General features: G+C 43.1%; 9 non-coding genes and 3 pseudogenes across 9 annotated transcripts; 5 read left to right on the top strand and 7 right to left on the bottom strand.

Moving 5' to 3' along the window:
* The first annotated feature begins 199 nt into the window (after nucleotides 1–199).
* On the top strand, nucleotides 200–318 carry LOC148668995 (5S ribosomal RNA; annotated as a pseudogene).
* A 537-nt stretch (nucleotides 319–855) lies between these two features.
* Nucleotides 856–975, top strand: LOC148668994 (5S ribosomal RNA; annotated as a pseudogene).
* Nucleotides 976–1,512: 537 nt separating this feature from the next.
* LOC148668993 (5S ribosomal RNA) lies at nucleotides 1,513–1,631 on the top strand (annotated as a pseudogene).
* A 9,923-nt stretch (nucleotides 1,632–11,554) lies between these two features.
* On the bottom strand, nucleotides 11,555–11,627 carry trnaa-cgc (transfer RNA alanine (anticodon CGC)). Its single transcript has one exon. It is a non-coding gene; the product is annotated as a tRNA-Ala (tRNA).
* Nucleotides 11,628–15,077: 3,450 nt separating this feature from the next.
* trnal-uag (transfer RNA leucine (anticodon UAG)) lies at nucleotides 15,078–15,159 on the bottom strand. The gene has a single exon. It is a non-coding gene; the product is annotated as a tRNA-Leu (tRNA).
* Nucleotides 15,160–18,650: 3,491 nt separating this feature from the next.
* Nucleotides 18,651–18,738, bottom strand: trnay-gua (transfer RNA tyrosine (anticodon GUA)). The gene is given in 2 exon segments: nucleotides 18,651–18,686; nucleotides 18,702–18,738. It is a non-coding gene; the product is annotated as a tRNA-Tyr (tRNA).
* Nucleotides 18,739–20,115: 1,377 nt separating this feature from the next.
* On the top strand, nucleotides 20,116–20,187 carry trnam-cau (transfer RNA methionine (anticodon CAU)). Its single transcript has one exon. It is a non-coding gene; the product is annotated as a tRNA-Met (tRNA).
* Nucleotides 20,188–24,305: 4,118 nt separating this feature from the next.
* Nucleotides 24,306–24,398, bottom strand: trnar-ucu (transfer RNA arginine (anticodon UCU)). The gene is made up of 2 exons: nucleotides 24,362–24,398; nucleotides 24,306–24,341 (listed from the first exon to the last, which is right to left on the bottom strand). It is a non-coding gene; the product is annotated as a tRNA-Arg (tRNA).
* Nucleotides 24,399–33,530: 9,132 nt separating this feature from the next.
* On the bottom strand, nucleotides 33,531–33,624 carry trnai-uau (transfer RNA isoleucine (anticodon UAU)). Its single transcript has 2 exons — nucleotides 33,587–33,624; nucleotides 33,531–33,566 (listed from the first exon to the last, which is right to left on the bottom strand). It is a non-coding gene; the product is annotated as a tRNA-Ile (tRNA).
* Nucleotides 33,625–41,735: 8,111 nt separating this feature from the next.
* trnak-uuu (transfer RNA lysine (anticodon UUU)) lies at nucleotides 41,736–41,808 on the bottom strand. Its single transcript has one exon. It is a non-coding gene; the product is annotated as a tRNA-Lys (tRNA).
* Nucleotides 41,809–43,054: 1,246 nt separating this feature from the next.
* Nucleotides 43,055–43,126, bottom strand: trnaa-ugc (transfer RNA alanine (anticodon UGC)). Its single transcript has one exon. It is a non-coding gene; the product is annotated as a tRNA-Ala (tRNA).
* A 1,694-nt stretch (nucleotides 43,127–44,820) lies between these two features.
* Nucleotides 44,821–44,892, top strand: trnat-cgu (transfer RNA threonine (anticodon CGU)). The gene has a single exon. It is a non-coding gene; the product is annotated as a tRNA-Thr (tRNA).
* Nucleotides 44,893–61,179: the final 16,287 nt, after the last annotated feature.

Raw genomic sequence — 61,179 nt, 5'->3', positions numbered from 1 at the left:
AGCGCCCTTTCTCCCGCAGCTCCGTCCTCATTGGAAGGAAGCAAGAGTGAAAGGCTGAAGTGAAATAGAGCGGGGACGAAGGCAGTGAAGAGAGAGAACGTGGGAAGAAGAGAAAAACGCAAGGGAAAAAAAGCAGCGTCGTAAAAGAGGTGACGGAGCTGTCCTCTCAATAAGAAGGGTGCCAGCGAGCCTTGCTCTCGCTTACGGCCACACCCCCTTGAGCACGCCTGATCTCGTCTGATGTCGGAAGCTAAACAGGGATGGGCCTGGTTAGTACTTGGATGGGAGACCGCCTGGGAATACCAGGTGCTGTAAGCTTTTAAGCGCAGGAGGCGCCCTATCCCCGCTCGCTCGCTCATTCCCCTGTTCACACGTGCAGTGCGGCTTGTCCGTCTGTTTATTTGTCAGCTTTGGCGAGACACGGGTGCTTGTGTATTAGCGTGAGCGTTTTTTATTCTGATCATGAACAGTTTAACAAGTCCGCAAAGGATCGAGGAAAGGTTTATCGCCAGCTGAAAAGAGACACAGCGCTTCGGCTGTGGAGACTTGTTCGGCTGGCGTTCGGAGAGTCGCGTTTTTCAGAATTGTATTGAGATCGTTTTCCACAGAGCTCAGATGTCAAAGCACAGCAGCAGCTCTCCACAGCGATCCTCTATAGCGCCCTTTCTCCCGCAGCTCCGTCCTCATTGGAAGGAAGCAAGAGTGAAAGGCTGAAGTGAAATAGAGCGGGGACGAAGGCAGTGAAGAGAGAGAACGTGGGAAGAAGAGAAAAACGCAAGAGAAAAAAAGCAGCGTCGTAAAAGAGGTGACGGAGCTGTCCTCTCAATAAGAAGGGTGCCAGCGAGCCTTGCTCCCGCTTATGGCCACACCCCCCTTGAGCACGCCTGATCTCGTCTGATCTCGGAAGCTAAACAGGGATGGGCCTGGTTAGTACTTGGATGGGAGACCGCCTGGGAATACCAGGTGCTGTAAGCTTTTAAGCGCAGGAGGCGCCCTATCCCCGCTCGCTCGCTCATTCCCCTGTTCACACGTGCAGTGCGGCTTGTCCGTCTGTTTATTTGTCAGCTTTGGCGAGACACGTGTGCTTGTGTATTAGCGTGAGCGTTTTTTATTCTGATCAGGAACAGTTTAACAAGTCCGCAAAGAATCGAGGAAAGGTTTATCGCCAGCTGAAAAGAGACACAGCGCTTCGGCTGTGGAGACTTGTTCGGCTGGCGTTCGGAGAGTCGCGTTTTTCAGAATTGTATTGAGATCGTTTTCCACAGAGCTCAGATGTCAAAGCACAGCATCAGCTCTCCACAGCGATCCTCTATAGCGCCCTTTCTCCCGCAGCTCCGTCCTCATTGGAAGGAAGCAAGAGTGAAAGGCTGAAGTGAAATAGAGCGGGGACGAAGACAGTGAAGAGAGAGAACGTGGGAAGAAGAGAAAAACGCAAGGGAAAAAAAGCAGCGTCGTAAAAGAGGTGACGGAGCTGTCCTCTCAATAAGAAGGGTGCCAGCGAGCCTTGCTCTCGCTTACGGCCACACCCCCTTGAGCACGCCTGATCTCGTCTGATGTCGGAAGTTAAACAGGGATGGACCTGGTTAGTACTTGGATGGGAGACCGCCTGGGAATACCAGGTGCTGTAAGCTTTTAAGCGCAGGAGGCGCCCTATCCCCGCGCGCTCGCTCATTCCCCTGTTCACACGTGCAGTGCGGCTTGTCCGTCTGTTTATTTGTCAGCTTTGGCGAGACACGGGTGCTTGTGTATTAGCGTGAGCGTTTTTTATTCTGATCATGAACAGTTTAACAAGTCCGCAAAGGATCGAGGAAAGGTTTATCGCCAGCTGAAAAGAGACACAGCGCTTCGGCTGTGGAGACTTTATTAATAAGGCCCCTCAGTAGTTGAGATCTCTGTTATTCCCATCTAGAAACATGCAATCAGCATGTTATTGCTGAAGCAATAGTCACAACATTATTCCACACCTGGGTGAGATGCGGGTTATGATGACAGTCATGCTTTCTACACCTTATACTGAGCTCAGAAATGGACCAAGCGGACATCTCACGAGCAGATCCCTCCGCGTATAAGAAAGGCAACTTGTCTCAGCAAAAATACAAAAAGGCAAAAACCCCACACTTGGAATGCAAACCTACCCTAAAAAGGAAACACGGTTTTAAAACGAACTTGATTTTCCCCTGGAGAAACCTTTTTATGGACACACATCGCATCTATTACACATGTAGAACTAAATATAAAGATAAAACTTAATATAAGAAGTCATGACATATCACACATGACGAAGTCTGGTCCAGAATAAACAGTTTACACTGACCCACCTTTATTTACCCTGGTCACTCACTTCTATTAACTGTTTAACTGGGTAACAAATTAATATTTGTTTCAATTTGGGATCTACACCTGGGAGCCCTGAAATGTTGGCCAGAGGGGAGAAGCTGATATTCAGACGTGAGAATATATTAAAATAAAGGATCTGATGTTGTTTTTCACCTGTCTAATCAAAGCTTGTTCAAAAATTATCTGATTATAGGACACACGAGTTTATAATCATACTCATTCCACTTTTTAACCCCGTATATATGCACAATATGAAACGTATATACACTAAATCTCACGTGTGACTCCCATAATATACATTTCTTTACGAAAATTAGGAACACTTACTACAATTATCAACCCCCCATGACGAGGCAATATTTCATACCTTTGTTTCTTTGTGGGTTCAAAGTTCTGTCCTGTCGTTTCACACGTAAAATCCATTCACCGCCTTTAAAAAAAAAGTTTCGTTTTTTATTGTGGTTCACTGACATTTCTGTCACAATTCTGAGGGACCCCAAATAAAATTCACTTGCCGGTATAAAGACGCCGGCGAGGATAAGACAGGTATCGAACCACCTGCGTATCTAGCGGACGTTTAAAATAAAAAAAATGGCGTGTGATGTTGCGAAGGGCTACTGTTTTTTTTATAGTTTGTCGATTGTAAGGGACGTGGGCCGCGACAGAAATACTGGACGGGGTGGGAAAAGGTTTATTGATGGTTTATTGTACCGCAACGGTCACAATTGACTCACCAGCAAAGATGGCGCCGAGGCCACATCGGCTCCCTCCCGCCCTGCCTCGCACCGAAGCTCGAGCTGCGGAGCGCGACGCCAAACCGCCAGTCCACGGGCGCGGGCGCCGGACATAGACGTCATAAACCCTTCCGAGGCGCAGGAATTATAGATCACGGTAGTTTCTTCTGGACCCGGGTTAGGGACAGTGTGCCCTCCGTGAGAGTCTTCTGAGGAAGCCAGTGTCTCATGGGTGTCCAGGCTTGGTACCATCTGTCCATCACAGGACACACAGACACACACACTCACACACCCTGGACAGGACACCAGTCCATCACAGGACACACACACACTCACTCACACACCCTGGACAGGACACCAGTCCATCACAGGACATACACACACCCTAGATAGGACACCAGTCACTCACAGGATACACACACACACTCACACACCCTGAACAGGACACCAGTCCCTCACAGGACACACACACAACCTGGATAGGACACCAGTCCCTCACAGGACACTCAGACACACACACTCACACACCCTGGACAGGAACCAGTCCATCACATGACAAACACACATTCACTCACACACCCTGGACAGGACAGCACTCCATCATAGGACACACACACACCAGGGCCAGTTTTCCCAGAAGCCAATTAGCCCAAAAGCCTGTCTTTGGACCCGAAGAACACAGGGAGAAAATGCAGACTCCACACAGACAGCCCCCGGGTCCAGACCCGAGCCCGGAGCCCCCCCGCGCTGAACCCCTCCGTACAGACGGCCGCACACAGCTCCGTTGTTCCCGATTCCCGAGGTGATCTGTTAAAAGAAGCCGGTGTGTTGCCTCCAGGTGACATTTCCTACTGGAGTCAGGACAGGAGGCTCTTCTGTACACAGAAGGGGATGGGGGTGGGGAACAAGCCGCCCAGCCCTGTGGTTGAAGCCGATACCCCGGCTTCTCTCCAGACACAGCTGGGTGAGCTCCTCCAGTCAGTACAGGGGGCTCTACTGTACACAGAGGGTGGCGGGGGTGTGGAACAACTCCTTTGTTCGGGGCCTTGGGGCATTCTTGTTGTGAAAGGCGCTATATAAAAAAAACTGAATTGAAATTGAATCTTACAGGTTTGGGTTTTTCAGAGATCTTGTCAGAGATCTTGTCTGACGTGCCCGTTTCAAAAACGTAACGACACTCCTCACGTCCGAGCGCCGCCGGTCTGTGACGTAACGTATCCTTACACAACCACGACGGTTTCATCATGGACAGCACGAAAGCCCGAAAAGTGGTTGATGTTTTAATTTGGCAACGCCACGATGGATCCCAGTTTTTTTTTTTATTTTGGAGGCCAAAAAGGACAAAAAAGGAAACGTCCGGAGTGGATCGATGGTCATCTCTGCGGTTGTTCTGATGTTCTGAAAAAACAAAACAAAAAAAAAAAACGGCTCGCTTGCCCGGTCGTGTAGTGTTTCCACACCCCACGCAAATCAACTTCTCTTCGCCCCCGGGGGCTCGTCGCCCGCCGCACCCCTCTCACGTGATAGGGGCTTCCCCCGGCTGTGACGTACTTACCCTACCCCCTTCCGCCAACGTCATACCGAAGGTCGCGCTTCGGGCCGCGGCGATGTTGACGGACTGTCTTGTAGCGTGAGAAGGGTTTAAATTTCGACTTAAGGAGTTGGCCATCGTTATATTTCGCGAGGTATCATACGGGGGGAAAAAGAACATTTATATTTATCAACCTACTAGTAATACTGGGTGGATGTCACGTTCCCCAAAGTTCAGTGCCTCTCTCTAATAAAGTAGAAACGTGACATTGAACTCCGTTCGAAACAGGAGAAATCACCAGGACACGATACAACTGACGTCCGGAAAAGAAAAAAAGAACTCCTATTCCCATTTGTAATGACCCCGTAGTGTTTTTCCCGGTGTGCGCTCATCTTTCGGAGACCCGTTTCTCTCTGGTGTTTTGCTGTTGGAATAAATGCCGAGGTGACCCTTCTGTGTGGAGTCTGCGTGTTCTCTCCAGCGGGTCGTTTCCTACACCGCAGGGGCTGATCGAACCGGGGTCTCCCAATCGTCACAGAAGTGTGTGTCATTTTGGGTGGTGGTGGGGGGGTGCATCGGGGATACTGCGCCCTGAGGGGATAACCTCTCACCTTACTCCGGACGAAGGGAGAAGACCTGTACCTTCACGAGTCCGGGTTGTGAAAACTTCTTCTGGCAGTTCAAAACGTTTCGAAGAGACTACAGCGCTACCCTGTTTTCCATTTCTATCGTGTATTATTATACAGTCATAAGTATCTGTACTGATCACAGATCCCCCTCTCACTACCAGGACTGAAGCCCAGTGCAGCACGAATAATAATAATAATAATTAATCCGTCTGGACTCTCCACTCAGAGCTCTTCCCAGGTCAGGGGGATCCCCTCCAGCCCCCCCAGTGTGCAGCCCCCACGTGGATGATGCTCCAGTCCGCTCAGCACACAGCAGCTCTCAGTGGGGAGGAGAGCAGAGGGATGGAGCCAGTTCAGAGAGGGGGGGTGATAAGGAGGCCATGATGGGTCAAGACCAGGGGGGGAATCAGGCCAGGACACTGGGGTAACACCCCTACTCCTCTCCAGAAACACCCCGGGATTGTTAATGAGCACAGAGAGTCAGGACCTCGGTTTGACGTCTTATCCGAAGGACGGCGCCTGTTTACAGTCCAGTGTCCCCCGTCACTATACTGGGGCATCAGGACCCACACAGACCGCAGGGTGAAAGCGCCCCCTGCTGGCCCCACTCACACCTCTCCCAGCAGCAACCTCAGTTTTTCCCAGGAGTCTCCCCTCCAGGTACTGACCAGGCTTCTACCTGCTGGGCTCCAGTGGGGAGGGGGCTGCTAGCTGGGAGCTGCAGGGTGAGATGGCTGCTGGGCAAACGATGGCTAAAGAGCTTCCTAGGACACCCTGGAGTTCGTGGTCAACTTCCTTCTCTTCAGACGGATGTGGCTTGAAATCTGTCTCGTTTCAAGGAGTATTGGACACGATGCCCCCCCTGCTTTAGCCCCGCTACCTGGTGGCACGCCGACAACGAGGGCTCTCGGCCTCAATCCATCAACCACAAACTCTCCGGGATGAAAGAGAAAGACAGACTCTGTTCGTTCGTTTCGGGGGGGGAGGGAAAAAACCAAAAGCTTTTTTTAAAAAACATTTTAATGATGCTTAACAAAAGAACAAAAATTACAATACAGATTAATGTCAAGGGACACACCCCCCCCCCCCCCATCTTACGATCATCACAGGACCTTAAAATAATACTTAATAATACAAGGTCATGCAGACGATCTGAGGACTCAGGTGGAGATAATGTGAAAGTTTTCCACAGTCCAGTCTGGGGTCCCTCAGCTTCAGTCCAGACTGGGGTCTGGGGTCCCTCAGCTTCAGTCCAGACTGGGGTCCCTCAGCTTCAGTCCAGACTGGGATCTGGGGTCCCTCAGCTCCGGTCCAGTCCAGTCTGGGGCCCCTCAGCTCTGGTCCAGTCCAGTATGGGGCCCCTCAGCTCCAGTGCAGTCCAGTCCAGTCTGGTGTCCCTCAGCTCCAGTGCAGCCCAGTCTGGGGTCCCTCAGCTTCGGTCCACCACAGTCTGGGGTCCCTCAGCTTCGGTCCAGCACAGACTGGGGTCCCTCAGCTTCGGTCCAGCACAGTCTGGGGTCCCTCAGCTTCAGTCCAGACTGGTGTCCCTCAGCTTCGGCCCAGCACAGACTGGGGTCCCTCAGCTTCGGTCCAGACTGGGGTCCCTCAGCTCCAGTGCAGTCCAGACTGGGGTCCCTCAGCTTCGGTCCAGCACAGACTGGGGTCTCTCAGCTTCGGTCCAGACTGGGGTCCCTCAGCTTCAGTCCAGCACAGTCTGGGGTCCCTTAGCTTTGGTCCAGTCCAGTCTGGGGTCCCTCAGCTTCGGTCCAGCACAGCCTGGGGCCCCTCAGCTCCAGTCCAGTCCAGTCTGGGGCCCCTCAGCTTTGGTCCAGCACAGTCTGGAGTCCCTCAGCTTCGGTCCAGCACAGACTGGGGTCCCTCAGCTTTGGCCCAGCACAGACTGGGGTCCCTCAGCTTCGGTCCAGCACAGACTGGGGTCCCTCAGCTTCGGTCCAGCACAGTCTGGGGTCCCTCAGCTCCAGTCCAGTCCAGTCCAGTCCAGTCCTTGGTGGGGAAGGCGACTCCGATCTTAGCTGGCACAGAACCAGGAAAGGAACCTGGAAAGAATATTGTTATTGCAGGTGTGAGGGACACAGACACGGACATCACCATGACATCAAACAGCAAGAGGAGACTCCTTCTTGAATCACAGACACGACCGGGCGGCGTCCCCCTGTCTGCTCACCTGCACCTCCTCTTCTTCTTCTTGTCCTTCCCGGCAGCCTGCTCCTCCTCTCCCTCGCTCTTCCTCTCCTGACACACGGTCTCCGCCGCCTCCATCGGCTCGTCCTTATCATCTGTCTCCACCGACATGCAGCTCAGGGACTTTAAAAAGACGCACCAGCACTTCTGAAGCAGAGACAGGAGAGTCACGTTAAGAGTCGGACTGGACACTCCAGGACATGAACACTGCACTGAGAGAGAGAGGGGTTCATACACACACACTGACTGGACACTCCAGTACATGAACACTGCACTGAGAGAGAGAGGGGTTCATACACACACACTGACTGGACACTGGACAGGAGTAAAGAGAGAATCAGAGCATTACCCACTTTCTTTTTCTTCTGTCTCACAGGAGGTGGTGATTGGACCTCCTCCAGCTGGAGTCCGAGTAGGGAGAGAGGGGGCAGGAGAGGGACAGCACATGGAGAGAAAGAGAGAGACAGGTGAGTCAAGTGTCCCAAGAGTACAGAGACTCTGCTGAGATCACACTCGCAGTGAGTGAGCCTGGGTGTAGCCCACTAATACTGACCCACTGTACACCATAGGACAGAGAAGAGGAGGAGAGAGACACACTGACTGGACACCACAGCACAGAGAGGAGGAGGAGAGAGACAGTGACAGACAGAGCTGACAAGACAGACAAGATGGCGAAACTCCACCACAGACAGGACAGGAGGCAGGGTGGGACCAGCACTGACCTTCTTCCTCTCTCCTGCCGGAGGAGCTGTCTCCACCTCCTCTTCCTCCTGCAAGTCAAGAGACAGGCTGAGAGAGAGACGGGCTGGTGGGACATCGGCGAACAGAGCTGAAGGCAGAGAGCCGGGGAGACAGGCCCAGCTGGGACAACGCAGGACAGACAGAGAGACAGACAGAAAGGAAGGAGAGAGAGACACAAAGATGAAGGCACAGAAAGACAGCAGGCAAAGAGAAAGATTGAGATTGAGGGACAAACAAACCGAGAGAGAGAGCGGAAGGAGAGAGAGAGAGGAAGGAGAGAGAAGGACAGACAGACTGACAGACGGGGCTGAAAGAGAGAGAGACAGAGAGGCAGGGACAGACAGACAGCAGGACGAGAGAGAGACAGAGATCGAGGGACAATAATTTGGTTTCGAAATTTATTCTGAAAATATACAATCATTCACTCCTGAAAAATATCGAGTTCAAATTATACATTATGTACAATATTGTAATCAACATATGGCTAATCATCAAAAATAAAAAAAAACTGTACTGGGGGACACAGCTGGCTGTGCTGTTCTGGACAGAACACACTGAGGTCCAGTTTCCACCTCCTGCAGGATCAAACAGCACCTCCACTGGCTCTCCAGTGAACAGAGGGACAGACAGAGAGGCTTCAGGCTGCAGGGTGACATTGTCTCTGTGAGCTGAAAGACAATCAGGACAGAGGATGATATAAGAACACACTCTGTCAAGAATATAGAGCCCTCTAGTGATCCTACTGTAGACCTGCTCACCACCCACAGTGACGATCACAGTGCTGATACTGCTTCCATTAAGGTCCCTCACTGTGTAGTTGCCCTGATCAGCTGGAGTGAGGGAGCGGAGTGTCAGAGAGCTGTTCTGCACTGACACTCACTGTTCGTACCTGGGGCCAGGGAGCCCTGTGCTGCTCAGTAAGACTATACGATTCCGGACAGATCGTGCAGGATCAAACAGCACCTCCACTGGACCAGCAGTGTGGAGGGGGGAGACAGAGAGGCACCAGGCTGCAGGCTGTGGACTTCTGAGTGAGCTGAAAAGGGACAGGTAGAAACATGTTGAATATTTAGTTTTACAACAATACCTTGAGTTTGGACTGCGATCAGCTTCATTTTGTATTTCAGCTGTGAAAATGCAATTTCAAAAATGCACGCCACAGTCATGTTAGGTTCAAGTTACAGTTGCATCACAACTCAATACATTTGCAATTCACTTCTGAGATAATTGTTCCTGGTGTTTGTGTTGTGTATGCCTTGCAATGGAGGGGTGAGAAATAATGGACTTATTACATTATAATGAATAATAATTGCTTACACTTATATAGTGCTTTTCTGGACACTCCACTCAAAGCGCTTTGCAGGACATGGGGACTCCCCTCCACCACCACAAATGTGCAGCATCCACCTGGATGATGGGACGGCAGCCATAGTGCACCAGAACGCTCCCCACACACCAGCTATGAGTGGGGAGGAGAGCAGAGTAATGAAGCCAATTCATAAATGGGGGTTATTAGGAGGCCATGATTGGTAAGGGTCAATGGGAAATTTGGCCAGGACACTGGGGTAAAACCCCTACTCTTTTCGAGAAACACCCCGGGATTTTTAATGACCACAGAGAGTCAGGACCTCGGTTTTACGTCTCATCTGAAGGACGGCACCTGTTTACAGTTTTTCCAGTGTCCCCGTCACTATACTGGGGCATTAGGACCCACATGGGCCACAGGGTGAGAGTTCCCCCTGCTGGCCCCACTAACACCTCTTCCAGCAGCAACCTTAGTTATTATTGTGAAGAATGAAAGAATATTAGGAACATGAAAAGGTTGAATGTTTTAAATGCGTTTTTTTACTGAAACATCCGCTACAGAGATGCGCACACACGTCATTACAAACGCACACCTGCACAGAGACGTCCTCAAGTGCCTTGTTCACAATTATGGGCTCCAATAGGAACAAAAAACGCCAGCCTGACAACTCGAGCATTCAAACCAAGAACCCAACACGTACTTATGTTGGCAGCCTGTGCAGAAAAGCAGAAAGAACCACAAGCCTTCTCTATTGGGAGGAAAAACACACACTCCCTCTCTCACACTCCTGATTTCCTTAAATAGCTCATTCTTCATCTCTGGCTCCTACATACAGTATAGCAGCGCTCAGTCTGCTTTGAATAAGCCATAAATCTAAGATTTGTTTTATCTGTTCCTCTTGTCTAGGCCTAGAGCTGCTTTTCATAAAAGAGCTGTTTGCATAAATAGCTAGGGTTACAGCTGAAGACACCAGCTTCATCCCCCAGTGTGTTATACGTCGGGAGCAAGAGAAGAGGGCCAGGCCGTGCCTTTTCATAGATTTTTCTTCTGAAAAGTCAGTTTCTCAGAGGCAGATTTAGCCCCTCATGCATTGTAGAGAGATAGACACGCCCGCGCGCACAGTTAGAGCTGCACCCTCACACAGAGTCAGACCCGCACAGACACGTCCTCTTGTTTAAACAAATACACAAACCTGACGGCGCTCACAATGATCCAGACACACACACACACACACACACACACACACACACACACACACACACACACACGACATCAGTAGTCACTCTCGCACACTGGACCCCAGCTCAGTCCTCACCTCCAGCTCCTGCAAACCGCTTCGAACAAACTGCATTAAGAAAATTAGGTTGCGTTCCGATAGCAGGCCATCCTGGGCACCAGTGTGAGTTACACACTCATTTGTAAAAGCCCTTCCGCATCGTCGGGCATGCTTCACAGTGCTGGACCTGGGGTGTGGGTGCTGTCTGTGTGGAGTTTGCATGTTCTCTCCCTGGTCTGTGGGGGTTTCCTCCAGGTGCTCCAGTTTCCCACAGTCCAGGGACAGGCTGCCACTTTCACTGGGCAGTGCACCGTCACCGTGGCAGCATGGTGGGTCGGATCTGATTTCAGTCTTTATTTCCTTTTTTAGAGATCCTGTAACCAGGACCTGTTCACTGCCATGACGGACATAAGGAACAATAAAGCCGAAGTCTTGTTTCCCACAAGAAACAACAAAACCGAAGTATTGTTCGATGTGCCGGTACAAACTTTTAGGTTATATAGTCCTTCCTTGCTGCTTCAGACGTCATTCGGTGTTATGGTAAGGGGGGGGTCGTGGTATTTGGCCAGTTAAGAGACCCTGGCCAAATGGTCAGTTTAAGATTATGCCCCCTCGCATCTGGAATCCTTATCAGTTAACCCCCTTTCCTGCCATAAACCCCTGTTGCTTAGAAGTCTAATTTTCAGGCAGAACTGACTTAAGTTAACCCTATTTACATCTTGTCTCTTACTTCAGCCCTCTTCCATTTGCTAGTTAAAAGTTGTACAACCCATTTGTATGCGACAAAAGAAGCCAGTCTGTTTCCGCCCGGTTTCGAACCGAGGGCCTTTCGCATGCGAGGCGAACATGATAACCACTACACTACGGAAACAGTGGTAAGATGTGCCCAGCGGCCCAGTGCTGAGCTTCGCCAATGCGTTTCAGCTGCTTCCAGTGCCTTTATTGGAGTGCGCTGATGGACCGTGCTCTCTCTCCAGAGACCAGCACGCCTGTCATGGACGGAGCAGGAAAGGCGGTGCCACATTCTACAGCCCTCTCCACGCAATCGGGCTACTGAAGTGGAGAAAATCGCCTCTCCAGAAAGTGCAAATATCATAGAGGTAGAGGTAGGGAGAGAGGAGGAGTACAAATTCAAGCAGAGGCCTGAGTGGAGCACTGTCGTATGGCCCTGACATCAATCCCTCAACTCTCTGCATAAAGCAGTGTCTTATGGCCATAACATCCCACCCCCACCACTCTCAATGGAAAGCACTGTCGTATAACCATGACATCCCACCCCCACCACTCTCTGCATAAAGAAGTGTTGTATGGCCCTGACGCCCACCCCTCCACTCTCTGCGTTAAGCTGTGTTGTCAGGCCCTGACATCCCACCTCCGCCACTCTCTGCGTAAAGCAGTATCTTCAGGCCCTGACATCCCACCCCCGCCACTCTCTGTATAAAGCAGTGTCATATGGCCCTGACATCCCACCCCCACCACTCTCTGTGTAAAGAAGTGTCGTATGGCCCTGACACCACCCCTCCACTCTCTGCGTTAAGCTGTGTTTTCAGGCCCTGACATCCCACCTCCTCCATTCTCTGTGTAAAGCAGTGTCATATGGCCCTGACATCCCACCCCCACCACTCTCTGCGGAAAGCACTGTCATATAGCCCTGACACCCACCCCTCCACTCTTTGAATAAAGCAGTGTCGTCAAGCCCTGACATCCCACCCCCGCCATTCTCTACGTAAAGAAGTGTCATATGGCCCTGACACCCACCCATCCACTCTCTGCGTTAAGCTGTGTTGTCAGGCCCTGACATCCCACCTCCGCCACTCTCTGTGTAAAGCACTGTCGTATGGCCCTGACATCACACCCCCACCACTCTCTGCGTGAAGCACAGTCATATAGCCCTGACGACCACCCCTCCATTCTTTGCATAAAGCAGTGACGTCAAGCCCTGACATCCCACCTCCGCCACTCTCTACGTTAACCCCTGTTAACTCGCTTGCTGAATGATCTCTCAAGAAATCCCTGGTGAGATTCAACAGGTGTTTTCTTCAACAGCCACTAAAAGTCTGATGACCTTCTCTGGATTTCCTGAATATGATGTAAAATTAGTTCAAATCATTTGGTAGTTAACAGAACAAAATGCTTTGGAGGTACATTTAAAACAGCAGAGCAACACTGTAGCACTTCGTGTGTGACTGAGTTTAATTGTGTAAACCTGTCTCTCTATGAACACGAGCAAAGAGTTCTCACTCAACAGAAGATTGCGATGTGAGCACAATAATGTAAGACATCTGGTGATGCCAGGGATTGAACTCGGAACTTCATACATGAAAACCATTGAACTACATCCCCTATGGCACAGATGGTGGAACTGACTTAAAGATGTGCATATGTTCACTGACCACAATCCACCCTTCATGAATAATTGAAATGAATAATTTATTTTTATATCCAGTCACATGGGCGACGGTGGTTGATTCTTCAATGGGGGAGAGCGTTTTTCTACCTCCTTACTCGACTGTCTTTCAATTATGTTTTCCTTGAAATCTTTTTGCATCTTTTAAGTGCTTGCGATTAAATTACGCATAGAAAAACAGCAGTACAGTTGATGTTCATGGACCGATGCACACAACTCCAGTGATAAAGCCCTGTCTGTAAATATTGTAGAAGAACGTTAAAGGGCGAAACAACGCTCCAACCACGGGAATGGTAACAAGAAGGATCGTGTTCTTATTTAATATGTGCTTTTGAATTGCCTTGTCAATACACACAGGCTTTAGAGATGGACAAATAATTTACAGTGGTGTTTGTAAACAAAGATGGAACATGTTTTTTTCTATACCAGGAAGAAAGGAGCAGACTCTTAAACTTTAAGAGACAGAAACAATACCTCATCACAGCTAACACTAATTAAAACAACATCACAACAGAAGAGTGAAGCCTTGGGTGAATCAAATTAGTTTTCATTGGTCGTCTGTGTCTTCATAACTTTGTAGGTGAGAGAGAGGATTGCGAAAATGTGCGGGTGCTTCTTAGAAGTGTGTTGGTAGTACAGGTGACTTCCAAATAATTGAGCCGGGTTTTAATCCCGGCCAGTGCATCCCCAAACCTTTTCAAGATAATCATTTATCCGGTAGCACATCTCCTGAAACTAACATTCGAGGTAGGAAGCGTGCTCTTAAACACCAAAACACTCAAAAAGGAAGAAGCAGATCTCTGTACACAAGACAGTAGTGCGATATTAGAATTTCTGAGTTCTTGATGGATTCAGGCTCCTTCTCAGAGGTCCTTGCTCGCCAAATAACTTTACATCTGAGGAAGAGCACCACGGAAAAAAAACCCAACTCAACAAGCGAGCGTGTTGGTTGCTCTTGCTCTTAATGCAAGGAGCTGTTTTTTTTCCTTGCAATAATCATTATTAACCAAAAACAGCAGCACAGGTAAGTCGCATTTGTGATTATGTCACTTCTCTGCTTCAGCAAGGTCAATAAAAGACTCTGAAAGTAGTAAAGCAAAACTGAACTCAAAATCATATTAGGAATTCTGAGCGATATCTCCATACAGGTAATCCAATAAGAACGTTTAAATATTTGAATATCATCTCTCTATATATTTCGCTGCTTTTTACCCGGAGTAAAACTATTGGATTGAAGGAATGCTAACCGCTGGGTTAAAATGTATAGTTGTTATTTGGAGAAATCTGTAAACTCGTGATCTTATATGTTTTAAAAGACAGCACAGGGAAAAACGACAGTGCTGATTATTTTCCAGAGACAGAGCACTGATGACCTCTCCGAGCTGATTGATAAAGCCCACCCAGTGGATACTCTAGCAGAACGTCAAAGAACATTCACCTTTGTATCCAAAGAAAAGACAGGAACAACATCAGGAAGCACAATCAATTCCCCTTTTAAATCTTTCCTGTAAGGTATGCTATGTGAATCCATGAAGTTAATCCTCTGATCTCTTTTGATCACGAACAAAGTATTTCTGATGGAGCGCTATGTTCAAAGATTTAATAAGCTTTACCCCTGCCAACGATTCGGCGTGAAGAATTAAAAGTTTCACAGACAAAAGCAGCTCACCACCACAGCCAATATTAAATGTACTTGCCGGTACACTATCATGTGCACTGCCTCAAAAGTGATCTCGGCAGACGTTGTTCCCTACATAAAGCTGAACGTGCCAAAGAGAATTTCTATTGAGAAAAAATATTTTTTCTGCCTTGATGTTAAGCCTGTCTTTTAGAAAGTCTATCTCTAAACACCCCCCGCAGCCTAACAAAAAGCGCTTTTACTGATTGTATTGCAGGTCTTAAAACATTAATATTTGGCAGCAGTGGGATTCAAACCCACGCCCCCAGAGAGACTGGAGCCTAAATCCAGTACCTTAGACCACTCAGCCACGCTACCTTCCTCCATACCCATCTTCACATTGCTGGCTTGGACTAGGGGGGGCTTCAGCTCTTGTCGTCAGATCTAATGATATCATGACATGTGGAAGTGACTGCACCTTCATCTTCCGAGATGCTTTCAATAACACAAACGCTACTTTCACTGGCACAAACACAGCAATAATGAAGGTGGTGGGATTCATCCTTTGTGCTGTTTGTAGGGGTGTAACTCTACGGTGATCTGCTGACTTGAAGAGCAAAAATCAAAATCCTCTGCTATTACTGTTGCTTTTTTCATAGTTTCTTCAAATCCTTCATTTGAACGTAGATTTTGAAGGATATTGATGATAATACCACATAAATTGTGGTTTTCTTGTGATCGCCAATTTTATTCAAATAACAGCCTTTTTTACAGTTCCTTGCGTGTTTCACAAGGTATAATAGCCCCCTTCGCATCCTCAGCTAACATATTTTAAAATTACAATAGCTTATACAGCATGCATGTTTACATTTATATTAAAATTAAAGTAAATATACAAGAATACATACAGTGCTAACCCAATAATTCTTGTCAGGTTCTGCAACAAATCTGCGTTGTTATTTTAACATGTTTCAGCTGAGGGTGCAACAGGAGTATAAATGAATTTTCCCGCCAGCCATTCAAAGACCAAATTCCATGAGTGAACATTATTTTCTCAGATGTTGCCGGCATTGGACTTTGCCGGTGGTATTGAATTATGTCCACAACTGTTGTAGTAGTTCCTTCTTGAAATTCGACACGTGCAAAGCACTCGTAATATCATAGGTGTTAAAGTTCGCTGAGTCTATTCGAGTCATGGTGTGTATCCCTGCCTATCATTGGGAGACGGGTAACTTTTTTACACTCAGATTCCAATCTTCAATGCTTTGTGTGAGAGCTTACATAACTTTCATTTTCTCACAATTTCTGACGATTGTTCCAAAGGGGCACCCTGTCAATTCCGAATACTTTTCAAAAATCTGCCTGCATGTTTGATTATTGTCATTTCACTTAGAAAAAGTTCAATATTGATCATAACTAAAGAAAATAATGATCACGAACAAAAAAGGGATAAAGATGCAAGTCGATCTTGAATCAGAGCTGGGTGAAATGGGCTTCTGTTCTGATATGGTTGTATGAGAAACAGGAGGAATCGCCAATCTCCTATAGAACATGAGTTGAATCAGGAGTGAGACATTTAGTATACTCGTGCATATGTCAACGCCTGACCTACATCGTAAAACTAACATTAAGTTGTCAGAGACATTCATTTATATACAAACAAGAGACAGACCAAGTAATAATTCTACATTAGTTCAGGTGGGTAAACCTGAACTAACTAACTAATAAACCTTTTAATAATTCTACATTAACGTGTCCTACATTGATCAGACTAATTGACATAGTCTGATTCAGAGCCTGTGCAGTTCGTGCTAATTACAACAAGGACAGTTCTGGTCCCTCATCACCGAACTGAACACAAGTTCAGCTGTTCTCCAGTTTTGTTACGCATGGTTTTTCATTGCAATTGAGTTCAGAGCTGGAGCTGATCTCCAGACAGTACAGTGTTTTGGGTAAGTTGTCGAAATTCGCATGAGGCTGCAGACAACTTACCCAAAGTGTTTTCTATAGCTTTCAGGTGGAGTTCATTTATATAAAACAACGTAAGTGGTATAAACGCAACAAGCCAGACGGCAGTCCAACTTATAATTTTCTGACGCGAGGCCTGACGCGTTATTCATTATGCCACTGACCCTGCTATTGTAGTGCTAAAAAACACGTTTTCTACATTTATGTCTGTTCACTCTAAAAACTCTAAAAAGGACAAAGGGTTTGTGTGTCCCGCTAAAATTCCGCTTCATTTCGAATGCAAATAAAAACCGTTTTGTTCCAAGAAATCATAGATTTGTCACATCCTTCATACTATACTTCTCTCTTGTATTAGTAAAGCATTTTGATTTAAACTGAACAATATATGAAAGGTTTCATCTATACACTTACACATAATAAGTATACGAATAAATACTCGGAAGAAGCCGCAGCTCAGGTATTAGAGAGATTTAAAATCGGATCGGAGGATTTAGAGTCCAGACTGCAAACCAACAGCTTACACAGGTCTTTTATAGAACCCTTTTGATTTCCTCTACTTTGTCCCTGTGATGTCATTGTCCTGCTCGCAGCCGAGCCCGACACACGTCTGGTTTCTGTCGCTTGACGCACACCCTGCGGTCCATGCGGGTCCTAATACCCCAATACAATGAAGGGGACACTAAACTGTAAACAGGTGCCGTCCTTCGGCTGAGACGTAAAACCGAGGTCCTGACTCTCTGTGATCATTCAGGAGAATGGTGGTGGTGGAGGGGAGTCCCCATTACCTGTAAAGCGCATTGAGTGGAGTATCCAGAACAGCGCTATATAAGTGTGCGTAATAATAATAATGATTATTATTATTATAATTGTAATGTAAAATGCAATAAAAAAAAATATCAAACTTTGATTCAAAATAGATTAATGTTAAAACTGATAAAGCTAATGCTTTTTTCAGGGCTATAGCTGTAGCTGCGAGAAGGTTAAAAGCGCACAAGTGATCTGTCTTTCGTCAAAGTAATTGCCAGAGCAGTAAGACGCAGAGCACCATCCAGCAGCTGTAGACGATGTTCGGGGAAGAGCTAATTCTGTTTTTAGCACAGGGAGTGAGAATGAGCTCAGTCCGGCTCCGAGCAGAATCCATCCTGGTTTGGTTACAGTGCGCCTGAGGATCTTTGGATCGCAACGTAAAAAAAACAATTGCTCACATCGTGTGACTTCCACGACAGGAAGGAAAGATATCACTTAAAAAAATCAGAACTGAAGATTTGGATCCTGGGCCTCAATTTGATCAAATTATTAAAATAATAATTATTAAAATATCAAATTGTGTTTCTGCAACATTTCGTGCACAGTACGCCATTTTTATCTAAAAATAAAACAACAGTCACAACGAGAGCTTATACGCAGTCTGGGGTATATTCCCCTTTTATATTTTTGCCACTTTATATCGAACCTGTTATACTCCCAGAAGTGCACAGTAGCTTGTACAAATGTACAATTCACCACTGGTATAAACAGATGTGTGCCCTGTTTGCCTTTGTAAGCATTTGTTTAAAAAATAAGTTCACAATACGATAAAAACACAGAAAGCACAAACTTCATAATACAACGATACAAAATCAATACCAAATCATTATGCCAATTAAGTACCTATCCTTTGAAAACAGAGAACACCTTTATATCTACAAAAAACTTGACATTTGTATGTATTTTTGAATTACAAAGCAGACAGAGTAGTCCCTTAATTCAAAGATCGGATCTTGGCCAAAACAAGACAATCAGACGTGGGCTGAATTCGGAACAGGAACCTCTACTTCGTCGTTTATTGAACTTTTGATAAATGTCTGAATGAAACAGATTCGCTTTTTTAACTCTTTGATTAAAGTACACAAAAAGCACCTTCCTTCGAGCCGGAATCGAACCAGCGACCTTAGGATTCCCTAATGACTCCACTACAGTCCTCCGCTCTACCAACTGAGCTATCGAAGGGATGTCGAGCAATGCTCCCTAGCACATACTGCCCAATGTAGTGAAATGTTCCGGGTGATTTAAATCCCACTTCGACATCAAGTTTCCAACTCGTTTCCTTAGTCTTGTTTACCTTGAATTTAAGCCACGAACCAGGATTCTACTGTATAAACTTCCAGGGATATTACAAAATGTTTGATGGGGCATCAATCATTCCAGGCGGAAATTGACTCCTTTTTTTTCTCGAGGGATCATATTAAACATGTCATTAGTATCGAGAGGAGGATCACCATGAGACACAAAACAAATAGTTTCTTTCTGTCTTTATTAGAAAGTAGCGTTTGTGCTACATTAATAATATTTTCGTGGAAATAAAGAAGTTTCGAAATGTGGTTTTGAGTTAAATATTAGCGTGTTCATGTAATTAGTTTGTGTTTGTCATTACTATATATATATATTGCCATGTTACTAGAATTTGTAACTGAAGTTTACTAGTTGTGTTTTTTATGATGGTTAGACATTTGTTGATTACAATATTGTATATAATGTATAATTTGAACTACATATTTTTCAGGTGTGAATAGTTGTATATTTTAAGAATAAATTTCTAAAATAAATCATTGGCTTTATTTACTAGTTTCTACACCTATAAAAATCTTTCTTTGATGTATAATAGACCTTTAACTATATATGTATAGTAGTCTTCTAAATTTATCCGTATAATAGAACTACAACCATTTATGTATAATAAACATATAATCAATTTCATTCTAGACCAGTTACGGAGCACAGTTACACGTCTGGTATGCGTTCAATAGTCGTATATTCTACATCATTTTGCCCACTGGGATGTGCCGATTTTAACTTGGCAAACCAAGATACACATTTTCTAATGAAACCTTAATTAAAAGACAGTTTGTTTCTCGAAAGCGTGTTATGTAAAAAAAGAGAAAAACGAAAATATATGGATGGTAATCTTTCAAAGCTGAAGATTTTACTTTTGAAAAATTGACATTTTATGTACTGTATGCAGATGCATTCGCTGGTTTTAGAACTTTGCTGTACTTCCTGAATCATTTTCAGTATTATAAAGTGGGTGTAGATTTTTCTTTCAGGTTAGGACGCGAGTGTGTACATGTGTTTGATTTTCGTTTCACTGATTCTCATTGAAGATTTGGGAATTAACGACGAAAGAATCAGTTGCCTCGGAAAGCAGAAGGTTTGGTTCTCAACGATATTGAAGACACGCCCATGTAGAGCAGCGGGTGATGATTTGTGCTATAAAAGACCAAGTGCTCAAAGTGACGTCTGCGTTTACCGTTTAGACTTTTCATCTCGGGCGCACTTTTAGAAAGCAAAGATAGAGCAGTTGTGTTGAATCACATTATAACAGCTGTCAGCAGAGTGGCGCAGCGGAAGCGTGCTGGGCCCATAACCCAGAGGTCGATGGATCGAAACCATCCTCTGCTATGTACACTTTATGCACGATTGATAAGCATACCATCAGTTTAATGAAGTGCATTAAAACTGTTTTTTTCTCTCGTGTGTATGAAAGCTTCACACTTAAGGTACTCTTTCATCTTTACCAATAGCAGATGCCCAAATGTATCTTTGGTTGTTCTGCGATCCTTCATAGTTTCCTCAATTCCTTCAAATGAACATCCATATCAAAGCAATTATGTATATATATATATTACAATTAAGGTACATATTAAAAATATCAACGCACATTTGTATAATGCTCATTTAATAATGATTGTCAAGGATTGTCAAGTTCTCCAACAAATCTGTGTTCTAATTTTAAAATATTTTTGCTAAGGATACAACGGGTGTATAAATGAATTCTCCCAACAGCCAGTTAAAGAAAAATTCCACACGTGAAGATGGTTTTCTTGGACATTGACTTAGGTACTTATTTGTTTACTTGTTGTAGTTGCACACGAGTAAAACACAAAGATTTCCTGCCACATTCAAGAGGGTTTGCGAAGAAATCCCTTCAATTTTTAGCGGAGATTTTGTTTACATCATCACAATCTGAAGCACGTCCCTGAGTACGTTTGACCCACCAGCCCTTTGTTTAACAGCTGCACAGGGACACATTCCCGTTGCTTTTCACAACTCACATGTTTGTAGTTAAAGAAAATAAAATACTGTCATTTTCCTGCCAGCTGGCAGTATTTCTTCTGCACTGACTAAGAGTAACCAAGAAGTTCATTTCATCTTTCGCAGGCTGTAATCTACAGAAAAGGAAGTGAATACTTGTATTAAGCTAAATCAAGCCGACGGAGTTGCACTGCTGTTGTTTTTCTCCACTTTTCGTTAAAAGGAGAAAAAATCACTGGCATTTTTTGGAAGCATTTCTTCTGTCCTGAGAAGCAAGATTTGTATTTTATCTTTCAGAAGTTGTATGAATTTCTTGAAGTTCAGAAACAACTTGTTCCAGAAAAGAAATTAACACTTGCTTCAAAGTAAATCAAGACGTCGGTGTCTCTTGCTGTGTGTGCTCTTATCTGTCCATCTCTCTATCCTCTTCTCTCTGGCAGTCTGTGTAGAGTATCTGAATGGGATGTAACACCACTTGGAAAAGAAAAAAATTCTCAGGAAAATTCTCAGGCAGAATAAAAAATCATTATTCTCTTCTCAGTGAGATTCACAGCTCAGACTCACACTCAGACAGGATCTCAACTCCGTACTGCTCTCTATCCTCACAATCCAGAACCAGAAGATATTCAGACAATCAGTGCTGCTACATGAACAATATCAGACAGAACAGCCTGGACTCATGTCACATTTCCCCCTTTTATCTTTCCTCCCAGCCCTCTTAGAGACATAGAAGAGCTCCTGGTTCTCCTCTCTGTGAACTGGGCTCAGGGGTCACTGATCTGGCAGTTGTGGGCTCTGTTCCAGGTCGAAAGCAAGAAGGATCTATTAACGCTTTCCAGGACTTCCAAACTCTTCAGTATTACTTTCTTTACTGTATGTCAGCCTCCCAAAATGTTTATAAATGTTTTATGAGTGTGGAATTATCTTATTATTTATATACAGTATTTATGTAATAAACAACAGTAGTGACACTATGATCGGTATATTGATTATTTGTAGCCTATGGTCCGATGGTCGTGTCTACAATAGTGACCATTTGACCAGTCTGTAGCTCTGAGCAGTGGGACTCAGATCACACAGAAGACCCGCCTGTGTGTGATTCCATACCAGCCCTGGGATTCAGCTACTCTCACAAATGTCTCACAGACCGTCTTATAAATTTACAATTAGATGAAGTCATGTAACAGTTTTACAGATAATTTAAATAATCAGACAGCAGTTTTGGCAGTGGATACATCTCCACATGGGAGAAAGGAACTGAAATATATGTGCTCACTGTAAAGTAGGAAGAGGTGGTCAGACAAGCAAAACAACTTTGCAGATAATGTGAAGTGACATTGTTTTGTGTCAATCAGCTCACAGATTTCGCTTCATGTGCCTTAAGCTGTGCAATTTGTATGGTTGTTGAATGAGATTGATTTCTTCACAAGCCCAGTCAATTGACAGTGGAGAGCTTGCCGACACACACCTTCATGAAGACTCTCTTCATTGTCAAGTCGCCTCCTTTGCATACAATAGTAGCACCGACACTAAGAGAAAGGATGAGAAATAGCGTTTATCAAGCGATTGCAGTGTTTGTTTGACTGAGGATCCTTGTGTGCTGAACTGGCCTCTGGAGAAGTGTAGTGCAGTAAAACAGAAGGTTTGTGTCACTCAAGATTGTTACAGAACAGAACAATACAATTACAATACTTTTATGAGAGTAAATATTACTGGTGCATCACAGTTCTTATAATGGTGAAAACAGGAGCACCTTCTCTACATTTTTGACTGAAGTATTTAAATGGAAAGAAATACTATCACTATGCAATTCATAAATGCAATTGACCTCCTCTAAATGTTCTAGTTTGATGAAACAATGTATGGAATTAGGTGACAATATCGGAATTCATTCAAATGCTCAGGATTAATTTTCAGCAACAAAAAAAGTGCTCGGAAATATTTTACAAGAATGAAACCTTACATTCACCTAAATAAACATTCACCATCTACATTAGCAGAGAACAGTAGGACAGAAGGTTAGTGTCACTGGACACTGCATCAGAGAGGCCGATCTCTTCTCCCTCATTATGCAGGCTTACCCACTCATGATGAACTGTCCTCCAGCGATACTCAGCTGCCATCATCGACTCAGACATGACGTTCATGTACATATTATACCTTAATATGGCACTGCGTTACAATAATTTGATCAAAACAACTGGTGAAAAAAAAGATAAAGACTTTGTCCAAAAAAGAAGCATTTATACCTTTCCTCTCCTACCAGCCATTACAAGTCACCTAGTTTTTAATTTAGAGCTAGATTAAAGCTCTAGTCTCTTTGGGGGTGTGAGTTGGAATCCCACTGCTGCCAAATAAGAAGCAAAAAACACACATTTGCTGCAGAAGTAACAGGAGAATTTGTGCCATTCAGCCTCATAGCGTGATGTCATTTTCTCAGGCTCATTTTTAGATGCTTGTGATCGAATCTATGATTCTTATGAGTGTGCCCTCCATAAAGGTAGCACAGATATAACGTGCCAAGTTTTCAGAGAATCGCATTAAATACAGGTCAGAAGAAGGCGACAAAGTGTCCGCTAGGCAGTTCAGCTATTTCAACGGTGTTCTCTGTTGTTTAGGTCCAGAATGACACCCGTTACAACCAGGAAACACACAGTGTCAGGCATCAAAAAGACTTCCCAAAACCCTGATCCTCTCCTTGATCCGGTGATGGCATCCAGACATTTCCTGCAACAAAGCCAGGATACGGTCTTCAACAACACGAGTGAAAGGCTAATTCCCAGCTTTTGCAATCCTTTGCAAAGAAGGACCGCATGTGCTCAGTGTTAAATGCGCTGTTCATTATTATTATTAATAATAATAATCTATACATTATATAGTGCCTTTAAAGGTGGCTTTTCAAAGTGCTTTACAGAATGAAACCAATAAAGTTAAAAAATACACAAGATAAGCAGGATGAGAATACACAGTTAGAGGAGACAATAGATGGTGGTATTAAATACAGTAGGAACAGAGGGGTAAAGAATAGTTCATTAAAGGCTCTTCTAAAGAAGAGGGTTTTGAGTCTGGATTTGAAGGAGTTTAGAGAAGGTGACTCTCTGATATCCTTGGGAATAAAGATCCAGAGCTTTGGTACAAAACAGGAGAAGGCCCTGTCACCCATAGAGTGTAGATGGACTGGGGGACAGATAGGAGACCAGAATTAGAAGAGCGAAGGTTGTGAGGTGGGGAGTAGGGCGATAACCCAGACAGGTACTGTGGTGTCAAGCCATGGAGAGCCTTATAGGTGAGCATGAGGATTTTGAAGTTGACAGGAAGCCAGTGCAAGGAGTCCAGGACAGGAGTAATGTGATCACAGTCCAGTGCTAATTTCTTTCTTGTGGCTGCTGGTTCATTTTCAACTGTGGACTCTTAAGAAGTCCTTTATTTGACTTGATCAACACTGATCCCTAGAGGATTTTGAAAGGTTGAATCAAAATGATACATGACTCTGGTGGGACTCGAACCCACAACCTTTGAATGACTTCATTCTATCAAAGCCTAGAAGTCCAATGCGCTCTCCATTGCGCCACAGAGCCAACCGATACATCGCTATATAAAACAGCTACAGAAAGCTGTAACTCATGCTTCTCCCGTTGTCTTTAAATTAAGCTCCATAAATATTGACAATGAGTGGCCTGTTGTCTACGAATAGATACCGCTGGGATTCACACCCAGGGTCTCCTGGTTTTTAGTGAGGCGTCTTAACCAGCTAAGCCATGGTGCCAAACCTGCTAAATGTTATCCACAACTTCAACCACCTGTGAGAAACGGGCAACTGCAGTGTTACGCCTGCTGGCTCAACAGATAATCCTTTTCGAAGTTTAAGGAGAGGATTTCTTTGTCAATTCAATTAAACATTTTAGAAATGCTGAACGATTGATGTGTTTCACGCGCAGAAATATTTTATCGTTACGTACTTTTTCTGTGCAGTAAGTTCTCCTTCAACTCCGCCCAACAACAGAGGTCGTTTTTAATACAGGAGTAAAGGCACACTGCACATCAGCAAAACATCCCGTACAGGTTTAGGGAGAGCGACATCAGTGATTGGAAGGTTGGAAGTTTCGGGTCACTTTTTTATTATAGATTCAAGCAGCCCTGAATACCTTTTCAAGAAACATTTCAGAATCCCAGTCACGTCCAGTATGATTGCTACACAGGTCTACAGTATACAATCAGAATACTGTTTGTGCATTATATAAAACACACCGCCCAAAGCATTTCTAAAACAGGAATTACATGTTTCTGAATGGCCCTCCTTTATAAATAAAATAAAAGGTCTGAAGCCTGCTCCAAAGAAGCACTTTATTCAGAGCTGACAAAGATGTGATAGGAAACATCTCGGAAAATGAAGATGCAGTCATTTCCACGCGTCGCACAACAAGAGCTGAACCCACCCGACGTTCTCAAGAGAGTAAGGTGTAAGGAGTGTGGCTGGGTGGTCTAAGTGCTGGGTTTGTGCTCCATTTTCTTCACTGGGTTAGGTTTGAATCTTGCCACTGCTAAGTGTTGGTGGGTTAAGACCTTCCTTCTATTGCGACGTCAATGGGTAAAAGCTTTGCTTGGCAGTCTGTCGAGAGACTGAACTAGGTGTTTCAAGATAGTCTTTGTCAGCTTAACATCAAGGCATAAAAAAACCTCATTTTGTGTTCCCAACAGCAATGCTCTTTGGTCCCTTCAGCATTATGCAGGGAACAACATCTGCCGTGATCACTTTTGAGTCAGTGTGAATCGTAGTGTGCCGCAATTGTTTTTAAAATTGGTTCTGTAGTGTAAGAAAAACTGGCCGTTCAGGGACGCCAAATATGTAACTGTAGTGGCTCTCTGAAGGCACCAGTTCTGTAGGGTTTGGGCATTTACTGAGACAATTATTTATTGTAGCAGTAAATCACAAAGTTGATTCTTTTGATGGCTTTAGAGTCCAACCATGCGACATAACTCAAACAACGCACACACACAGGTGCTAATACACGAGGATACATTTATTAATACATAGAATATGCATGTAAACCTAACAGATCTTATCGAGAGGGTTATCAGAATACAAAAGATATATATTCAATCAGTTACAAAGTGTTACACATATCAAGAGGACATACGTTCAGTATATCATTCATTAAGACCGTTTCGTAAAGTGAACTTGGTTACAACTTCTACATTAGATACTCAAAACAAGTACATAACTCTTAGGAATTAAATTGATATCAACTGGTTTGGATAACAATGGAATTCTCGAGCTGTGATGCAGTGAAGTTGAATACTCATCCAATTTCTGGGGATTCAGATCTCCTGCGGGCACAAACAAACAGTTGCAGGCTGTTGCTGTCCAATCCGCGCTCTCTGGCTCGGTGCCAGGCTGTGCTGTGCGGCTTGTGACGGTGCACTGCTGATGCTCACTGTTGGCTTTAACTAGCAAAGTTTGTGCACAGGAGAAAAGATGACTGTGGGTCCCAGAAAGTCAGGAAGAGGACCGGTTCGTTCCTGATGAAGAGCTAGTTCTGAATAGTGATTCAGCTGTCCACAGTTCCGACCTGTTTACGAGGCCTGCTGCTGGTTACTCTCTGGCAACCTCCACTCTAGACTCTTAGAACAAAGGAAAGTTCTGGCACTCGGACACACTGGCCGTTCCGTGGTTGTCCGAGCTGAGTCTCAGGATGGTCAGGAGGCACGCTGCGAGAATGTCCTGCCCTTGGGAGCCTTCTGCTCCTGGGCCGTCCTGCCCTGGAATTCTCCTTTGAATTCCCTTTAGAACAGTCCACAGAATCCTCTCCAGAATCTTACTGAATCTCCCTGAATCTTACTGAATCTCTCAGGCTCTCTGTGTTGCCTGTTTTTACCTGGAGGAACTTCAGCTCGTTGATTGGCTGAAAGTTCCATGGGCATCAGAGTCCCACGTGGGTTACTCGGCCCTACCAGCCCCTGATTGGTTGATCAAGGTGAAATATGAGTCACTTACTCCTGACACTTAGGAATGCAGTCCAGATGTCCAACTGGCACTCCCTAGACAGATAGGCACCAATGGATGACCATTGATCATGATAGCCAGGCTTAGCTAAGTGCATCCCCTTTGGGAGCTGTCCTTATCAGGAACCTTAAATCAGCCTGCATGAATAGTTTCTCTGTGGCTGCACCACAGAGATGAACACAGAAATGGGGCCTCATTTGGGAAGGCTCAGAACACTTAATTCTTTCTTATTAATAAGCCTCGCCGCTACAGTAGGCATGGTGCATTTGTCTGTGAAACTTGAATGCTGTGCTTTTTCACGCAGAATCATCGGCAGGAGCAAAGCTTATTCAATCTTTGCGCACAGCGCTCCATCAGAAATACTTTGTCCAAGTTTTGAAGAGATTGTGGGATTCTCTGCACACGCTCACATCGCGTACCTCAGACAACACCACCATTCGATGGGAAATTGATTCTACTTCTTGCAGTTGTTCCTGTGGTTGTGATAGTTACAAAGTTGCACTTTCCTCCACCTTCTGCTATAGTATTCATTGGGTGAGCTTCATCAATTGGCTCAGAAAGGTCAACTGTGCTTCGGAAAAAATCAGCAGCAGTGTCTTTATTTTGTCGGTGAGTATGGCTGTCTTTTAAAGCACATGAAAAACACGAGTTTGTGGATTTCTCCAAATAGCAACGAATTCAGCTGTGCAGAGCCTTACTGCTTTCAGAGGGTCTTTTACCGACGCTGCTGTAGTAGAGAAGTGACATAATCACAAACGCAACCATTTGTGCTGGCTGTTTAACTAAGTATTAAGCTTTTTTAACTATCACATGATTTTAACTAATTTAACATCATCTCCAGAAGAGCACCTCGCACTGCTCACTGAGCTGATGTATGTGCCCATTTCTCAAAAAATTAAATATAATCTGAACTGATTTTTTTCTACTTTAAATGCTTTCCTACTCTTTTAATATTTCAGTTAAATCTTTTATTTTGAAGTACTTTCCATTGATATTAATCCTAGTCCCGATGAATGATTCTGGGACATGGTGCGTCTTGAATAATGTTCTTATAGGTTTCAGTTTGGAAAAGTGCGCTCTCCAGAAGCTACCGAAACCTCTAATGGTCACACAAAGCTTAATGCAATAGCAACGTTTGGGGTTGAAAAAGAATATAACTTGCTATGAATATGAACACTGTTCCAGGAGGCGTGTAAGGACTATTTTGGCTCAGATCACCAATTTACCTTACATTTCTGATCCATTAATATCGCTATTGAATGCTTAAGGAAGGTCCTGGCAATACTTCTTGAGATCTTCTTTAGAAAAATTAAAAAAATATATATTTCCAGTACTAAACAAAAAGTAAAAAATACTGATTACATGCAACTGATAAAATCTCTCTTCCAGGGACGTTGTAGCTACATGCAAATTACAATGGAAAACTTTATCAGCTTTAAAAGTTTCTTTTGCATTTATAAGACGATCAGCATGACACTCAAAACATACCTGTATTCAGTAAGCGGTGAGTCTGCTGGCTGAGCAAGTTGCCTCCTCTACACACAATAGCAGCCCTGACGCTAAGATAAATGAAAAGAAATTGCTTTTATTGGGCACTTTTCATATCCGATGAGCTTGACATCTCCCAAGGGCGATGGAGTTTTTTTGCGACACTGCTTTTCCCTTTTTTCTTCTTTCTGTACTCTGATGGAAAAAAAAAGAGAAATCATGTAAGGGAAAAATGTATTTTTTTCATGGAGAAAACGTGCACCAGGAATGTTTTGTTTTGAAGAAGTGATTTAACATGATACATGACCTAATTTACTAGAGTAAATGCTCACACTGCAAGGTCTGCTTTACTACAAGAGAGAAGTAGAGTGAAAGATGTCATAATTGCACTGCGTTGTTGAAGAAAGCATCTTTTTCTTTGAATTCTAAATCGATCAGAATTTCAAAGTGAAACACAAACCCTTTGTCTGTATTAAAGAGATGATATTTTAAAACTGATAAAAATGTAGAAAACACGTTTCTCACTTAGAAATTTAGGATGGGATTATTACTATTACTAGTAATTACTAGTTGCAGTACTGAACTCACCATGGTGCAATTCAGTTACATGATTGGCCAGTGGTTTCATGGATAACACGTCTGATTTTGCATCATGAGATTGGAGGTTCGACTTCTACCGGGTTCGTGTGTTTTTAAATCAGGCTACTCAGAAATAGAAGTCCATTATGTGAATGAACCGCACCTGAAAGCAAACGTTGGTCAGGTTTCCTTCTTTCCAGCATGAAATAGCAAATCGTTACAAAAAGCACCAGCTAATGTCCAATAGCATTAGTCATTTTAATTAACATGAATATACTGTAAGGTCTTGGTACATGGGATTGGATTTCATCCACAATTTAAAAAAGGGCAAATTATATTTATAGGCTTCAGACACATTTTAATACAAAAGTGACCTAAAACTCTGTAACTTTCAGGTTAGTTTGAACCTGTAATGAAAAAGGGGCCTGAAACTTCCATTCTGTGATGTAACTGTCTCTAAAGTCGGACGTGATGTTTCACGGATGTGCAGTGTGCCTTTTCTCTTGTCATGTTCAAAATGACTTGCTGTGTAATTTCCTGAATGCGTGTCCTGTACTGCTCTGTTATTTCATTTAGATTATCTATGTGGTGTACAGATAAAACCAAACGGCATGGTCTAATTCCTGGGTTCGGCACCAGCTGAACCTGAACATACATCATCCGATCTCAACATGATTTGAACACACAACCTTTTGATGTGGTATCAGATGCACTACCATCACACCACTCCCCATAAGTGCTTTTAATTCCCCCAAGGAGAAAAATATTTTTTTTCATTCTCTCCTGTGAGAAGCACCGCTCTTCCAACGAGGGTCTCTTCTTCCCAGACCACAGATTATTTTTCCTGTCTGGCTCTCACACAGAGGGCAGACACACTGTCTCCACTAATGTGTTTACTACATCTATAGATCTGACCCCCTTACAGCCCTGATATTCCTGGACAGGATCCCATATTGAGCAGTATTTCTCGCGTTCTGAACTTACAGTGTGTACACAATGTACTTTATACACAAAGTAAGTGTTTTCGTAACTCTTGGACGTTTTGTCAAAATGTTACTGGCATGCCAAAATCGCCCCCTCAACTGAACAGTCCCACCCCCCTCAGTTTTGGATAAATTGTCAATGGTCAGATAACTACACTAACCCCGAATTCACAGTTACTACATCAGACTGTTTAATGTGCAGGAGGGCTATCTGTCCAGGAACAGCACGTTACATAGTGTCTATGTTTTGGGGTGTCAACATTATTATGACCTTATTTGCTCAGGTGGACCAATGCCTTGCAGTAGTTTATCCTTATACTTACAATCGTTATATAACTAGGACTGTAGTTATAGAAGTTTCTACTTTCTGTTGGTTTTACAATGATTTCTTAATGATTCAGAACCTCGTTACCGTTGATGTTGTTGCAAAAATGAACACATATGGTTGATGCTCCAGGCAAAAATAATCACGTGAGTTCTGATGAACGTGGAACTGTTCTTCATCACTAAATACCAGATTGCTTGTCGTTATCTTCTAACATGAAATACTAATCAGTGGCATGCTTGCGAGAATTCACTTGGATGGTTGCAATGGCTCCATTTAAACCGAAATATCACTACCCCCCTCAGGATTTCAGACCCCCCCCCCCCCCCTACAGATCATTCCCCTGGCGCCAGTCCTGGGTATAATGATGAACATAGCTGCCTTGCAAGCAGTGAATCTGGGTGTGATTCCCACCTGACCCATCAACAAACCTTTTCCAATGAATCTTTGATCAATTTAAAAAAGTCTTGAAGCTGGTAGGCTAGGGAAGAAGCACTGTTTGAGTACACTGAGGAAAATGTGCTACTGTGCTGTGCTGCTCCAGTAGCGCAATTGGTCAGGTTGTGGTGCTTTTATAGTGGAGTTATACCGAGGTTGTGAGCTCAATCATCACGTGGAGTATGTTCTGTTTTCAGCTGCAGAAACGTGCTGTTGAATTTATGTCGGTTCTTGTGTTACTTTTTCCTCTCGATGGAGCTGTATTAATGCAGGCACACCTGCTTCCATGTCAAGTTATTTTATCGTTGCTTACAAACCAACACACTGCAGACACCTCTGATATTGTCACTGCTTGTGGGCCACGTGTTCCTGCTGTCAGCCTACCATGATAATACACCTATAGAAATATTACTGCTGTAATACAGGAGCGAAGAAACAAAACGAAAGCACACCAAGTTTAAAAAGGTCAAAATGTGTCAAAGCCCTTCCTCGAGGAGAATGGGGTTCAAACCTACTTGTGCAGAGTATCATGTATTAAGAGGAGATTGCCTTAACCACTTGGCCACCTCCATACACACTTCAGCCCCCTCCGGACATGAGTTGCCTCTTTCCCCATACTCAAGGGTAATTTTCCTCTTCCACCTACAATTTCAACATTTACCTTGTGAGATGTCAAACCACAGAGCCTGTGCTGCGCTTCAGTGTTAGCTGTAGTGGACACCCCATTGAACATAAAAAGCATATTGAACTCCTTGGACATAAGCCATTTCTCGTCACTTGCTCAGCGAGCAGGCTCAGCGCACACTGAATGCAGGTGTCTCAGAGCAATTGAGATGTGTCCAAGTGGCTGTAAAAGGGATATCTGATGCCAGTGCCATGGCTTAGTTCTCCGACGGCAGGCGTAGCGGCGCGCCGGTTGGAGTATTCTCGGTCGCATTTAATGGCAACGTCATGGCAACGTCAGCTCAAACCACCAAATGGAGACAGGCGTGCTGACAAGCTGACCCTGCTGATGCAGAATTAACACTAGGATGTGAGAATGCTGTGGCTTAGTTGGTTAGAGTGCCTGCCTAGTAAACAGGAGATCCTGGGGTTGAGTCTCAGTGGTGCCTGTCTTGCCACACAGTTTATCATTATGGAAAGCAACATCCTTCTACATTAAATTTAATGGAAGTGTTCATTTAATTTTAGAAAATTTGGACTGGGGCGATGTATTATTGTAGCGGCGCAAGCTCACAGTGGTGCACTTGAGGAATGCGGTACAAGGGCCAGTGGTACATTGGATAACGCATCTGATTACGGATCAGGAGACTGTAGGATCGTAATGCTCTTAAACCCAGTACCATAACCGTAGTGTGTTCAGTCCTACACAACCTTTCTATCGACTGAATAAGCCTCCTGTTCCATCTCCATCTTCTTCCCACACATTCCGGCTATTTCAGCACCGTTATTGTTGGACCACAGTCACAGATACGTAAGGGACACTATTCTGAAGAACCGTCTTAAATAAATAACGTTGCAAAAGGTAACAACAATGTTTTCTTAACGTAACCTTACATTTGGGCGTACAATACAATTTTCTGTACCCTCAAATAAAACAAAATCTTACTGCTTTCTCCTGAGAAACACAAGTGTAGTGTTAAATCACAATAAATAATACAACAAATATACTAAACTAACACCCAGATGTGACAACACACAGCTATGACAGAACACATTGAAGACTTAAAAGCCCTTTAAATTTTTATTTCCTTAATTTCCATTCTCTTCCCTCCCCAGGATAACTGAAAACTAACTATAATAAAGACTGTATATGCATTACTTGTAATACAGCTACTAATAAAAATATACATGGAAGATATACATAATAATTAATAAATAACACTTTTATTAGTAAATACGTGTAATGATAACATTCATTGTGAATATTTGTGGTGTCTGGAAAGCAATTTTAGTTAAATATAATAATAATTTTCAAGCAAGTGGTGCATAAGCTTGTTACTTAATGAGTACATTATTTCCATTACATTCAAGACAGTTCTAATGTGATCGATTGTTCTGCTTAGTCTGCTACTGAGTAGCTTAAAACCTATGAAGAGGTGGTTTAAGCTAGACTCCTAATGCAGTAACATCTAACGGGCAGCAGCTGTTATTTTAGGTTTGTTGCAATTGAGAACAGGTTTAGTACAGAGCTGCTGACAAATTTCAGTGGAGTTTATTGTATAAGGGTTTATTGCAATTGACCCATTGTAGCTACCAATCAGCAGCAAGGAAAAACAAACTTCACTTGTGCCTTTTAAAAAAAGGGAAACAGAGTAGTAGTTTATGTGGTAATTTCAGGTACAATGTAAGAACTAAAGTTATCTACTCCCATAGTAATGCGTGGGGTCCTATAAATAGAAAAAAAACAATTTTAACCCGAAAACACAACAAACACAAAACAAGAAGTCTTCCAGGAACCCAGGTAAATCCCTGTAGTAGTCTAACAACTACAAAAAAAAAAACAAATGCAACAACTTCAAAAGAAAAAGAACATTAAAAACAAATCTAGGGAACAACAAAAACACAGAGTCTAATTCGAGAGCTTTTTCAAGTCTTCAGTGCTCCTCTCGTCTCAGTAGACCTCTCTCATATATTTGTGTACAGGTCAGCTGGAGGTACACAGCTGATGGTAATTTAAGTAGGGAGCTGCGTCAGAATGCATGGGCTTCAAAGGAAAAAGTCAAGGTTTATTCCATGCTGAAAAGAGAAGGAAACACAATGTTTCAGCTGTGGAGCCTTATTTGATTGTGACTCGAAGTAAACCTTTACTTCTTCGTTTGATGTTAATTTATCTCCATCAGATACCTAATAATATCTAAACTTGACAGTTGCTTTCAGTAGCTAAAGACACTGCTCCAGGTGAGGCTCGAACTCACAACCTTGGCATAACTTCGCTGTGCACTGCTGTATAAGTACCGCGCGCTGACCGATTGCGCCACTGGAGCTGTGCAAAGTGTGCTCCTCATACAGACTGACGGTGCAGAAACACAGGGTGAAAACGGTTTCGGTTGTGGATCCATCTATACATGGGGAACACTGAAATAGCAAGGAGAATACAAGAAAAGAAACTGAAAGAATTGTGCTAACAGCAAAGGGGGACGGAGGGAGGTGGTCGGACAAGTAAATCAGCCTGGTAGATTGTTTGTAGCGACATTTTTGAGTCAATCGGCACACTGATTTCTCTTCATGTGCCTTGAACTGTGCAGTTTGTATTTTCGTTGTAGATAGGTTTCTTCAGAAGTCCAGTAAATTGAAAATAATGGAGAACTAGCTGACGCACCCCGTCGTGAAGACCCTCTGTAAGGTGATTACACGTTTCATTTTCAAGTCGCCTCCTTTACACTCAATTGCTTCCTCGACACTGAGAGAACATGAGAAATGGCTTCAATTTCAATGTGAAGCGCAGTTCAGGCTCGATGGCTTCACATCTCCAATCAATCAAATAAAATTGCAGTGAAGCGATCTAAATAAGACTCTGAAGTACTGGGAAAGATGATTATTTTGAGCGTGCCTCCCAGGGTCTGCTACGAGGCTGAAGTTGGCTTCTTATTCGCCAGCTTCTTATGCGTGTTTTTCGTTCCACCTTAAATGCTGCTGCTGTGATGTTATGTCGCCTTTCGCCTGTAGATGGCTCTCTTCGATCAGTACTAATCCGGCTGGAAAACTGTAGACATCTTCACTGAAAGGGAATATCCAAATAGCGACTGTCCAAACTATATTTTTGTATGGAATATATTTCAGAAAATCGCAAACCAATTTTAAAAACTCACCATAACACGGACTTACACTGGGAAAAAGTGATTGCACTTTCTGCTTATTTCTACGGCCTCCCCCCTGATTATGAAAATGTCTCACAGTTCTGACACTGATGTGTGAAAGACAATGTAACAGACTATCAAAATCCTGAAGTACAAACAATTTTAATGCACCAGTTTTTTAAATATGACCCTCTGATCTTGGCATGTCAGAATACATTGGGAAAAATTATGGCACGAATTGCAATGTCACGCATTGTTGAGAATATCACTGACCTTGCCGATATTTGCAGGGGATACGAATGTTTTGCACATGTTGAACTACAACATGTAAAAATTGAGCTCCTTAGTCAATATCACTGGGAATGTCCAATAATGACGTACATCAGTAGCCTCAAAGAAACTTAGACTCACACATGGAGTTTTATCTTTGTATGGAGATTGGGAGAATTAATTTATACTCTCATTGCTCATTAGCTAAATTATTTTAAAAATATGACACAGATTTGTTTGAGAAACTTGTAATTGCCTTAAAGAGAGTCTTCTTGAAGATGTGCACCAGCTAGCTCTCCACTGTCAATTGACAGGACTTGAGAAGAAACTGTTCTCATACAACCAACATACAAATTACACATCTTAAGGAACATGAAGAGAAATCCGTGTACTAAATAACATAAAACTGTCGCTGCAAATTATCACCAAGCTGTTTTATGTATCTGACCACCTCTTTCCTACTTTGCAGCGAGCACAATTCTTTCTGTTTCTTCATTGCTATTTTACTGTCTCTTTCCCCCATGCGGAGATGGATCCACAGCCGAAACTTTAGGTCGGTTCCTGTTACTCTGTCCGATTGAAAGAGCTGTATGAAAGGCACTCCCATCTCTGCAGGAAAGTTATTGCTGCTCTCAACACAATATACTGCAGCCAAATGTGATAGCGATACTGTCACTGCCTGTGGGCCACGTGTTCCTGCTGTCAGCCTATTATGTCATGTTCATCCACACCCAGAAACATTACTGCTGTAGCACAAGAGTTATAGGTGCAGTTGATAGAGCATGAATCTCTTAATCTCAGAACTGTGGGTTCAGTCCCCACATTGGGTCCCTCTGTGTCAGTTTGATCCCCCAAATCCTCCTAGCATGACCTGATGGTGTAACAGTGATACCCAGTACCCAGCGTAATTCAGCTTTCTTTCCACTTGATTCAGATTTTGATCTGAAATCATCGGCCGAACAAAAGTTTGTCTAAATCGAGGGAGATCTGCTCTCAATCAAGTATTAAACACTTCAGCATTTACTGTTTGAATACTGCACTTTGTCAAAACACTGCCGCTTCTTAAGCTAATAAGTAACGGTTTTTGAGCATGCATTGTATTGTTAATGCTTATATTAAAAAAGCATAAATTCACATAATGGAATTTTGACGGAACAAAGTAGTCCAGCCCCTTTACAACATTACATACCCACTGATTAAAGCTTAAAACTACAGTAGCAGGAGTAATAATAATGGCAAGAACATGTTTGGAGTTCGGCATTTCATTTATTCTGCGGAAACATCGTATCGGAATGAACTGCCCGAGATAAAAGAGTAATTGCAGCTTCAGATCATATTTTCCAGAGCATTGCATTGTTCTGTTCATGCTGACTACACGCTTTAAATTTGTAATTTACTGCAAGCGTTGCTTTTCCAGATTTTTCTGAAATTCCTCGCATTTGACTTGACTTGAACTTTATTGCCATATGTAACCGGTGCTGGTACAATGGAATTCTTACTTACAGAAAGTCTCTCGATTGTAAAACAAGTGTAAAAAAAACAAAACAAAGTGCAAACAGTGCATCAAGACAATGTACAAACAAACAATAGACAATGTGCAAGTAAACATGCAGACAGTTTGAATATAAACAATACAGACGTGTAAACAATGACTGGAGACGTACAATAAATAAATTAAAATGAGGTAGATGGTGATGGTGTAGGTGTGGTCCGAGGGGGATGGCTAAATGTGTTCGCCAGTCTCACTGCTTGTGGATAAAAGCTATTGAAGAATCTAGTGGTAAGTGTCCGTATGCTCTTATATCTCTTGCCTGAGGGCAGTGGGGTGAAGAGCTCATGCCCGGGGTGGTGACTGTCCTCTGTGATGGCCAGAATTCTACCACGGCAGCGGTCCTCATAGAGCTGTTTAATCTTGGTGAGACCGCAGCCGATGATCTTCTGGGCCATTCTCTGCAGTGCCTTTCTTTCTCGCGAAGAGGTGTTGCCATACCACACGGTGATCCCGTTGGTGAGGACGCTCTCGATAGTGCAGCGGTAGAAGTTCACCAACACATGTATTGGCATCCCCCATCGCTTGAGGCACCTCAAGAAATAAAGGAGCTGCTGAGCCTTCTTCATGATAGAGTCAGTGTTCACAGTCCAGGTTAAATCTTTAGAGATGTGAATTCCCAAAAACCTAAAGCTGGTGACTGTTTCCACTTCCGTTCCATCAATACTGAGTGGGCTGTGAGTGTGTGGCCTGTGTCTCCGAAAGTCCACTATTAGCTCTTTCGTTTTCTTTATGTTCAAGTCCAGGTTATTGCTATGACACCACCGAAGCAGCTGTACAACTTCATCCCTGTAAGTGGACTCGTCATCATCACTGATCAGTCCTATTATAGTGGTGTCATCGGCAAACTTAATGATGTGGTTGTTGCTGTGTCTTGCTGTGCAGTCGTGAGTAAATAGGGAGTACAACCTTGGACTCAGACAGCAGCCTTGTGGGGTTCCAGTGCTCAGGGTGAGTGGTGTTGATGTTTTATTGCCTATCCGCACCACCTGTGATCTCTCGATAAGAAAGTCCAGCAGCCAGTTGCAGACAGAGTTGCACAGACCTAATCCCCTGAGCTTTGTCACCAGTTGACTGGGTATGATGGAATTGAATGCTGCACTGTAGTCCAAAAACAGCATTCTCACATACGAGTTCTTAGTGTCCAGGTGTTCCAAGGCTGTATGCAGAGCCAGGGAGACAGCATCATCCACTGATCTGTTGCTCTGGTAGGCGAACTGCAGGGGGTCCAGGGACTCTGTGATGGAGGAGTTGATGTGTGACAACACCAGCTTCTCCAGGCATTTTATCACCACAGATGTTAATGCTACTGGGCGGTAATTATTCAGGCATGCCACTTTTGTCTTTTTGGGGGTTGGAACAATAGTGTTTTTTTTAAAGCAGAGCCAGCACTAAAATATTTCATTCCCATCGCTGAATACATCGTGGAAACGGTATTTGCAACGGAATGCTGTCACACATGAAACCTCTTTGTTTTTCGGTTCTGAAGTTTGAAAATGAAAATAAAACGGGGGTCACCTCATAGGCTTGAAAGAAGTCCAAGCAGCATAAAAACCCGCGAATTCTCACAAATTGTGTTGCATTGTGCTGCACCTTTCTTCTGCTGCTTTTTTAAATCAGCCTTAAACATTTGAATGCATACCTTACTGCTGCTAATCACATTCACGTGTTTACGAAGCTTTTTTCTGTCCGTTATGTTTTTGCTAAGCAGTTTCTCCATTTTCCTCGTACTGTGATTGTGAGCGAGCACAACAACACTGAAACAGTGTAAAGAGATAAAAAAGTCAGGGTAAAACGCCTGACTGTCGGGAGTGGGATTTGAACCCGTGCCTCTATTTGGAGAGCGAAACACAAAGCTTAAAAGACATGAAGCTGTGAATTTGCTGTTTTAAACCGCTTGGCTATCCTGAAAAATGTGTGCTGATTGTACCAGTCGCATCCGATTTTCCGTAACTTTAGAACGATTGATATGACTGGACAAACACAATTTATGGCGTTTAGCATGACATGGAAAACGGTACCAGAGCATTCGGGTCCGGACTACCAGACTCAGAAACAGTTTTTACCCCCGCACTATCAAACTATCAAACTCCCAGCCTCTCTCACTCTCACCTCACCTCTCACCTATGATCTGAGCCTCACAGTGCCTTCTTTCTTACCAAAAACCCAAACACACATTGAAAATCTACCTCTACCATACATGTCAAAAGCTCACTCCCCATCATTTCTATCCCTTTATTTCATTCTTTTGATGCATGTTTTTGCACATAACCTGTTACCTTTTTGTTGTTTTGCACACTGCCTGTTGTTGTTTTTTGCACATCGGCTGTTGTCTCTTTCTTTTGTTATACAATTGTATTGTTGTTGTGTTTTTTTCTTTGTACTACTTATGTCCGAGAGCTAGCTAAATACCATTTCGTTATTCCATATACCTGCGTATGAGTATAATGACAATAAACTTGAACTTTTAACTTGAATTTGAACTTGAACTTGACATAGTCTTGCAGGCAGTATATTATTTTATCGTTTACTCGTATAAAAAAACATGGTCTTCTTGTTCCTAAGTCAGATTTTTAGTGCTTTCGAACGTTACTTCCAACCTGGACTGACAGCTCACCAGATCTGTTTGTGATCAGACCATGGAGTCTGGGGCTGTACCAAGCGCACGTTCCTTCCCAATGCTGAGGTGATCATTCAGAAGATGGGTGTGAAGAGAGATAAGCTTTGTCGACTAAAAAACAAGGCAGGATATGCACGAATACTAATCACTGGCGACAGTTATGCTCTCTTACTATTGAGATCCCTACATTGCAAGTTTTTTTTAAGACTTTGAAACTAAAGGAAAGTGGTGACAAATGAAACAGGCACAGGTGGGGCTTGAACCCACGCTCTTCAGTTTACGAGGCCAACGCCTTACCACTTGGCCAACACGCCTTTGAGTAAGCATGGGAATAAGGTTGTTCAAATTATTTTTTTCTGAATCTGGTTTACATCGCCTGGATGCAGCAACAACAATAAAAGGTATACTTGTCCTTAAACTCGGACGTGATGTTCTGCAGACATGTGCACAATGTCCTGTTTTCTTGCAGTGTAGACATTTTGCTGTTCACGCTCCGCATTCATCTGCTTTGTGCGTTGTTAGTCCGCACCTGTAACATGTAATGTCAGCCGTCCCCTGTTCTTCTATTTCTCTAGCATGACTGTGTCCTGCTGCTCGGCTTTTGTTTGTAAAGTTTGAGCGAGCGCCCCGTTCAGTGTCACTTTGTCACTGTGGTCAGAAAGCATTCTTGATTCTGCTTGAGCTGCTTCATGAATTCTAGCGACTGTAAGAGCTCTTTTTAAAGTCAGCCCTTCCTCCTGCAGCAATTTATAGTCTCTTATGTGCACATTTTTCCACAAGTTGATCTCTTAACATGTCAGTTTCCAATACTCCAAAGTCACAAGATTTAGCCAATTCTCTTAGTGCAGTCACAAAAGCATCAACAGATTCGTCCTGAGACTAAGTTCTCTGCCTAAATTTATGCCGTTCCAAAACCACATTTCTCCGCGGTGTAAAGTAAGCGTCTAAGGCAGCTACAGTCTGTTCATATGTACCTTTTTCTCCAGGGAGATTGGCGAAAATCCGCTGCACGGGAGCCCCGATACAGTGCAGTAATGTAGCACGTCTCACGGCATCCTGAGCTTCTGTAGATCCACCGGCTATTTAAAAAAAATCTGTACGACTCCATCCATATCTTGTATTCCGTATACAAATCCGGAGCTACGAGGTTCAGTAGAAGCGGTGAAAAAAGCCGGGCATAAGCAAAGCTTCTCGGCGCGGCTGCCATATCTTCCAATGGGCAAGCTAAACGAACAGTCAGAAAATTCAAAAGTTCGTTTCTACCAGCAAGAGAACTAAAATCTGCAGTGTTCTGCTCGCTTTGAGTCCGTCAAGCACTCATCTCTCGTCGCCATAAATGTTGTGTATCTTAATAAAGAGACGTTTTAATATTATTTTAACTATTTTGTTAACTACACAGATCATGCCCTTACACCTTATATTCCTGCTTTCTACTCTCGTTCTGTTATCTCGCGATGTCTACTCACTAAACTACATTTAGCATGACTTCTTGTTGCAGTTGAGCTCAAAGCTGGAGATGATCTCCATGTTCTACCGCACTAACTAGTCCGAAACGTAGTACACAGTACACACTTTTTAAGTGAAGTCAGGTTGTTAAAAAATTAAACCAGCGCCCTGTCACAGAAACGTACCCCAGTCTCCCGCGCAACAAGCGGGGGTACTCAGCACTATACTGTACTAACGAGGAGCGCTTGTCTGCAGCTGAGCGTCAGCTCTGTTTACTGTCGGCAGTCATTTCCTCATTTCCAAAGACTTTTTCACCTGCTCTCAACTTTTAAAGACGGTCATAAACGCTCAAGAAGTAATTAATGTCAGGTGGAAGTCTGTTTCTGTTGTCTCAGCTCTTGATAAAGACAAGCCGTGCGTGGGAGACTCCCTCCCTGAAGACGTTTGCCGTCACCCTGCGAGGGAGAAGAGCCATCAATCACCAAAGCAACCACTGAGACAGTTAACATTAAACACGTGAAATGCGAGATGTTGTGATTTTTTCCCCCGCTTAAGGCTTCTATCGATCCTACTCTAACGAGAAAGACCTCTTTATTAGAAGTGAGATTTTAACAAACGTCTCCAGGGGTAACTGCGACCTGAACGCAACGGCATCTTGCCTGTGGTACTTATAATGAAGTATATATTTTATTTCTTTCTACTCGTTGATAAGAAAAAAAGTGAAATCATGTAATTAGGGATATGTCTTTTTTTCATGGGGAAAACTAGCCCGAGCAAATGTAAAGTTTAGAGCAGCGCTCAATAAAAATGATCAGAACCCGAAAGCGCTTCTTATGCGGATCAGTATATTCCGATACCACTGGTTCTGCAGAAGAAATAAGAAAAGCCGAACTCAAAGCAGAAACGTGTTGCCATTACGGGTACTCTGTCTGCAGCTGCTTTAAGATCTACTCACACCACGATGCCATTAAGGCTAGTTAAAAAAAAAACATCGTCACCTTTTTGAACGTGATTATTAGACACCCGTTAAATCTCAACCGAGGTTTCTTGAGAGATCGTTCAGCGAGCGAGTAATAAAAAACTACTTCGCTTCCAACCTCTGCTGTCACTGTAAACTCGGACGTGATGTTCTGCAGATGTGCAGTGTGCCTTTCCTCTTGTCGTATTCAAGAGTACTCACTGTGTGAGCCTCTCACTGCGTGTCCTGTACTCTACTGTGGTTTAATTTAGATAATGATGTGGAGTAGAGTGACAAGATCTACTTGAACATTTTCGGTTTGTGAAATGAAACACTAAATACACTACTGTAAATACAAGTAATGGACATTTAAAATAACCACAGTACAGCTAGAAGAGTGAAAGATAAAAGACTATTTAGAATGACATTCACAATAGACTTAAGAACAGCACATCCGCCCGAACAGGGACTTGAACCCTGGGCCCTCAGATTAAAAGTCTGATGCTCTACCGACTGAGCTATCCGGGCTCTGAAAGAAAGTCAACACTGTCGGGATCCTCGCAAGTCACGTGTACCATTCCCAGTAGAATGAGTGAGAAATACAGCATGACATGGGTAGTTAAGGGGCTCCCACAGTCCATCTTTCCTCACATTACTGATTTTTTTCAATAGCATTTTGACCTTTTTTCACATTCAGATTTTTTTCACATTTAATAAAATCTTTTAATCAACAACATTAAAAAGAAAACAAATGGAACATTTTTTGGAACAATAATTAAAAAAAAAACTTTCAATGCCTTGGTTGTATACGTGTGCACACCCTTTATAAAGGGAGTTGCAACAGTGCTGAAATTTAAAGAGCATTTCTGTAGAGAAAACAGCCTTGATGTTAAGCTTAGGGAGCCTGTCTTTTAGAAATTCTATTTCTTAACACCTTGCACAGCCTCCCGCCAGACTAACAAATATTTTTTTGGAGAAATTGACTCACACACCGGAAGACACTAACGTTTATTTACGTTAGAGCATGTGAATAACAGTTTAACCGAAAAAGGTTGTAATTGTGATTTTGTTAAAATTCAATAAATCGTCTATCAACAGTTAGAATTCATTTAGAAATTGTTTTATTTCATAAACTATAAGACAATTAAAAGAGTTTATAGGTCATATCCGTCGCTTATGTTCTTTTAACTCTAGCGTTCAGGATCCAAACCCAGGTGCGGACGATTGTGTTTCTTGAATCTCTTGTAATCATCAAAAGTCGATGTGTAGTCCTTCAGTACTTTCTCGAGTTGTGCCATGGATATTTTATACGATCAATACTTGTCATGCTCTTTTGCATTTTCCTTAACAAACGGAAAAAGTTCAAGGTGTGTTTACGGCTGTGCTTCACATCTACACGAGAGCAGTACAGGACACGGAGTGAGGAGTTCGTGAAGCTTTCAGTTTAGTGCTGAGTTCAGAAGGAGGATTCGCTCGCTGAATGATCAATCAAGAAATCCCGGGTGAGATTCAACAGGTGTTTTCTGCAACAGCCACGACAAGTGTGAAGCAATCTCTGGATTTCCTGACTTTGAACTAAAATATTAGTTCAAATAATTTAGGATTTAACAGAACTAAAAGAGGTACATTTAAAATAGCAGCGCAACCCTGCAGCACGTCGAGTTTAATTGTGTAAACTGCATTTAATTGTGTAAACCTGGCTCTCTCTGAACCCGAGCAAAGAGTTCTCACTCAACAGAAGATTGCGATGCGAGTACTCTAATATAAAAGCACCTGGAGATACCAGGGATTGAACCCGAGACCTCATACATGCAAAGCATGCGCTCTACCACTGAGCTACATCCCCGATGCTAAAGTTTATGGAACAGACTTAGAGATGTGCAAATGCTCACTGATCACACCACTCACGAAGAATGCCTGCAGTTTCCCACTTTCGCGTTTCTTCTACAACAGAGTAAATTCATAGGAATGAAGAAATAAGGAAGGAAAAATAATCGCATCGAAGCTTAAAGAGACTGGGCACAAATTAATCTGTTATTTTTGTATCCAGTTACATGGGCGACGGTGGTTGATTCCCAGACGGGGGAGTGCTTTTTTTCTACCTCCTTACTCGACTGTCTTTCAATTCTATTTTATTTGAAAGCTTTTTGCATCTTTTAAGTGCTCTTGATTAAACTATCCATAGAAAAGCAGCAGTACTGATGATTTAACGCAAAAGGGTGAAACAACGCCCCAACCACAGGAATGGTAACAGGAAGGATCGTGTTCTTATTTAATATGTCCTTTTGAGATGTCTTGTCAATGCTCACAGGCGGTAGAGCTGAATAATTTACTTTTAGTGGTGTTTTTAAACAAAGATGGAACACGTTCTTTCTATACCAGGAGAAAAGGAGCAGACTTTACCTTTAAGTGGCAAAAATGACACCTTATCAAAGCTAATATTAATTAAAATGATATCACAACAAAGGATTTGAGCCTTGAGCTTTCATTGGACGTCTGTGTCTCCATAACTTTGTAGGTGAGAGAGAGGATTGTGATAATTTGTAGGTGCTTCTCGGAAGTGCGTTGGTGGTACAGGCGCCTTCCAAATAATTGAGTCAGGTTTGAATCCCAGCCAGTGCAAACCCAAATCTTTTCAAGATAATCTGTGGTCCGCTAACACATCTTTTGAAACACTACAACAGGTAACACCCCGTGTGAAACATCGTGAGCATCTGTTAAACCTCTCTACCTACCCGTTCCTCACAGAGACATGACGAGGGTCTAAAGGGACATTTTGAGCCGTAGAAACATTTTATCATTCTGTACTTTCCTGTGCGGTCAGGCCAGTTCCACTTTAACTGCGCCCGACAACGGAGGTCGTTTTGAAAACAACGAGAGTAAAGGGACACTGCACGTCTGCAGAACATCACGTCCGAGTTTAAGGACAGCAAGAGACTGGAAGCTAGGGAGATTCGGGTCTGTGTTTTTATTATAGGTTCAAGAAAATCTGAATACCTTTTCAAGAAGTATTTCAGAATCCCAGTCAAATCCAGTACAAATGCCGCATAGATCTGCATTGTACAATTAGTATACTGTTTGTCCATTGAATCAAACATGCCTTATGAAGCATTTCTAAAACAGGAGAGATCGGGAGAGAATGCGTCTTCCTGTAAAAATAAAATGACTTCAAGGGCACTATAAGCAACATTTATGAGGTGCTCTACAGGAAAAACTATAGCCAGAGATGCCAAAGAGGTCGAGATTTCACCACATAAGAGAAAGCATCTCAGAAAATGAAGTTGCGGTCGTTTCCACGCGTTATAAAACCACTAGGTCAAACAACAAGAGCTGAAGAGCCGCTGTTGAGAGTAACACGGCCGAGCGCTCTAAGGAGCTGGCTTAAACCTCCAGTCTCTTCAGGAGCATCTGTTGGAGTCGCACTGCTACAGCGCATCTCCTTGTTAAGTATCCCTTTTATTGTTGTTGCTGCCTCCAGGCGATGTAAACCAGGTTCAGAAAAAAATAATTTGAACAACATTATTCTCCTGTTTATTTGAAGGCGCGGTGGCCAAGTGGTAAGGCGTCGTTTTCGTAAACCGAAGATCGTGGGTTCAATCCCCACCCGCACCTGTTTCGTTTGTCTCCGCTTACCTTTAGTTTCAAAGTCTTCAAAAAAAATGTAGGAGTCTCAATAGTAAGAGAGCATAACTGTCGCCAGTGATTAGTATTCATGCTTATCCTGCCTTGTTTTTTAGTCGACAAAGCTTGTCTCTCTTCACACCCATCTTCCAAATGATCGCCTCAGCATTGGGAAGGAACCTACGCTTGGTACAGTCCCCGACTCCATGGTCTGATCACAAACAGATCGGGTGAGCTGTCAGTCCAGGTTGGAAGTAACGTTCGAAAGCACTAAAAATCTGACTTAGGAACGAGAAGACCATGTTTTTTTATACGAGTAAACGATAAAATAATATACTGCCTGCAAGACTATGTCAAGTTCAAGTTCAAATTCAAGTTAAAAGTTCAAGTTCAAGTTTATAGTCATTATACTCATACGCAGGTATATGGAATAACGAAATGGTATTTAGCTAGCTTTCGGACATAAGTAGTACAAAGAAAAAAACACAACAACAATACAATTGAATAACAAAAGAAAGAGACAACAGCCGATGTGCAAAAAACAACAACAGGCAGTGTGCAAAACAACAAAAAGGTAACAGGTTATGTGCAAAAACATGCATCAAAAGAATGAAATAAAGGGATAGAAATGATGGGGAGTGAGCTTTTGACATGTATGGTAGAGGTAGATTTTCAATGTGTGTTTGGGTTTTTGGTAAGAAAGAAGGCACTGTGAGGTTCAGATCCTAGGTGAGAGGTGAGGAGAGAGTGAGAGAGGCTGGGAGTTTAATAGTTTGATAGTGCGGGGGTAAAAACTGTTTCTGAGTCTGGTAGTCCGGACCCGAATGCTCCGGTACCGTTTTCCATGTCATGCTTAACGCCACAAATTGTGTTCGTCCATTCGTATCAATTGTTCTAAAGTTACGGAAAATCGCATACGACTGGTGCAATCAGCACACATTTTTTCAGGATAGTCAAGCAGTTTAAAACAGCAAATTCCCAGTTTCGTGTCTTTTAAGCTTTGTTTCGCTCTCCAAATAGAGGCAGGGGTTCAAATCCCACTCCCGACAATTAGGCGTTTTACCCTGTCTTTTTTACCTGCCTTTACACTGTTTCAGTCTTCTTGTGTTCGCTTGACAATCACAGTACGAGGAAAACGGAGAAACTGCTTCGCAAGAACATAACGGACAGAAAAAAGCTTTGTAAACACGTGAATGTGATTAGTAGCAGTAAGGTACCTGTATGTATTCAAATGTTTAAGGCTGATTTATAAAAGCAGCAGAAGAAAGGTGCAGCACAATGCAATTTGTGAGAATACGCGGGTTTTTATGCTGCTTGGACTTCTTTCAAGCCTATGAAGTGACCCCCGTTTTATTTTCATTTTCAAACTTCAGAACCGAATAACAAAGAGGTTTCATGTGTGACAGCATTCCGTTGCAAATACCGTTTCCACGATGTATTCAGCGACGGGAACGAATATTTTAGTGCTGGCTCAAATGCGAAGAATTTCAGAAAAACCTGGAAAAGCAACGCTTGCAGTAAATGACAAATTTAAAGCGTGTAGTCAGCATGAACAGAACAACGCAATGCTCTGTAAAAACGATCTGAAGCCGCAATTACTCTTTTATCTCGGGCAGTTCATTCCGGTACGATGTTTCTGCAGAATAAATGAAATGCCGAACTCCAAACATGTTGTTGCCATTATTGTTACTCCTGCTTCTGTAGTTTTAAGCTTTAATCAGTGGTATGTAGTGTTGTAAAGGGGCTGGACTACTTTGTTCAGTCCAAATTACATTATCTGAATTTATGCTTTTTTAATATAAGCATTAACAACACAATGCGTGTTCAAAAACCCTTACTTATTAACTGAAGAAGCGGCAGTGTTTTGACATAGTGTGGTATTCGAATAGTAAATGCTGAAGTGTTTAATACTTGCTTGTGAGCCTTAGATAAATTGCCTGCTGCAATTTCAGCAAGCGGAGTTCTGCTCAGCTGCCTGTAGTATACATTGCTGATTCCTTTTGTGAGGGCACGGGCAATCTTTCAACGATAAGGCTGGCGTGCCTGTCGAAATTTTGTTTCCCTTTCACTGTGTTGTATTTGCCCTACTCCTACAACATCAATTGTGATGTCATCATTGCCCATTGGTTTGTGTCTTGTTGTCATTATGTATTTTACATTACAGGAACTGTAATGTAAAAGGTACTGAAGGTAGGAACTGAAAGTACAGACTGCTTTAATCATTAGAATTCTCTTTCCTGATGTATTGGTATTTGAAGGCTATTGACAGCAAGGATTTATCTTCCTGAACTTGCTATATAAGATATGGGTCCATGGTTATCTTAGTTTAGATGTACCTTTAAGAAGTGGTAATTTTCTCCATTGTTCAGCCTTTAGACATACTTTGAAAGTTTTAGGCACAGACATAATCTTTCTTAATCCCCTTTTATCCTGAGGTGATGTCCCAGACGAGCTTGCCCCCTGGGAATATTCACTGTGTTCTTCAGGCTTTTTTCTGATTCTACACAGATTTTGTCTCCCTCTAACATGTCACCACTGTCTGTGCTGCCTGTGCATCGTCTGTATCTTCTAATGAACTTCTGAGCTCTGTGTCGCCTTCCAAACTACATCCCTCACATTGACTTGAAATATTGACTATAGATTGTGTACTGTCATCTGGTTTGGAATCCCTACCAATACTCACCCCCTTCTGCGCCCTAAGCACTTGGGTTCTTACTTTTTATCTATCTTCATGCCAAATCACTGATAACCATTTCCTGTTGCTGGAGCAATCCTCTCCAAGGACTCTGTTTGACAGTGTTGACCACATATTGTCATGCCACCTAATTTCTTTTTTCTATCTTAGAAAACTTCAGAAATTCTTTGATCACATTCCCTACTCCTCCAACCCTTGACCACACTTCTGGCCTCCTACACCTCTGTCCTTCTTTAACATGTGGCATTGGCAACAATCTGTAAAATAGGAAACACAGCTGAATGAAGTGGAAACATAAGTGAAATTCAACTCCCACTGGATGTTAATAGTGTAGGAGTGCGACAGATGTACAAGTCCATTAAATGTTTTTATTTCTGTGCTTAATTTTACGGGCCCTATATTTTGATATAGCATCAATCACAAAACAGCATTCTGTCACTGTCACAACCACCGGGGATCAACTCACAAAAGAACTAACCAGTACCAGCAGCGGGTTAATAATAACATGTGTTAATCCATCAGCACACGCTCTGCAGCACTTTTTTAACCATCCAAACCCGCTTCCCGCTGCTCGGTATTGAGTCTTCTCTTTGAGAGCTCTACCTTGCGTTTACTCTGAATCTCGCTTACTGGTTACTGAACTCCCTTTTGCCTCTCGACCTTGGACCTCACCTGACGTTCTGGATTGTTTGACTGTCTCAATAACTACTGGCTCCTGCATCTGCACAGGATCTGCATACCTTTTCACTGAGGATTCCTGATAGTCACCACGTAAACAAAACTAGAAAAGAACTATGTGTTTCTTAAACTTACCCCCAAATTTAAAAAAAGTCAACATATCTGGGTTGTGTGTGCAAGATTTTTAAAAACTGCAAAGTTTGTGTGGGTATGATTGTAAAAAATCAAATCATAACTGAAGAAGGCTCCATGGTCAAAACATTGTGTTTTCTTTCTTCTTTTTTCAGCATGGAATAAACCTATTACGTGTTCCTTGGAGATTACCATTTGCCAATAAGATATGATCACTGTATTGACCATATACAATTTCTTGCATTAGGAATTCCTATTTTGCATACCTCAGCTTGCTCTCCATGAACACACAGACAGGGAGTGAAGCTGGGGGTCAGAGCGCAGGGTCAGCCATTTATACGGCACCCCTGGAGCAGTTGGGGTTAAGGGCCTTGTTCAGAAGCCCAACGGAGTAGGACTCCTCTGCCGACCGTGGGATGTAAACCAGCAACCTTCCAGGCACAGTTGCAGATCCTTAGCCACAGAGCCACCGCTCCACCTAATGTGCCAATTCTTTAAAAAGTCCAAAAAAATGCAAATTTATTTTTAAAAATAGCTGTTGTAAATAACATCAGTGGCTATTGAAGAGTACATACAAAACAGAGACAAGTTAATAAACTTGGAATGACTACTTACAGCTCTGGAAAGACCGAAGATAGTGTTTCCGGTTGTTAAGGATCAAGTAATAGATTTATTCCATGCTGAAAAAAAGAGAGAAAACGTTTCAGCCGTGGAGCCTTCTTCAGGTGTGAGAGAGACAAGGCAGTAGGCAAAGGTAATATAGTGGGAGAACAAAGGCTGGGAGGGAGGAGTGGTGAGAGGGAGGAGCAGGGGACAGAAAGAGAGGCCGATCAAGAGATGTGAAGTCAGAATAGGTGTTGAGAGGTGTGAAATGAAACTACCAATGAATGGAGAAAATTTAGTAGAACAGTCTGTCGTTTAGAGAAGGGGGAGGTGTGATCCTAGCTGCAGGATAAGTTTGGTTTCGGTAGTCTTTCTAATGTATGAGTTTAGAAAACCATTTTTGAGAAAACAGATGGAGAGATTGTAGTGGTCGTGGCCATCAGAGGTGAAATGAGAAACAATGGGCTTGGAGAGATCTTTAATCTTCACAGCCCTGACATGTTCTCTGAAGCGGTCTCCAAGTCTCCTTCATGTTTCTCCAATGTAGAGAGAAACTGGGTATTTACTACAAGAGATACAGTAAATAAGGTTGCTGGAGGTACAAGATGCCATCTGGGTGATCCAGAATTGTCCTGAGGGGCCTTGAATGAGTGTGGTGTTGGATGTGTACTTGCATGTGATACAGTGAGCTCTGTTGCAAGGGAAAGTAGCTGGTGTGGATGGTTGCTGAGGGTGGTCAAGGGAGCTGTGAACAAGAAGGTTGCGCAGATTAGGTGATCAGCGATATGAGATGATGGGGCGGTCAGAAAAGAGGGCCCCAATGGAGGGATCATCGTGTAGGATGGAAAAGTTGTCGTTTACAGTCCTGGGGATAGGAAGTGTGTTAGGGTGGTACCAAAGGAATGCGGTTGTTACTGCAGGAGTTCCTGATTCGGTTGATGGTCCGAGGGGTGTTTTTGGCTCGGACAAGGGCCCCGTCAATAACATTGCTGGGGTATCCTCTGTTGATCAAAAGGGAGTACATTTTGAGGGCTTGGTTCTCAAAGTCAATGTCGTCCCTGCATAGTCATTGTAGCCGAAGGAACTGTGAAAAAGGGAGAGAGTTTTTAGTATGTTTGGGGTGAAATTAGTTATACAAGAGATAGCTGTGTGAATCCATGGGTTTGCAATAAACTGAAGTGGAGAGTCTGGGGTAGTTGATGTCTAGATCGGAAGAGTAGTGGAATATATGTTAACCGTATATTTGAGGGACGGGTGGAAGTTGGTGAAATGGTGCAGGAAGCACTTAAGCTGATCGTCGGAGCATATGGCGGCACCGACGCAGTCATCAATATATCGCTTGTAGAGGTCAGGGACATAGCCAGTGTAGGAAGCGAATAAGCATTCTTCTACCCAGCCAACAAAGAGATTGGCATAGCTGGGTCCCATTCTGGTGCCCATGGCAACTCCACTCACCTGTTGTTAAAAAAGATTGAAGGAGAATGCGTTCAGTGTGAGAACCAATGTTTCTGGTTATTGTCCTTTAATTGATCTGCCACCAAAACATTAATCCTCAACAGTCAAACAAGTCCATGTGATGAAAACCCTTATGCTCTTTAATGTTTTTTTATGGATTGTGCATCTGTACTAATTCCCCCCCCCCACTCATCAGCTTTTGGATGACAGATTCTGACCACTGTATAAGATCAGAAGCAGTTGAAGAAAAGGGCTCTTTTCTGCTTATTTAACACACTCCTAATGCAAACACATTATGAGTACAATGGAAAGGTTGCACCCAATGGGATCAAGCAATGTAAAACATATGTTCAGGGGACAGGAAAGTTGTTTTAAGTTGTTTTATTGTTTTAGAGATGAATGGTATTCATGAAACAAATAATATTGCAAAAAACTTTGCCAAAAGTCACAACCCATTTAACATTCATCAGACATTCATCAGACAGGTTGAATCAGTTGGATATCTCTTAGATTCAAAATGCACTCAACGGCTGTATAATGCAAGCTCAAGAGTCAAAAGAACAGTAGTGAACTACAATCTTACAATAATAAACAGCCATTTGATCTTGTGAATGATCTATCATACACCCTTGAAATGATGTTACAGATTTGGAAGTTTGTCCAGCTTGTAACTCCTTTCTAACTCCATGAGACACACAGACAGGGAGAGAAGCTGGGGGTCAGAGCGCAGGGTCAGCCACTGTGCTCTTGTGCCAAACAGGTCATACAAAGACTGCCATTCCTTATATCTTTCCCTGAACCTCTGCGTCACTTCCTCACCTTCCAAAAGCAAAATATCGAGCTTCCACACACCCTTCCCCACAGTAACAGCTGTTGGAATAGATAGTTAGGCCTGTGGTCTTGCAAGTAAAATCACGTATCAAAACAAAATGTGTGAGGCTTGGGTCCCATGAGACTAGTGCCATGTGAAACCTGCCCTCCCCTGACTATGAAGTTTGAAGCCATCTTTCAGTTTAAAATCTTTACATAATGTTTGCAATAATATTGATGATTTATCAAATTGGACCCGTCTCTAGCCCCTCATTCTGCCTTCTCTTTCTAAAAGAGAATTCAAATCCCATCCCAATCAATTTACTCAGTTCCTGAATTAGGACATATCTGTCATGTGAGCAACTCAGACAATATATATTTAAGAGTTTAAATTAGACATTCATGAAACCCAGATACACCACCAGTGCTCTCCCTGGTTTCATTACAAGGTGTTGACGTACCTCTATCATCTTATTTTTAATTAGAACAGCTATACCATCAGATTTATTTTCTTTGGACCCACTCCAGATTGATGGGCCCAATGTCCACAGTTCTTCCGTATCCTTATAGCAGTTTTTAAAGGGTAACCCCCACTCCTGTAACAACACAATATCAGCATTTACCTTCCTCACAAATGATAGTATAGTCCTTGCCCTTAACTTAGAGCGAATGCTTCTCACATTTATTGACACAATATTAAGAGCCATACTTAAAGTAGGACCAGGGGAGACTAAAAGCTCTGGCTACAATCATTCAGTAGGTGACACCTACTATACAGCCCCCCCCCTTTTGCTTTAATTGTCTCCTCCTCTACCACCCCCACAATCCATAGGATATTTCACCACCTGCCCTCCTTGAGTCTTTGGTTCTAAAGCTTGGTCAGTAAGATCACATATATTGGAGACATCTAAACCCATGGGAGAACCTACCTGAGGACTTGGAAAATGATCTTCCCTCACTCTTCTGCTCTGAGTTCAATCATTTTCTAAATCCAATGTCTCTTTTAGACTGCACCCTCTGTTCTGTACATTTCATTTGAGCACTTTCAGTCTCCACAGGTGGCAGGCTATTGGAAGAGCATTGGTATTCCCAGTTTTGTTCTATTTGCAAAGGAATTTGGACAGTCTTTAAACACATGACCTTCACACTCACAGAGATTACATTTCCTCACGCTTGTACATTCAGTATATGCATGTCCAATTTCCTTGCACTTACCACACACCACCTTTGTACAGGCATCCACAAAGTGACCCATCTCCCCACATCTCCTGCACGGTTTTGGCTGCCCTTGGTAGAACACAAGGCCTCTATTTTCACCTAATCCAATCAAAGAAGGAATGTGTTTAAATCCACCATAACCATTTTTTGTCTTCATGCAATGAAACAGGTACTCTCCATGCACAGTTCCAGATGCCATCATCATCCAAGACTTTCTGAAGCTCACCTTTCACTAAACAATACTTAGACAACCATGTCACAACATCTTCCTTCATCACCATCTCATTAAACATGCAAACAATCACAGTCCTATTAATTAATAATAATTGCTTACACTTATATAGTGCTTTCTGGACACTCCACTCAAAGCGCTTTACAGGTAATGGGGACTCCCCTCCACCACCACCAATGTGCAGCATCCACCTGGATGATGGGTTGGCAGCCATAGTGCACCAGAACGCTCACCACACATCAGCTATCAGTGGGGAGGAGAGCAGAGTAATGTAGCCAATTCATAGAGGGGGATTATTAGGAGGCCATGATTGGTAAGGGCCAATGGGAAATTTGGTCAGGATGCTGGGGTTATACCCCTACTCTTTTCAAGAAACGCCGTGGGATTTTTAATGACCACAGAGAGTCAGGACCTCGGTTTTACATCTCATCCGAAGGACGGCGCTTGTTTACAGTATAGTGTCCCCGTCACTATACTGGGGCATTAGGACCCACACAGACCACAGGGTGAGCGCCCCCTGCTGGCCCCACTAACACCTCTTCCAGCAGCAACCTTGGTTTTTCCCAGGAGGTCTCCCATCCAGGTACTGACCAGGCTCACACCACATTAGAAAGATCCATCAGCTTCTGCCATTCAAACATTCTAATCAGGCCCACATCTTTTTTTCTCCTCTATTTTCATCCAAAATTGTTCCAGTAACTTTGCCGATTGAAACTAATGTCAAAACCAGTTCCCTTCAGCAAAGTGATTAAGCATTTGACATCTAATGCCTTAATCCTTTCTGTAACACCTTCCTTGAGAAGTCCAACCGTGAAATATCACCCGAGTGAGCCGAAACCTCACCACCCTTATACACCAAACGTGCGCAAAAGTAACGGCGCATGCCGACTCTACAGGCCGCCATGGCCGTTACAAATGTGTCAAAAGCAAACTAAACCTAAACCGAAACCTCTTCTGTGCACCAAAGCCCCCGAAACCCTATTCCCTTAATCTTACACTTATACAAAAACTCCACTCCCAACTTCTGGGTTTAACCCTTTACATCTCCAACACTGGTTAGAGACTCAGTGTGTCCCAGGCTCAGCAGTTATATAGGACAGGACTCAGCGAGCTGCAGGTGAAACTCGTTGTTCTGCGCTCCCCGTGCGGAATGCGTATCTCCTCCCTCCAGACTCATCAAACTCCCTTTACTGTCTTCATACAGTACATCCCTCTTAAATCCTAGAAACACAGAAACTCTGGGGCATTTCTGTGAGTCAGTACTGGGTTTCTCTGTTCGAGGTTACAAGCAGAAACAATAAAAGCGCTGAAAGCAGGAAGTTATTTCTGCTCGTAGGCATAAACATATACAAATAAATTTTCTGATTCCTAAAACCTAATAAAATCCATGTAAGTCTCCTTTTCGTCCCCAATGCACATAACTGAATATAAACCAGTCACGTTCAGCTACTTTTCTGATGTATATGAATACACTAGTTCTGGCGCAGCTGTTACAACAAAGATACTTAAGAACTTTTTTTTCATACGAGCTCTTGCCGTTTTTAAATTGAATATTTTTTTCATTTAAGTAAATCACACGAAACACCAGCAACACTCATCGTAAGCATCTGACCAATCACTTTCCTGAATTTTAAACCCATTTAGTATTTATTTTAACTTGTTTTATTTTTTTTTAATTTTACACACCTGTTTTAAGTATTCATGCCATTTTTAGCATATTGTAGTTTTACAGATTTTTTTCAAACATTTTATTTTTTAAATCATATCAACCCATTGTAACTTCCCATTGATAATTCCTGAGCTATATAACTGTGTATTATTTCTTTTTACCTTGTTTTAATTTTTTCATTATTTAATAGAGCTTTTTAATATATTGTGAGCATTTTAGTGTCATTTTAAAATAGGACTATCAATGCTCCTGACTTTTAAACCTGTATTTATTCTGACATTATTCTCTCCACCTGCAGATGAGGGATTTATTTGATTTTAAATTTGTTGATTTTGGGGGAAAATGTACATTCATTTCCTTGTATGTATCACCAGTGGGAAACTTTTTTTGGATGAATTGTATTTTTGGATGAATTGCAATCTTTACTTCAAGGCCTTCAGACTGATATAGAAATGACGAGAGATTTAAATGACACATTTGACAAATCAGACAGGAACAGCATAACATCTAAAATGGCAGAACCCTCTAAAGTACTGAAAAATTTCAGGCACATTCATAATAAATAAAATTAATTTAATTTGAAGCATAAAATTTGCTTTTATTTTTTACCTCACCTCACCTAATGTTATTGCATTAACGAGGCTGAAGTTGGCTTCTTCGCGTTTTTCGTTCCATCTTAAATGCTGCTGTTGTGATGTTATGCCGCCTTTCGCCTGTAGATGGCTCTCTACAGTCATTTTTAAAAATACTTATCCGGATGTATTACTGAACATATCCTCAGTAAAGGGGAATATGTAAGTAGAGACTGTCCAAATTGCATTTTTGTATGAAACACATTTCAGAAACACAACTCACAATAAAACAATCTGGCATGTTATACAACGAGTAAAAAAGACAAAGGCAAAACAGAAGTTCACTGGCACTTTCTGGATATTTTCCACGACCTTGGCTTCTGATCATAAAAAGTCTCAAACTCTTGCATTTTGCAAGAAATTTTAATATAGCAGTTTTAAATGGGACATTTAGAACATGGCATATGAGAATATATGGTTAACTGAGGATGAGCAGGGCGTGATCGCACTTTCTGCTTATTGCTGTGAACCTACCTCCTGGTTATAAAAATGTCTAAAAATTCTGACACAGATGTGTGAGAGACAATGGAAAAGACTATCAAAATCCTGAACTTCAGGACATTTTACTGTACCATTTTAAAAATATGACCCTCTGAACATGGCATGTGAGAAAATGGCATGTGAGAATGCATTGGGAAAAGGTGAATGCAATTTCTGCTGATTACAAAATCGTCTCACAATTCTGACACTGAGGTGTGAGACACAATGTAACAGGCACTCATAATTGTGAAGTACAAGAGATTTTACTGTTACGTTTTTTTTTAATAATGACCCTCTGAACACAGCATGTGGGGATTTATAGTCAACAAAATAGCAGAGATTCTGCCAATTTGCTTTGTCACTCCTTCCTCGTTACCAATACATCTTAATATACCGACACTAAGGTAAATATCGGAGTCAACCGATACTGATCAGGTTCTGCTGCTGCTGAGCCCTCACCCTTCACCATAAGGTCCAATTCCCCAAGCCTGCTGACCACATATGTCCATCCCTTCTCGTCAAAACTCGTATTTTCAAAGGGTAACCTTCAGAAATCGCAGTACAGAATGAAAAAAAAAACTCGATCTCAGCCGCTGTTGGTGATTAAATAAATGTCCGGAAATTTTACGGAGTGTATCACTTTCATAGAGACCGAGAAGTCTCCACGACCAGTCTTGTACCGCAATGAAATACAGAGCCCGTAGGGGGCAGTAGGCTCGCAAATATAGCTCACTGTGTATATAATGAAGAAGCAGAGATTAGTTCCTCATCTGCATGTTGCAGAGCCTTATGCTACTCGTACCAGCAACTGGGGTTTGATCCCTGCACGGGCGATTAGTTGAAAGACCATTTAGCCAGCTGGCTTTTTTTTATCTCACTAAATTGAGATCTTGAAACCAAAATATTTAGAAATATGGAGCACAACCATTGTTCCCCAAGAAGGAAAGCTGTTTTGTACTGACGTCACTCCTTTTTATTTAACCCAGATTGTGAAGACAACTCCCTCCTATCAACGAAAAATGTTACTCAAAAGTTGGAAAGCACACTCTGAACCCATCTGTATATTTGATTCCCGCGATCCATTCAAAGCTGCTTAGTGTTTCGCAAGCAAATCATTTCAGGGAAGAAACTCAGTTTAGTGAACTACTTTTGTATTTTCACTCATTGAATTTGATATTTGTACTCTCTTTGCATTCTCAGCAATAATATTTCAAAATTACAGTTCGGATTTATTGGAAAACTTCACAAGCATTATTAGGTTAGGACTTTAAAATTGTATTTTAATATCTTGGTATATTTACATTCATTTTGATATAGATATAACCATAAATGTTGTTAAGCATATTGTACTTTTGTCGTACTTTTTAAAACATTTTAGCTGAGGATGCACGGCGACTATTATACCTTGTATAGTTTTTTTCTCGAGTTCTACCATGGATATTTTATACGATCCATTCTTTTCATGCTCTTTTGAATTTTCCTTCACTTATAGAAAAAGTTCAATGTTGTTCTTGTCGCTGTGCTCCACATCTATTGACTTGTAAATAGCACCGCCCTATCGCCTGTCTAATGGTGCCATTTTGAAAAAATCATAAAAAATAAAGAAAGGGGCCACAGCCACAGCAAGGTTGTCTAAGGTTAGGGGCCCTGCCTGGTGTGTAAAACAGTTGGTTTCAGCAGTGTGGCTGTTGTACTTGAAATGCTATTGAGCCACGAAGAAGACCCACCTATCCCAGTGTATTACCTGTAGTGTTATCTTCAGAAAATCATTTAAAAAATAAAGAAAGGTTCCACAGCCCAAAACAAAGCTGGGAAAAGTCAGAGGACCTGCTTAGTGTGCAAAACACTTACTTGCAGCTTTGTGGGTGCTGTGGTTTAAATGCTATTGGTTTGTGAACAGAATACCCCTATCCCAGTGCATTGTGCCACATTAAATAAAAGCACGAGAAAAAGTGATTCAGAACACAAAGCTGTGTCAGTGTTCTGTGTAAAAAGTCAGTTTGAACATCATGGGAGCTGTTTTTAATAAGCTGCTGAGTAAAGAATATTTTAATCTTCCTGCTGTCAGTAGTATTGTGAATATAGTTGACCCTTACCTGAATGAAAACAGGGCGTAAAGGAAGGGTTTCAGAAATCAAACAAAGCTTTATTCCCGTGCTTACAGTCTGGGTAATTGGAGACCGCGCTGTTCTGCTTCCTATGGTCATATACGGGTTTTTCGCATGAAGCCGTATTGAACAGTATTTCTCGCTTTGTGAACGTGTGCACACAGCGGTCCCCCGGGTTCCAGTTCGTGCGTAATTACGCATCGATGAAAAACCGGAGGTTTAAAAAAAGATAATTAGCTCACTGATAGTTTGATGTAAAGGCTGTAGAAATATCCACAAGTCGTGGTCTTTAAAATGCATTTGGTTTGACGGTGTTCTGTGCTTCCATTGCAAAGATATGGACAAAACAATATTCGAGCGTGGTAAAAAAAATGTTATAAAAACGACAAAGTGAATGCTATTCAGGGGCCAATGCTATTCGATGTGAATTGAATGCTATTCAACTCGCCAATGCTATTCAGGGGTGGAAAAGGGTGGAGCCGTGTGTGTCTCGGTAACTCGCCATGATCGTATAGTGGTCAGTATTTTGCGTTGTGGCAACAACCTCGTTTTGAATCCGGGTCACTGCAGAATAGGGGCATCTGCTTTTACTACATGCACGAATGAAGGCAAAAAAAGCCAATCGATGTGAACAAACTGCGCTTTACAGAGGAGTACTGCCTGACTGGATCGTTGATGAACAACAGAAGCCACTCCGACCTCTTCTCTATTTTCTTCAATGACTTACAAAGGATCTTCTTCACATTCACCCATGCAGGGGAAGCCAGTTACACCAAAGCAAACAGGAAAGTGCATTTCAAGCAGAGACCAGGAGGGACCTGTTTACACCGAGAGTGGTCATAGTATGGAACAATGCGCCCAGCCCTGTTGCTGGAGTCAATTCTTGATGAGATCTTGGGCTCACTAAGAGGCCCCCGCTGGATGCTAATCTTTCTGTTGTTCTTGCAGGTGTTGCGCTGCTTTTGAGCCAACAGTTCGTCTTGGTCTGTCAGCACAGCCCCAATTGCAAATGATTGGCTCCAGGTACAGAAGGAACGTGCGTTTGGTGCATGAAGGCACCGGAAACACATCGGGAACAAATGACCGGTGGCTCAAGACATCTGTGAAGTGCAGGAGCGTGCAAGAAGAGGCTGTTTTCACCCGGTCTCGAACCTGGGACCTTTCGGATGTTAGGGGCACGTGATAACCACTACACTACGGAAACCTGTAAGGGTTGCTGCTGGTGTATCGATTGCGTTTCGGGCTGAGAAAGGGACGTGTCATTTTAGGCAGGGGGCGATGGAGAGAGGAACAAAGGGAGCGATGAAACAAAATGCCGAAACCCGGGATCGATCCAGGGACCTTTAGAACATACTCTCACGAATCGTTAGAATACGTGCGTTTGATCATCGATTGCGTAACAACCACATCCGTTCGACTTGAGCCATCAAGCTCATAGTTTTCAAATCTTGAAAGCGGTCAGTGAGCACATCATAGTCTGCAGTACGCCCCGTAACTTGCGTACTTCAACAGAAAGAAGAGCAGACAGCTCCATAAATATGCGAGGCGCAGAGCGTGCAAGGCGAGCCGCACACGTTTCGGTGGCTGAGAGAGGGCAACTTTTGCTTCTGCATTTCCCAAGTTAGGACGCATGACAACAAGCGATCGCAGTGCTCATTTACGACATAGTGGTGATGAGTTTTCAGTACGTGTTCTTTTGAACGAGCAATGAGGTTGCCGCCTCAGACAGCTGACTGCACGCTCTCATTGTGCCACGTGATGAGTATTCACCAGGCTCGTTCAGTCATTAGTCACATTCCATCGTTTGCCATAAGCAGACGCTGCAAGGTGATGTGGATATCAGTTCCCAGTCTTGTGGACGAGGACAAAAAGAGCACACAAGGGCTCATCTGGGAGTTGAACCTGGGACCTCCCGCACCCTAAGCAAGAATCATACCCCTAAACCAATGAGCCATGGCAGCACTTTCCATTTCAATCTGTCAGCGAGCTTGAGGACAGGGGAGAGGCGTCATTCGCTTGTCCAGTCAGACCTTCATCAATAAGTCAAGAAAGCCGCAATTACACGACTGCCTTGCAGACGAAGGGCAGTGAACTGTGCCCGGTAAGAGGGGAACAAGTGGCACTAGGTGACGCCGAGGCATAACCCCCATGAGGGGGGTTAGCTTGCATGGTACAGTGCTTGCTTTGCATGCAAGAGGTAGCGGGATCAATTCCCGCATCCTCCAGGTGTGTGCTTAGAGCTTGATGTGCCGAAAGGTGTCCTTTAGCCTGTGGTCACGCCTTGCGTGGAGAGCGTCGTGCAGCTGTCAGGCGTTTCGCAGCCACGCCCCCTTTTCATCTTCTCTCTGCCTTAAGCGTCTCCGCCACTCTCTCTTGACATTTCATGTCAGCATGTCAGAAGTCCGAGTGACGTTTTTAATGGCTGAGTGAGGGCACGATGCTGAAGCAGAGAGGCCACTTCAGCCAGAGAGACTTGTGCTAGGTGAGATCTGAAAGACGGACTCGCAACAGAAACAGACCAAAAAAGTATCGGTGAGATCAAAAGGCAAATGCAACATCCAGCAGAGGGCTTATAAAGATTAGGGAACGGGCGACTGAAATCCATGTGAGGCAAACTTTCCGGTGTATGTACTGCAGCTGGGCTTGTTGGCGTAAATGGTAGTGCGTCAGTCTCATCATCTGAAGGTCCTGAGTTTGATCCTCACACGGGGCAGGGCTGCTTCCTCTCTTGCTCTTTTCAAACACTTGCGGCAACTGTTCGCTCATAACCACGTCTGGAATGTGTGACCTTTCCAAGGGGAAAAGCAACGCCACATCCCTTTTCTAAAGAACATTCACATTCAGAAATAAGTCAAGAAATTTGCCATTACTTTCGCTCGCACTGCTGTCAGCCTGCCCATGTTGCCAAAGAAAGATTCACTCAGCGTCAACATGACAGAACAGCCATCACTTCAAAACAATGTTCCACACTCCATAAGCAAAAACTTCAGTGTTTGCAGTCACCCGATATGCCGATAGGCAAAGGAGCGCAAAACACGAAGCGTCAAAAGACAAGATGAGTTGATGGAAAGAGCGTTGAATTGATGAGCACAAAAGTTCAGCTCGTACAATAGGCAACGAAGGTCCGGGCATCGTCATCACACTTGAAAGGACTGCCTTGCAGACTAAGGGCAGTGGGAGGTTGTTGTTGTGAGATGGAGGCATTGGGATGGTGGGCCGAGATCTATTCTTCTTAAGGAATTCTTCATCATGAAAGATCGGTCCACAGGTTATCTAAAGAACTCAGGGAATCATGCGCTACTGAAGGGAGTGAAGTGTTCTAACACATGACATGCCCCCTTGATCTCGCATGCACAATTCTGCTGCAACATGCACAGCTACTGTCCACACCAGGCAGTGGGGCTTCAGCAGAATTTGCTACGCCAACTGCAATTACATATCCAGCTGCACACATATAGATGGCCCCTCTGTCCTTTTCAGGATTTCAAAAAAAAAGCATAGCGTGGTTTTCCTGCCACCTGATTGACCTCATCTCCCTCAGAATGTGCCCCGCCACATTCATTGCT

Source organism: Lepisosteus platostomus, chromosome 5 (assembly GCF_059453375.1).
Source record: "Lepisosteus platostomus isolate fLepPlt1 chromosome 5, fLepPlt1.hap1, whole genome shotgun sequence".
NCBI lineage: Eukaryota > Metazoa > Chordata > Actinopteri > Semionotiformes > Lepisosteidae > Lepisosteus > Lepisosteus platostomus.
Note: the sequence above shows the minus strand (reverse complement) of the source record. Positions and strands in the feature narration are given on the sequence as shown.